The 72089-nt window shown below is 42.8% G+C and overlaps 2 protein-coding genes across 4 annotated transcripts; both read left to right on the top strand.

Annotated features, from left to right (window-relative positions):
- The first annotated feature begins 31852 nt into the window (after window positions 1–31852).
- On the top strand, window positions 31853–32540 carry LOC308616644 (large ribosomal subunit protein eL13-like). The gene has a single exon (XM_081232954.1). It carries the CDS (start codon window positions 31878–31880, stop codon window positions 32511–32513), a length of 636 nt encoding a protein of 211 aa, XP_081089080.1. The 5' UTR covers window positions 31853–31877; the 3' UTR covers window positions 32514–32540.
- An 8020-nt stretch (window positions 32541–40560) lies between these two features.
- On the top strand, window positions 40561–70266 carry C1QTNF3 (C1q and TNF related 3). Of its 3 annotated transcripts, none has more exons than XM_081233203.1 (6): window positions 40561–41024; window positions 51397–51508; window positions 53606–53760; window positions 58178–58307; window positions 65992–66091; window positions 67854–70266. In XM_081233203.1, exons 1-6 carry the CDS (start codon window positions 40761–40763, stop codon window positions 68011–68013), a joined length of 921 nt encoding a protein of 306 aa, XP_081089329.1. In that variant the 5' UTR covers window positions 40561–40760; the 3' UTR covers window positions 68014–70266. The 3 variants fall into 3 exon arrangements, with proteins under 3 accessions (XP_081089329.1, XP_081089328.1, XP_081089330.1); XM_081233202.1 differs by having other exon boundaries at window positions 40562–41063; XM_081233204.1 differs by having other exon boundaries at window positions 40567–40844.
- The last annotated feature ends 1823 nt before the right edge of the window (window positions 70267–72089 follow it).

Raw genomic sequence — 72089 nt, 5'->3', positions numbered from 1 at the left:
CACTTTTGAACCAAGAGGTGGAGGAATTTATAGAAGTTGGCAGAATATCAAGATAGAAGTCCTGAGTCCTTGAACTGCCATGGCAACCCCAGATTATCTCCAGACCTACTTTATATGGAAGAGAAATAAATTTACATTTTGTTTAATACATCATTGGGTACCTAGAAATGGCTTTTTGCATGTTACAGAAAGTAAATTATTAGTAATGGTCTATTGGAAGTGGTAAAGAAGAGGGCAGTGAGGACTCAGATGCTGTAGACTGAGAACATGGGGGTCTTTGTTTTGCAGGAGCAAGACATTTAGATAAATTTTTACCCACTGCACTCTGAAAGGCTGTAGTGCAAACTGAGATTCTAGCATCTTCCATTAAGAATTCTCTGCCAGGGCTTCCCTGGTGGCGCAGTGTTTGAGAGTCTGCCTGCCGATGCAGGGGACACGGGTTCGTGCCCCGGTCCAGGAGGATCCCACGTGCCGCGGAGCGGCTAGGCCCGTGAGCCATGGCCACTGAGCCTGCGTGTCCGGAGCCTGTGCTCCGCAATGGGAGAGGCCACAACAGTGAGAGGCCCGCGTACCACAAAAAAAAAAAAAAAAAAAAAGAATTCTCTGCCAGACCGTGGAAGCTAGCCCACAGCCAGAAATCAGCTTAAGGAAGCTGCCTCTCTACCCAAGCATCTGGTTTCAGAGGTTATAAGGTAGCCCTCTATTCAGTTAATCCATTTTGAACTGGTTTCAAAAATACAGAAACCAGTAAGTCAAAGACCAGAGCCCTGAGACTTGATGTCTGGAAGAGCTCTGATCGGCCCTAGGGAAATGGTGAATGCTTGAGTCTGAAACTTTTCACACATCCTTCCCTCCAGCCATAAAGTCAACATGGAACACAGACAAAATCTTACCTGCAGCATTTCTAGGAGACAGGCCTATCACAAACTTCAAATTGAAGAAAGAGAAATAAACACCTGATTTCAAAAGAGATGCAGCGGGAGCTCCTGCTGCCATGTGGGCCTTTGGGTGGGGAGGGAAATCCCATGATGTCCGGGTGTAGGGGGGAGAGGAGAAGGGGCAAGGGTGTGGTTGAAGCCTAGACAAAATCAGCCCCACAGAGAGAAAGCTGGGCTCTAAGTGCTGGAGTACTGAAGCCCCACTTAGTACTTGGGGGTCTTACAACATCGGCCTGAGGGAAGGGCCCTGAAACCGAGGGGACCAGAGACAGAAACCCTGGAGAAGATGGCTTCCAGGGAGAAAGACTTCAAGAAAGAAATGTCAGGGAAAGGAAGGGGAAAATTAGAGGCATGAGAATTGGAAAAGAAGAGGTAAAGCTATCCTTTTGGGGTGCTAACATGACAATATAACTGGAAACGAAATAATCAATGAGAGTACTAATGCAAACAGTGAAAGAATTCAGGGATGTAGCAGGATATAAAATTAACATGTGCAAAGTCAGTCACCTTGAAGGCCATGTCACTTCTGTGATATGCTTCCCCCAAACCTACACTCCAAAAATGTCAGACAAACCTGAAGTGAGGGGCATTCTGTAAACGCGTGACTAGTACTCCTCAAAACTATTATGGTCATGAAAACCAAGGAAAGATTGAAAAACTGTCACAGATGAGAGAAGACTAAAGAAACACAACCACTAAATGTAATGTAGTGTCCTGGGTGGGATCCTGGAGCCGAAAAAGGATATTAGTGGAAAAACTGGTGATGGCCGAATAAAGTCTGGATTTTGACAGTAATGTAGAAATGTTGGTTTCTAAGTTTAGACAAATGTAACATGTTCATCTTAGAGGAAACTGGGTGTGTATGCGAACTCTGTACTATTTTGCAACTTTTCTGTAATTCTAAAATATTCTGAAATTAAAATTTTATTAAAAAGAATAAATAGCTTCCAGTTACACGAATAGAGCCCCACCATGAACAATAGCTACAAAAGACATCAAGCACTTGGGAATAAACATAATCACAAATGTGCAGTCAAAGGGCTTCCCTGGTGGCATAGTGGTTAAGAATCCGCCTGCCAATGCAGGGGACATGGGTTCGATCCCTGGTCCGGGAAGATCCCGCATGTCGCGGAGCAACTAAGCCTGTGTGCCATAACTACTGAGTCTGCGCTCTAGAGCCCGTGAGCCACAACTACCGAGCCCACATGCCTAGAGCCCCTGCTCCGCAACAAGAGAAGCCACCGCAACGAGAAGCTCACACACCACTACGAAGAGTAGTCCCCAGCTCAACAGAACTAGAGAAAGCCGGCGCGCAGCAACGAAGTCCCAATGCAGCCAATAAATAAATAAATAAATTTATATTAAAAAAAAAGAAATGTGCGGTCAAAATGAAGAAAATAATAAAACCTCTCTGAAAGATACAAAATTAGCCTTAAACCCATGGAAAGATATCCCTTGTTTTTGAATAAAAGGATTCAACATTATCACGATGCCATTTCCCCATTAGTAAATTTATCTCAATCCCAATTAAAAAAAAAAAACACCAGCAGGCTTTTGTTATGCAATATAATGACAAGTTTTTACTGAAGTTCATGTGAAAAAATAAATGTGCAAGAATAGCCAGAAAACACAGAAAAAGAAAAGCTATAGGTGGGTGTCTACCAGACTTTAAAACAGCTAATATAGCTTCTATAATTAAAGCGGTGCAATACTAGTGCATGCAAACACAGACCAATGAAATAGGATAGAAAGTCCAGAAACAGACCCAACTGCATATGTATGGAAATTTAGTAAATCATAAAGGTGGCATCAAAAATCACTGAAGCAAAGATAGAATTCTGACAGCCTTCTTGAGTAAGTTATTTTGCCTTGATTGTCTTAATCCGTAAAGTGGACCTGATTGCATTGTTTAACGGGAAGAGAACCAAACGGGGGGCATTGCGACATTATTACCCACCACTTTCAAGCAGATCCCTTGATCCCTCTGATCCTCCCTCCCGTCGACTATGAACTGGGAATAATAATAATATCCAATCCACTTCCGGCTCCGGGGAATAGCTAGTATCCAGAGAGAAAACATTTGTGAGACTGAGGAGAGTTGCAGTAAAAATAAGGGATTCTTAAGCAGGTTCACCCTAGCACGAATCCAAATGGACCTTAATTGTGTCGTTGGCTTCTATTCTAAGGCTTCAGTGACGTCCCCCGAGCTACCCAGGTTGGAATTTCCTGGGCAAGTGGGAAGCGGAGGAGAAAATATCACGTGAATGTTACTGAGTCTGAAAAAAAATGACTGGAACATTTTCTTGCCCTTTCTTCCTTTTTTTTATTCATTAAAAAAAAATAGAGTTCAGGTCCCCTGAGTCACCAAAAAGCTGGAAACCACCTCCCATTCATGGACCTCACGTGAAGAAGCTAAAGGTCAGCAATGGAGTAACCCAACCAGGAAGATGAGCTGTGCCCTTGGGGGCTGAGGCACATTCTCGGCAATGTTTCCGTGGGGCTATGGCTTTGGTCTTCATGTGCCCCCAGCAAAATGTCTGCACAGCCTCCTCTGTGGAGGAAGGTCAGCTGTTGATCTCTAGTAGTGCAGGGCCTGGGGACTCGTGAGGTTACAACAAAATTTTTACAAGCAAGTCTTTACTCTTTTAAACCTTCAGCTCTAATTGAGGCAAGGCCCTCATTTCAACAGGAGTTAGGCTGAGCGATGAATTACAGAAAGGGTTTGCATCTACCAGACATTAAAACATCTGTGTAAGGGAGCTTGGTCAAGCCAGCTTTACACAGTTCAGGCAGACATGATATTACGATGATGTATTCAAGAGTGCTCTGAGCCCTGCGGGTGGGGTACCACGGAAGTTTTATGAAAGAGGAATCTCTGACTCTTGTTAAAGATAAACTGAGGAGTATTAAAACTTTTGAGTTTATTTGAGCAAAAACTGGTTCACACAGGGCAGTGCAAAACCAGAAGTCGTTAGGAGTGCTCCACCGATTGGACCTATACAGAGATTTTTATTTTTATTTATTTAGTTTTGGCCGCGCCTCATGGCATGTGGGATCTTAATTCCCCGACCAGGGATTGAACCTGTGACCCTGCATTGGAAGCACAGAGTGTTAACCACTTGACCACCAGGGAAGCCCCTATAGAGAGACGGTTATAAAGAAAAGGCAGAAGCAAAGCAAGGAGACTGTTGATTGGCTGTAGATTAAAGCCTAGTGGGCTCTTTGTGATTTGTCGTCCTTAGCGCTTTGATTTGTAACCTGGAGGCATTTACAGGCTTAGACTTTGGTTTGCTGAAGTAGTCCACCACCTCATTAGAGCCACCTTCTTGTTTAATTACCACTCTTAACAAACAAGATGTTTTTCTGAAATGTTCTTGCCCCATCACTATAAAGTCATTGCTGCCTACAGTTCTAATTTGAGGAAACCATACAGAAGTGTTTCCCCCTTGGGTCTATGATGTATGATATCTCTCTCCCTTCTTCCTGGCCTGAAATCTCTTTCCTATTCAGAGCCTCTGGCCAGACAGCAAAGTCTGGGTTGTTGTCTCAAGAAGTTGCCCATGTCCTGGAAAACACGGACTCCATTCTTTCTTTCTATCTATATGCATGCATTTACACACATTCTCTGCTGCCAGTAAAAAAGAAACAGGACACAGAAACAGAAATCTGTTACATTTAGGGGAAAGCAAACTTGGGAAATAACAGAATATGTTTACTTACAAGTGACTCTGGGTTTATCCTTGATACCACAAGAGGTATCTTTTGATCCACTCCTCCCTGTAAACATGTAGATTAAAAAAACACTTGAGTCGTTCACAGCAACAAAGACATGCAGATATCTCTGACACAAGGGAGGGCTCAAACTTCCCTTGAACTTATTCTAATCGCAGGCGTTGGCACCTTTCGGAATGACAAGGTTCCTGGGTCCCTGGGTCCCTGGGTCTAGTGGGCCAACCAGAAAGAAGGCTGCTCAGAAGCCTCCCACTGCCATCCCCACCTTCCACAGACCAAAGATGCACTTGGAGGAAGCAGCCTCCTTTCATAAAATGCAAACATTCCCTGGAGAAGGACTCCAGAAGCACAGCACCTAACTGTTGCTGGAAAGGGAGTTTTCAGTGGAGGAAGGAGCTGTAGAAAGGTCCCATGTTGTGAGGGCTTTTGACGTCTGAGAACAGGCTGTCAGCAGGGCTGCGTGTAAAAAAAAAAAAAAAAAAAGAAGTTGCCCATGAATGTCTTTGGACCAATAATGGGGCGGAGGGGGGTCTTTAGTCTTGTTTGTATCCATAAGTCCCATAGTACAATGATCTTTCAGAAGCCAAAGGCCTTGGACCACCATCCTGAGAGGATAAGGTACAGGCAGGTTCCAAAAGGGAGATAGGTAGCCAGTATGGATGTTAACAAGAGAGGGAAGCAGCCCTGGCTGGGAGTTCTGAGCAGCCTGAGAATAACACAGCTGGGTAGGCAGACTCTGAGTGATGTGGTGGTTCTCACAGCTGTTGGAGTGAATAAGAGAATATCCTGGAGACAAACACCCTGACAAGCCCGCAAACCAACCACTGGCAACCTCCCACCAGGACCTTTTAGTACAGCTCTCCTAACCACGCAGTCAAGGAAATTACTGCCTGTTTTCCTTAAAGGCACTAACAGAGGGCGCTGTCGCCCAACGGAAACTACATTCAAGTACTGCTGAACCATTTTCCAATCTAATAAATCATCCCCTCCCACTCTAGTCTATGAAAATTCATCTTTTTGAGCAATCCCAAACTGAATTTACTTTTTCAGCTTCCTGCTCAGCTGTGGTGGAGATGTTTGCTTTCAACAGGATCTCTGCTGAACATATGCTGTATGGGTAATTCAACATCCTGGTGGAGCCCAAAGAAACACATAAGATGACAGTTTGGGCAGCATTCTTTGGTTGCACACAGAATGCGTGTCATTCTTGTGTTTAGGAGACCAAGTCTGCAAACACTGCAAGAATGCAAAAGGAATTTGGACAGTGAAGGCAGTAGAACAGTGAGCGCTGTATATCCTAAAAAAAACCAAAGGGGGTACACACACACACACACACACACACACACACAGGATTTTTCAATTGGTCAAAATGGTCAGGGATTTTGGTCTACCATCGTCTCTCCAGGGCCTGTGGCATCCCCGCCTGCCACATAGTAGGTGCCTATAAATATCTTTGAATCATAACTGATATATATTCAATGTCAAAATTTGTTGAGAAGTTCAGTGCACTGGCTGTTTAGCTTGTGAGGCACTAAATAATGTTTAACTCTTTGAACTGATCCTTTTTGAACTCAGCTAACTGAATCGGCTCTTTGTTTGAAGATCACAGGGATGAAGTCAATCAACGTATTGAGCAAACACTGCCCTTTCCCCCTCAGCTCTCCAGAAACTATCCCATTTTCCTTACTTGACTTTCTTCCCCACGGGGACCCTTGAAGACGGGTCACTGTGAGCCTGGCCCTGGCTGGGACTGAAGCTGCCCAGTGTTTTCCCCGGTGCCTGGTGGGTCCTGCCCCCCGGAGGGGACCTCACTCTGCTCCTCTAGTCTCTTCCTCCTGCCTCTCACATCCAAGACCGGCCCCAAGGGGCCCCAAGAGTGATCCCTTCCATCCTCTGCCTGGAGCCCATCACTTCTTTTAGTTACACTGCTCAGAACCTCAGAAGGGACCATGGGGGCGTCACTTAGTCCACATGGACCTGGTTTCCGCATCCGGGACCTGAGACCCAACCCCAGGAACTGCGTGCTCCCTTTCATCTCCAGCTTCCTCTGCTTCTCAGACCCACACACCCTGGGGCGGATCAGGAGACGGCAGTCACGCCCTGAGTATGGAACCTAGAACCTGGCTCTGACCTGCAGCAGCTTCACCGGGGACTGGAGAGAAACGCAAGTTCCCTGCCTTCCCTAGACCTTTGGAGTCCGACTGGGGCTGGGGACCCTCAGGCCATGATTGAGCAGCCCCTGGGGATTCTGATCCCTGTAAAATTGAACCCCTGTCCTGCAACTGTGTAGTGGGAAGGTAGGGGTCAAGAGACAGAGGAGCACGTGCAGCTTGGGCTCGCCGGAGGCTGCGTCAGGGAGGACCTGGAGGATGGGAGGTGAAAAGCACAGGGAACTCCTGGGCTAAGGAAGAGAGGCAGCTGGTGGCTAAGAGCACAGGCTCTCATCGGACTACTTAAATTCGGGCTCTGCCACCTATTGTGTGTGTGACCTGGGCAAGAGGCTTAAACTCTCTATGCTTCCATTTTCTCACCTCTAAAATTCTCATGGGGCAAGTAGTTGTAGTATAGCTGGTGCTGCCCAAATGCCACTCAGTCCCTTCAGGGCTCTTGTCCCTGCCATCTTTGCTCTTTCTGGATGTCAAAGCCTGCTTCCTGAGTCCAAGTGCCCTGTCCTCACCCCCTAACACGACAGCTGTCCCCAAACAATGACTGCTCGGATGGGTGTGTCAAAACCCCAGCTCTCTTGCCCCTTTGTGACTAAGTCTGCTCTGTGTTCTACGTGGATTCTAGAGTTTTCTCAGAAGGAATAAGCTCCTGTAACCCCTTCGTCTAGTGGCACCTTTTATTAGCACCCCCTTCCCTGTCTGCCTTTCCAGTTCCCCGCGGCTTGCTTCCTAAGATCACCTAGCCAACAGCCTGCACCTGAGTCCTCATCTCAAGGTCTTCTTTTGGGGAACCCAAGCTGATCCAAGAACCTACCCTCTAGGGTTGATATGAGGATTAACGCAGTCAGTGCTGAGAGCTATGCTTGGCACACAGTAGGTGCTCCATAAGTGATCGCCATTACTATTAGTAACTGAGCACTGAGTTTGGAGTCGGGACACCTGATTCCAGTCTTGCTTTGCACCTGCCAGCGAGGGGAGCCTGAGGAAGCCAGTTATCCCCTCCGAGTGTCAGTTTCCGCCCTTTCAAGGCTATTGGGGGAATAAAATAGAACAGCTCTGCAGGCATTTTGCAAATGCTGAAAGGTTACACCCAAGTGAAAGGTAAGAAGAACCAAAGGCTGAGGAAACACACACAGCTCAGCTCCATATACCCCCGGAGCCGGGAACCAGGACCACCTCGGGCCCAGATAGGAGCCTCCTGAACCAGCGCCCACTCACCTGGGAGGGTGGGGATGCAGCTGGGGATTCCTCAGCCTCGCTCATTTGACACAGCAGTACTGAGCGCTGCTGAAAATCAGGCCCTTTGATCGCTCCAGTGCTGAGCATTTGGGGCCAAGTATCTCAGGAGTCATGAGGCTTTTATTTTGAGGTATTTAAAATGGGTATATTGCAGGCTTCCCTGGTGGCGCAGTGGTTGAGAGTCCGCCTGCCGATGCAGGGAACACAGGTTCGTGCCCTGGTCTGGGAAGATCTCACATGCCGCGGAGCGGCTGGGCCCGTGAGCCGTGGCCGCTGAGCCTGTGAGTCCGGAGCCTGTGCCCCGCAATGGGAGAGGCCACAACAGTGAGAGGCCCGCATACCGAAAAAAAAAAAAAGGGGTATATTGGAAACGAGAGCAATGCCAAATGGGATCTAATACAGTGCCTCGTTCCAATATTTAGCTTTTATGAATTAAATGCTTGTAACATGAAAAGTGCAATGCAGCATAATTGTGCCATTAGCATTGTAATTAAACTATTCACGAATCATTCTTAATTCACAGTGCAGAACAGGTGGGTGGTCCAAGGCAAGACTCAGAAGAAGTTTTCTTCCCTGAACTGCGTGTGTTTTGTCAAAGAATCCCCAATTGGCCATGATGTCAGAGGCCTAACTCCTTTGTCCTCCACCTGAGCAGGGAAAGCCGTTTTGAAAGTGGAGGTGTTGAAAGGGCGCCCTGGGAGCCCTGTGGAGTGTGGACTGCAGAGGAGAGACAGGCAGGGGATTTTTTTAAAAATTAATTATTTATTTATTTAATTCATTTATTTTTGGCTGTGTTGGGACTTCGTTGCTGTGAGTGGGCTTTTCTCTAGTTGCGGCGAGCGAGGGCTACTCTTCGTTGTGGTGCACGGGCTTCTCATTGCGGTGGCTTCTCTTGTTGTGGAGCACGGGCTCTAGGCACGAGGGCTTCAGTAGTTGTGGCACGTGGGCTCAGTAGTTGTGGCTCATGGGCTTAGTTGCTCCGCGGCATGTGGGATCTTCCCAGAGCAGGGCTTGAACCCGTGTCCCCTGCACTGGCAGGTGGATTCTCAACCACTGCACCACCAGGGAAGCCCTAGAGACAGGGGATTTATTTGGACATACCAGCAGCCATCTGGACTGAGGCCCTGAAGGGCTTAACTAAAGCTGTAGAAAATAGCGATGAAGAGGTGAAAGGGACTAACATATATTTTGAAGGGGAAGTCTCCTGGTTTTTGTTTTTTTGCCTATGTGAAATAACAGAAACACAAACAGGATTAATAGAGGGCCATTTTTAAAAAGAGCGTTCGAAGAATTCTTCTACGGCTTCCAGAAACTTCCAGTAACTGGTGACTTCTGTCCGGTGACTGCTTCCCTCTCCTCAGGGGAAGAAAGAGTTTTTTACTCAGGCAGGCAGCTTGCCAATGACTATTCCTACAGCAATGCACATTTGTCTTTTTACGCCTGAGACGTGTTTTTCCTCAAAATGTCCGGGCAAATGCCGGTAGGAGACAATGTGTCCCAGGGTAGCTGATGTTGCTGACAAATGTCATGCCCTTTCAGACTTCATTCTGGATGCTGGGAAGATTCTGAGGTGTCCAAGCTGCTGCAATGCCTGACATCATTCTTGTATTGTACACGATGTGGAGATTTGTCTGGAAAAGGAAGGGAGGGTGGACTCCAGCTCTTCCAGTTTGAATTTCCTGTGAGGGCAGAGGTGGGGTCCTGGGAGGGAGGAGGGGCTCCTGGAAGGCTGGCCAGGTCCCATCCTCTCCGCCATAGCACTGTGCTCACCACCAGAGCAGGGCCAGGCCACTTAAATTTCATCTCAACCTGGCTGCTTTACCTCGAAAACGTCAACGTCACCAGCTGAAAAATTAATAATAATGTGGTGAGGAAAAACTGCCAGCCAGCCTTCTGTTTGAGAAGAGGTGCGTGCTGGGAGTGGAGAAGCAAGTGGCCCAGTGGAGAGAGGACAGCCTCCCAGTGATGGCCGTGGTCACTTGGCTTTTGGGGAGTTTCTGAGAATGGTGGAGGCCTGTGCCTTGTTACCACACAGCTGGCTAAGACAAGTGTGGGATTTCTGAAGGGATCGAGTACAGAAGAAAGCTAAGAGCGATGATGGTCTTAGAGATTGAGGCAAAACATTCCTGCTTCTTTGCTTAGTTCGGAGGACATGAAGCCACCCAACTCTCCTGACTTCAAATGGGCCACCCCTCAGCATGACCAGGAAGGAACCACAGAGTTCCTGTTTCCAAATGTTAGCTCTTTGGATCCTTGTCTGACCCTAGAAAGGGGGAAGGATTCCCCCCAATATGCCTGGGGTTGCATTTCCCACCGCCTTTAAATAAATACAACAACACACAAGTCCAGGTTTTTGGAGTCTGAAGCTTGGAAAACTTGGAGAGCGCTCTTTAAGAAAAAGAATACCAGGCTATGAATACACAGGTAGGCATGGAAGTGATCATTTATTCAGAACAACAGAAATCACAACAAATTACAAAATGTCAACAATGGGCTGTATTAGATTCCTGTGGCTGCCATAGCAAATTACCACACACTTAGTGACTTAAAATAGGGGAAATTTATTCTCTCACAGCTCCGGAGGTCAGAAGTTGGAAATCAAGCTCTCAGTCAGGTCACACTTCCTCCCTTCAGGGGCTCTAGGAGAGAGTCCTTTCCTGACTATTCTAGCTTCTGGGAACTTCCCCAGCAGGCCCCGGCTTTCTTGGCCTATGGCCGCATCACTGCAGTCTCTGCCTCTGTGGTCACATTGCCTCCTTCTCTTCTGTTTGGCTCCTCTGTGTGTCTCTTATGAGGACACTTGTCATTGGATTTAGGGCTCATCTGGATGATCCAGCATGATCTCATCTCAAGACCCTATGTAATTATATCTGCGAAGACCCTTTTTCCATATACAGTAAATTTCATGGGTTCCAGGGATTAGGATGTGGACCTCTTTTTGGAGGCCACTATTCAACCCACTACACTGACAAATACCATAAACATCACAAATGTCAGGAAGATAACATTACATTTTTATTAAATAACTATCTGAATACTTTTCTGAATACTTCACACTTCTGAATACTTTTTCTGAAAATTTTTGGCTGTATATCATTTGACTGCCTCTCCATGTGACAATAATTTTATAATTTCATTTTCTGTAGAGACAATAGAAAGAAGATCCATGTTCACTCCATCATGATTTATTTAAATGTGCGTATTATGATTGATAGGATGCATAGAATATGTGATTCCATACATTTACTGCTTCCAGGACTGCTATAGGTTCATGTCCACAAACACAGGAATTCTGATAAGTTCTATTTCACATGATTCCTATCAAAAGAGGAAAAGAAAAAGTACGGTGCTGTATTTGTTTCCTAGGGCTGATGTAACAAAGTACTACAGACTGGGTGGCTTAAAACAACAGAAATGTATTCTTTCATATGTCTGGAGGCTGGAAGTCCAAAATCAAGGTGTGGGTGGGGCCTTGCTCCATCTGAGTCTCTGAACAGAACACTCTTCACCTTTCTCTGACTTCCAGTGTTGCTGTCAATACTTGGCATTCCTTGGCTTTGCCTGGTTTGCAGCTGCATCATTCCAATCTCATCCTCTGTCATCACCTGGCATTTTCCAGTGTGTCCAAATTTTCCTCTTTTTATAAGGCCATCAATCCCTGGGTTAGGGCCTTCCCTACTTCAATAGGAGGAAGTGTATGACTTCATTTTAACTGACACTTTAATTATATCTGTCATGAAATAAAATTTATATTTTAAGGCAAGAAAAGAACAATTTAAACATAAAATCTTTCTCTGCCAGTTTGGGCCTCCTCCCTTCCCTCTAGTATGCATTGTGCATCTACATTATGCATTAACTAGACCTCCCCAACCGTAGAACTATCTGCTCAACCATAAAGCTCAATTTTTCTTCTTTTGGCCATATAACTCCTTAGAAGATAGCATTCCTTTCTTGGCCTTGTAAGGAGTCATGACGACCCACTACTCTCCATGTAGGTGCAGAAATCTCTGGTGAACTTTATGTGCAATGTCCAATATGTAATTTCCCTTAAAAATAGTGATTGGTAAGGAACGGACGGACTGGGTCAGATGACCTGGGGAGATATTGGGCCACACCTAATGGAAGTTCTTAGCTTAAATATTTATGCCAGTAGTAGTCTGCCTATTTTACAAGAGTGTTGTTTCTTGAATTACCAGATGGGTGACTAAGCCTCCGATAAAAATAATGATGATGGGCTTCCCTGGTGGCGCAGTGGTTGGGAGTCCACCTGCCGATGCAGGGGATGCGGGTTCGTGCCCTGGTCAGGGAAGATCCCACATGCCGCGGAGCGGCTGGGCCCATGAGTCATGGCCACTGAGCCTGCGTGTCCGGAGCCTGTGCTCTGCAACGGGGGAGGCCGCAACAGTGAGAGGCCCGCGTACTGCAAAAAAAAAAAAAAAAGAAAAAGATGACTAGGGGACTTGAAACAATTGACCAAATATATAGTCCTATAAGATCAATGATTGTAATAGTGTAACTCTGAATATGGGAAGAAGCAGCAAGAGGGAGTCATTTCCTGGACCGTAACAGACTAGTAACACCGGTGGTACAGAGACTTTTGGCTACTGTTAACTGGGTCTGGTCCAGTAATAGCACATGGTGTGTCCTATCAAGGAAATCCTCACCTGACCTTGGAATGAGCATTCCTAGTGCAGTGGGACAAATTGGTCACAAACTGCCTCCCAAACCTTGGTCAAAATTATGACCGAAAGGGAGGGGATTGTAAAATAAAGGATGTTGCCCACCATCCAGTTCTAAAAGAATTAGCCACTGATGTCACTGACTTACAGTACACCCTGAAAGGAGTTTAAGGCGAAGATCAGGATGAGGCACTTCCTGCTCTGGGAAAACTGACAGCACTGGTCCTCAGATAGTTAGATTTTTTCAGGAGAGAAATTTATGAACCTAGTTTCCTGCATTTTCCCATACTTAGTAAAGCCCTGAAACCATTAACTAAGATATTTGTTCCTTGTGAATAGCAGTAGCCTTCTACCAAGCTGTGTGCTTGGCTGCATGTACCCCTTCACCAAAATCACATATATACTTGGCCTCCCCCGCCTTACCTCTTTGGAACGGTCCTCAGAGCTTTCTGAAAGACTGTCTCCTGGGTTATGATCCTCAGGTTGGCTGGAATAACATTCTCCATTTATTTTTTTTATTGATTAATTAAATTTTCCTCGACATCTGCAAAGACCCTATTTCCAAATTACATCACATTCACAGGTACAGGGAGGTAAGACTTCAACCTATCTTTTTGTGAGACACAATTCAGGTGTATTTATAATTGTACAGGACGCATTCTTCAGTATATACCAGGAGAGAGCCTTCATTTCAGACTCTGCATCAAGGAGAAGCAAATCCTCCATAGGCAGTTTTATCCGCCTGCTGCCTGCAACCACCTTCCACAGGCTAGCTTCCATCTCTAGACAGTTCAAATCTGTTTATTATGTTTGCCATAATTTTCTGGAGGAATGGGCACATATCATAAAATTCAGAAACCCCAAATGAAAGGCCCCCAGAGAAGAACCAAGAAGAAGGCTGTGATGTAGAGATGAATGTCTTAGGGGAGTGTGTTGCCTCTGGATGGAGAACAGAGTGGGTCCTTAATTCTTGAGGATATAAGGGGTCACGAGATCTTAATGCTCTTCCTAACTCGCTGTCTGTTTCAGGGTTTTACAGTGCTGACTGTCTGGGAGTCCTTTGGACCTTCACATGTCTCCTGCTTTACTTTAATCCCACTTTTTTTTTTTTTTTTAAATAAGGTAGCTGTGTTAAAATTTTTTTTTAATTAATTAATTATTTACTTTGGCCATGCTGTGCGGCACGTGGGATCTTAGTTCCCCGACCAGGGATCAAACCCATGCCCCCTGCAGTGGAAGCGGAGAATCTTAACCACTGGACTGCCAGGGAAGTCCCAATCCCACTTTTTTGAGTATAGGGGTCTCAGAACAGACACCAATGACTCGACATGCTTGCCCTTAAATCTTCCCATCTGCCAGCATAGGACCTGGCCGGACATCCTTGCCACTGAGCCTGGGCCCAGTGGCTTCAGATGTTCCAGCTGCAGAATGACTTCATTTACATTGCTATTCAGAAGCAAACGGCCCAGCTCCAAGGAAAATCTTTCCTTTCTAACCAACAAGCCAGTATGTGGCATTTTTCTTTTCCTTACTCTGCAGAGTAAAATGAACCTTGCAGATGTTCCTATAATCCCAGGAGAATAAGATTCACAGATGAGCTGACGAGAGCGGCTTGGCTCTGATACTGGGTTAGACAGTTGCCATGTGGCCTGGGGTCAAGTCAGAGGGAGCAGCTGGGAATTTCATTTGAAAGCTAACTTCATGGCTGTGGTCAGAGAGCCAGAAAGCCTGTTTGCACAGAGCCTTCCCTCACAAACTGCAATGAGTGTGCTTCCCCCCAATAACAAAGCCTGCAAGTGACAAAGGGGGTAGATAAGAGCACCTCCTTGGCCCAGTAAAGTGGTGGGGCTTGGCTTTCTCTAATCCTGGTGGTGGTGAGCAGGCAGTGGGAATCTGTGGAGGATGCAGGAGGCAGGACCCTTAACCCATAGGGACTCAACTGGGGGGATCCAGATCAATAAAACATTCTACAAAGTTGGTCCATGATGACTCTGGGAATAGCCATCACCTTAATAAGTAGAGACAAATGGATACTGGGGCTGTGTATTTTGTGGCAGACTCATCTTACTAAACGGTGGTCAAAGAAACTTTCAAACCAACCAATCAGCGGCCACCTGTTTCCAGGGTCTTATGGGCAGATCAACCCAAAGTTCAACCGACATCAATAGTATACATTTAAGGACAATTCTCACGTTCAAATGTCAGAGGCTATTTAAGAAAGAGTCCAGGGCTTCCCTGGTGGCGCAGGGTTGAGAGTCCGCCTGCCGATGCAGGGGACATGGGTTCGTGCCCCGGTCCGGGAAGATCCCACATGCCGCGGAGCAGCTGGGCCCGTGAGCCATGGCCGCTGAGCCTGTGCGTCCGGAGCCTGTGCTCCGCAACGGGAGAGGCCACAACAGTGAGAGGCCCGCGTACCGCAGGAAAAAAAAAAAAAAAAAAAAAAAAAGAGTCCAGTTTGCAAATAACCATTAGGTCGCAACACAGCAAAACTGTCTCTTCTCACAGATGATACTGATGCCAGGAATGACGCTCCCTTTCAGAGCCTTTTCTCTTCCTCATTCCATGCGATTTTCACCCTTGTGAAGCTGTGGCGGAGGAAAAAGAAAACTTTCCTGCCCTGTTAGGCTCTGCCTCTGGAGCCCTAGAAATTAAACTGACAAAAGGCAGATTAACAGGAGAAAAGGCATACACATTGTATTTGACGTTGTTTTATGTGTGCGTGGAAGCCTTCCTATAGAAGAAATAAAGACCCTCAGAGGAGGTTAGGGCTGAGAGCTTATAGACCATTTTTACCAAAAAGAGATAAAATTGTGGACATGTGACAGACAGGAAAAGGAGTTTGAACTTTTAGAGGCAGTAAATTGTGGAAAAGTAAATACATGGAGGAAAGTAATGGAAGATAAGGGTTGATTAGTAAGATTTGTTATGCGGATTCCTCTCCTGTGTCTCTGGACTAATAAGAGTCTAGAATCTTCTCTGGGGATTAATGGTGATTCAGAGTGGTTCTGCCCTTCCTGGTATGAGAGAGGGGATGGGGGGGGGAATCCCTCCACAAGGGGAAATTTATGCCCTGCTTTTAGGCAAATAGAGAGTGTTTCTGTGTCTCATTAAAGAAATATCAGAACTGGATGGTAAAGTGATAAAAACAGGTTTTTCTCAGGATTATTGCAATAGGGAAAAAGAGACCTCAATATAGAACTGGGCTCAGTTTCAAATGTAGCAGGGGCAAGAAGAGATTTAGAGCCAAGGAGCAGGGTGGGGGTCAGTGGAAGGAAAATTACTAAGAGGAAACATGGGGGGTGCAATTCTTGCTGAAGGCAAGCCAGAGTCATCAGACATCTGGACAATTTAAAGAATTTAAAGAATTTTTAAGAATTTAAAGAATTCAATAAAAGAATGTATAGAAAATGACTAAAACATGGCCCCAATTATCTAAAAAATGTGTATGCATATGCACTTGACTGTATAAATATATTTGCAATTGTACTTGTGCTGATGATTAATATCTGTCTCTCCACCTAAGTGTATACTCCTTGAGTGCAGGGATAATGTCAACTGGAGCCTGGAAAAGGAGAATGACTTTCTGACCAAAGGAACAAATGAAGAATTTCCAGTAATCAAATATATTTTCAGCTCCTTATGATTCTTTAGCTCTAAATGGCTTTTTCAAAAAATTCTGACCTTTCAGGAACTTCCCTTGTGGCGCAGTGGTTAAGAATTTGCCCCCCAATGCAGGGGACACAGGTTTGAGCCCTGGTCCGGGAAGATCCCACATGCCGCAGAGCAACTAAGCCCATGTGCCACAACTATGGAGTCTGCGCTCTAGAGCCAACAAGCCACAACTACTGAGCCCACGTGCCACAACTAATGAAGCCCGCATGCCTAGAGCCCATGCTCCACAAGAGAAGCTGCCACAATAAGAAGCCGGAGCACCTCAAGAAGAGTAACCCCTTCTCTTCGCAACTAGAGAAAGCCTGCGCCCAGCAAGAAGACCCAACACAGTCAAAAATAAATAAATAAATTAATTAATTAAAAAAAATTCTGACCTTTCAATCTGGATGATACAAGGCTTTGGAAATATTTTGGATCTCATTATTATTTTTTTTTTAACGTCTTTATTAGAGTATAACTGCTTTACAATGGTGTGTTACTTTCTGCTGTATAACAAAGTGAATCAGTTATACATATACACATGTTCCCATATCTCTTCCTTCTTGTGTCTCCCTCCCTCCCACCCTCCCTATCCCACCCCTCTAGGTGGTCACAAAGCACCGAGCTGATCTCCCTGTGCTATGCGGCTGCTTCCCACTAGCTATCTATTTTACGTTTGGTAGTGTATATATGTCCATGCCACTCTCTCACTTTGTCCCAGCTTACCCTTCCCCCTCCCCATATCCTCAAGTCCATTCTCTAGTAGGTCTGTGTCTTTATTCCTCTTTTACCCCTAGGTTCTTCATGACATTTTTTTCCCCCTTAGGTTCAATATATATGTGTTAGCATACGATATTTGTCTTTCTCTTTCTGACTTACTTCACTCTGTATGACAGACTCTAGGTCCACCCACCTCACTACAAATAACTCAATTTCATTTCTTTTTATGGCTGAGTAATATTCCATTGTATATATGTGCCACATCTTCTTTATCCATTCATCCGATGATGGACACTTAGGTTGCTTCCATCTCCTGGCTATTGTAAATAGAGCTGCAATGAACATTTGGATCTCATTATTTATCTCATAAAGGACCAACATCAAGCTGCCATGCTTGAAATACATTATCGGATTCCCATGGAGACCAGCCTTTTCATGGGTTGCTCCCAGCGATGACCCGGTGTGGCAGGGACAGCAGGAAGGCCCGTTTCTGGGAGGGGTGACAGTGGTTCGAGGACTCTGCATTGGCCTTGCCAAACTTCCCTGGAAATACTGCAGCCCCAAACTCTTCCACTCAACCTTCCTTCCTTCCTTCACTCCTTCTGAAAATAGAGAAACACTCTGTCCGACGTTCAGGGTAAACCACATGGAAGCACACACCAAAAGAGAAGAATCTGTGATGAAAATAGAAATGGCTGCTGAGTACGTACTGGCATCTGAGCCGAAGAGAATCCACTGAGTGGCTGCCCTGGCCCCAGAGGGGCACAGAAAACCCAAGTGTTTCCTGTGTCCCTAAGGGTGTACTTTAGCTATAGCTTTCAGGTATAACCTTTCTCCCAAGAACTTAGTTGTCACCCTGGGGGAAAAATGGGGAAATTTCAGGAAGCTTCCTAATACTGAAATTTTTCATACATGAAGTGATTGAATTATTACTTAAATCAAATGTCAAATGTCTTAATCAAATGTCTTGTACTGGAAATATTACTTCCAAAGGAAATGGCAGCTCAAGGTACAAATTGAGCTTAGGTTTGGAACAAATATAAAAATAGGTTTTGCAGATGAGTTTTGAGACTTTGAAAAATTTTGCATTGTAGACACACATATGCTTATTGTATAAGCAGTTTTTTCACTGGACTTTTCTTGACGCTTAATATATTGTGAGAATCTTCCATGTCAATAAAAAGCTCTTCATTTTTAGTAGTCATGGCCACATCATCATTTACTCACTCACTCCCTTTCCTTGCTGGTGGTCAGCCAGGAACCTCTCTCAGCTCCTTAAGGCCACCTACATTCCTTGGTAGGTTGACCCCTCCATCTTCAAAAACAGAAGCCCAGGACCAGATGGCTTCACAGGCGAATTCTTTCAAACATTTAGAGAAGAGCTAACACCTATCCTTCTCAAACTCTTCCAAAATATAGCAGAGGGAGGAACACTCCCAAACTCATTCTACGAGGCCACCATCACCCTGATACCAAAACCAGACAAAGATGTCACACACACAAAAAAAACTACAGACCAATATCACTGATGAACATAGATGCAAAAATCCTCAACAAAATACTAGCAAACAGAATCCAACAGCACATTAAAAGGAACATACACTGTTATCAAATGGGGTTTATCCCAGTAATGCAAGGATTCTTTAATATATGCAAATCAATCAATGTGATACACCATATTAAAAAACTGAAAGGTAAAAACCATACGATAATCTCAATAGATGCAGAAAGAGCTTTTGACAAAATTCAACACCGATTTATGATAAAAACTCTCCAGAAAGTAGGCATAGAGGGAACTTACCTCAACATAATAAAGGCCATATATGACAAACCCACAGCTAACATTGTTCTCAGTGGGGAAAAACTGAAACCATTTCCTCTAAAATCAGGAAAAAGACAAGGATGTCCACTCTCACCACTATTATTCAACATAGTTTTGGAAGTTTTAGCCATAGCAATCAGAGAAGAGAAAGAAATAAAAGGAATCCAAATCGGAAAAGAAGAAGCAAAGCTGTCACCGTTTGCAGATGACATGATACTATACATAGAGAATCCCAAAAATGCTACCAGAAAACTACTAGAGCTAATCAATGAATTTGGTAAAGTAACAGGTTGCAAAATTAATGCACAGAAACCTCTTGCATTCCTATACATTAATGATGAAAAATGTGAAAGAGAAATTAAGGAAACACTCCCATTTACCAGTGCAACAAAAAGAATAAAATACCTAGGAATAAACCTTCCTAAGGAAACAAAAGACCTGTATGCAAAAAACTATAAGACACTGAAGAAAGAAATTTAAGACAATACAAACAGATGGAGAGATATAACATGTTCTTGAATTGGAAGAATCAACATTGTGAAAATGACTCTACTACCCAAAGCAATCTACAGAGTCAGTGCAATCCCTCTCAAACTACCAATGGCATTTTCCACAGAACTAGAACAAAAAAGTTCACAATTTGTATGGAAACACAAAAGACCCTGAATAGCTAAAGCAATCTTGAGAAAGAAAAATTTAGCTGGAGGAATCAGGCCCTTGACTTCAGACTATACTACAAAGCTACAGTAATCAAGACAATATGGTACTGGCACAAAAACAGAAATATAGATCAATGGAACAGGATAGAAAGCCCAGAGGTAAACCCATGCACAGATGTTCACCTTATCTTTGATAAAGGAGGCAAGAATATACATAGGAGAAAAGACAGCCTCTTCAATAAGTGGTGCTGGGAAAACTGGACAGGTACATGTAAAAGAATGAAATTAGAACACTCCCTAACACCATACACAAAAATAAACTCAAAATGGATTAAAGACCTAAATGTAAGGCCAGACACTATCAAACTCTTAGAGGAAAACATAGGCAGAACACTCTTCGACATAAATCACAGCAAGATCATTTTTGACCCACCTCCTATAGAAATGGAAATAAAAACAAAAATAAACAAATGGGACCTAATGAAACTTAAAAAGCTTTTGCACAGCAATGGAAACCATAAACAAGACAAAAAGACAACCCTCAGAATGGGAGAAAATATTTGCAAACGAAGCAACTGACAAAGGACTAATCTCCAAAATATACAAGCAGCTCATGCAGCTCAATATCAAAAAAACAAACAACCTAATCAAAACATTGGTGGAAGACCTAAATAGATATTTCTCCAAAGAAGATATACAGATTGCCAACAAACACATGAAAGGATGCTCAACATCATTAATCATTAGAGAAATGCAATTTAAAACTACAATGAGGTATCACCTCACACTGGTCAGAATGGCCATCATCAAAAAATCTACAAACAATGAATGCTGAAGAGGGTGTGGTGAAAAGGGAACCCTCTTGCACTGTTGGTGGGAATGTAAATTGATACAGCCACTATGGAGAACAGTATGGAGGTTCCTTAAAAAACTACAAATAGAACTACCATACGACCCAGCATTCCCACTACTAGGCATATACCCTGAGAAAACCATAATTCAAAAAGAGTCCTGTACCACAATGTCCATTGCAGCACTATTTACAATAGCCAGGACATGGAAGCAACCTAGGTGTCCATCGACAGATGAATGGCTAAAAAAGATGTGGCACATATATACAATGGAATATTACTCAGCCATAAAAATAATGAAATTGAGTTATTTGTAGTGAGGTGGATGGACCTAGAGTCTGTCATATAGAGTGAAGTAAGTCAGAAAGAGAAAAACAAATACTGTATGCTAACACATATATATGGAATCAAAAAAACAAAAACAAAAACAAAGGAAAAATGGTTCTGAAGAACCTAGGGGGCAGGACAGGAATAAAGATGCAGACATAGAGAATGGACTTGAGGACAAGGGGAGTGGAAAGGATAAGCTGGGACAAAGTGAGAGAGTAGTATGGACATATATACACTACCAAATGTAAAACAGATAGCTAGTGGGTAGGGAAATCAGCTCGGTGCTTTTTGTCCACCTAGAGGGGTGGATAAGGAGGGTGGGAGGGAGACGCAGGAGGGAGGCGATATGGGGATATATGTATACATATAGCTGATTCACTATGTTATACAGCCGAAACTAACACAACATTGTAAAACAATTATACTCCAATAAAGGTGTTAAAAATAAATAAATAAATAAATGAGGAAATATTTGCATGAAAGGCCTCTGTGGCCAAGCTGGTATAAATAGTCACATTTTATAGGCTGATTGCATCTCTAGAAGGGTATCACTTAAGGACATGACTAACCCTTCCATCAGGCACTGAAGAAGGTGGCTACTCCCCATCATGTAATAATACCCTCAGAGGCCCTGGGGGAGACAGAGGACAGAGCCCAGGGCCTGTGGTGGTTGTGGTGGACTTGTCACATTTTGGAGGCAGGAATGATGGTGCCTGAGGTGTGGTCCAGGCTCCTTGTGGGTCATCATTCTTATTATGAGCTGAACTGTGTTCCCCCAAAGTTCACATGTTGAAGCTCTAGCCCCCAGTAACTCAGAATGTGACTATATATGGAGAAAGGGCCTTTGAAGAGGTAACGGAATTAAAACGAGGCCTTTACTGTGGGTCCTAATCCAGTCTGACTGGTGTCCTTATAAGAAGAGGACATTTGGATGCACACAGACGGCCATGTAAAGACACATCAAGAAGGCGGCCATTGCAAGCCAAGGAGAGAGGCCTCAGGGATAACCAAACCTGCTGGCTCCTGGATCTCAGACTTCCAGCCTCCAGAATTGTGAGAAAATAAATTTCTGTTGTTTAAGCCGCCCAGCCTGTGGTACCTTGTTGTGATGGCTCAAGCAGACCAATAGGGCTGTTAAGAGGCGGGGAACTACCTGGCATCTCCAGCGTCCCCTCTGATTTCCTGCACCCGGTTCAAACCTTCACCGTAACTTTTTATGTGGCTGTAATTCTTTGGTCTCCTGATGGCCTTCTCCTCTGACTGTGAGTCCCTGGAGAGGAGGGACTATGTTTTGGTCAACACCGAGCACTTTGATTCCATTGTGAAGATTTGGGGGAAGTATCACTGGGGAGCTTTGTGGCTGTCAGTGCTGAAGATGTGATCATTTACTAATTTTTCAGTTATTCAAAGTATATTTATGGAAAGCCTACTTTGTGCCAATAATTATTTGTTCATTTAAAGAGTAATGCACAGTCACTATTGTAACCTAAATTAGAGTGATAGGGTAGATTCTAGGGAAACAAAATAGGTAGTGTGGATTTCCCTACCTAAATGAACTTAGGAGTTCAGAATAGTAAATATATATTTTGCAAGGCAATGTGACAATGCTGTTATGAACAGAAAAAACTGCTGGGAGCAGTAAGGAAGGAGAGTAAATTGTGCCCATCTTCCACCCCTAAGAGAGCAAGAGGAGGCTCCTATGTGTGCCTTAAGCGTCTTCTTTTAGATTTACTGGTTGAAATAGACAAGGCAGTTGACTGTGTCTCATGGCAGACAGCACGTTAGGACATTTGTGATTCCAACAGTGGGCTTTGAAAGTCTACTTTCTGCAACTTAACACATTGTCTAAGGCTTTGAACTAGACCAACTGCTAGAGAAAGGGGGAAATGCAAAGCTAGCTTGCTGGTGACATTTCCATCTTCTCTGTGATCTGGTATGCACGGAGAGCCGGTCAAACCTCCCTTGCTAGCCCATCATTTGTCTGACTTAGGCTTTTGCCTGGGTTGAAGGTATCATATTTTTGATGAGAACGACATTTTTCTGAGGCCCCTGGGGTGTCTGGATGTGTACAGAGTAGCTGCTCAATGAGCCATGGAAACAAAGTATGGGTAAGTATATAGACTTTGGCAGGAACTCTAGTAGGAAAGTAGTTAAGCTGGTCTCCACCTTACTCCTTGCTTCTCTCTCTCTCCAGCCTCGTCACCATTTTGCTCTAACTCCCACCCTCCACCCCGCATCAGCAACTTTCAATTGATGACAACAGAATCAGAGTTCAAGAAGAGCTCACGGTGTTTACGGCAACTTCAGAGAAGATGGGCAAGGGTAAAGGGGTGGGGGAATTAGGTCTGAAGTGAAGAGAAGCCTCATAGGACATCCACAGAGGGGAAGTAAATATGATGGGAAAATAAACCAGGTTGAAACTTTCCAGAGGAAGTCCCCTGTCACTGACACTGTTCTTTGTTCTGTAAGAGTGTCTGGAAGCTCGCAGACATGCTCTGTCTGCTCAGTAGACTGAGCCGTCTTAGCAGATAAGCCAGAGGCAATCTGCTTCCTTCTCATCAAGGATGGTCCAGGTTGGAGCTCAGGCATCTGAGGAGCGAGGGGAGGCCTGCCTCCTGCCCAGAAAAACAGCTTAGGGCTTCATCCAAAGGCCATTTACTGAAAATATCCACTGGCATGTTTACAATGGGAAGAAAAGTGTTTACCTGGCTCTGTTGGAGGAACCGTGGATTCTAGGAACTCAAGATATCTCCCAGCTTACTTCACAGACAGGGATGCCTCATTATCCTTGAATAAAACTGGTCAGCAAGGGCTTCCCTGGTGGTGCAGTGGTTGAGAGTCTGCCTGCTAATTCAGGGGACACGGGTTCGAGCCCTGGTCTGGGAAGATCCCACATGCCGCGGCGCGACTAGGCCCGTGAGCCACAACTACTGAGTCTGAGCGTCTGGAGCCTGTGCTCCGCAACAAGAGAGGCCGCGATAGTGAGAGGCCCCGCACACCAAGATGAAGAGTGGCCCCCGCTTGCCACAACTAGAGAAAGCCCTCGCACAGAAACGAAGACCCAACACAGCAAAATAAATAAATAAATAAATAAAAAGCCAAAAAAAAAATGTTACTTTGTTAAAAAAACAAACAAACAAAAAAAACTGGTCAGCATGAAGCTTATGGCTCAGGCTCCTAGCCTTCCGCATTGCTATAAAGACAAGTTTCCTGGATCCAGAGAAACTTTCCCTAGTCATCAAAAAAAAAGGCATTTAGCAAAGGATTGCTGCTAAAACATTTAGAAAGCACATTTGTAAGTATTCTAGCATTGTTGAAGGGCTCGTCTTCCCGAAGAATGGATTATGAGAAAGAGGATTATAGGGAAGATCTGTCAACTGGCAAAAGTAAGCTGGGAATAAATGGCTTAGGAGATGGCTGCACATTTTTGTCTTCATGACATGGAGCATGAAGATAAATGTTCTGTACATCATCTGTCCCCCTGCAAACTATTTCCTGAAGAAGTCCAGCCACACCTAAAACTCTTATTATTACAAGTTCATTGTCACCTTTCTCCTCTGCTTGATTCAGTTTCACACATTCATCCTTAGTGGTTGTGTTAGGGTTGTCCAGAGAAACAGGACCAATATATGGAGAGTGAAACAGAGATTTATTTTAAGGAATTGGCTGTGCAATTATGAAAATTGACATGTCCAAAATCTGTACAGTAGGTTGTAAGGCTAGAGACCTAGGGAAGAGTCAATGGGGTTCAAGTCCAGGGGCCATCTGTTGCCAGAATTCCTTCTTGCTTGGGGGGATTGAGGGGTCATTCTTTGTTCTTTCAAGACCTTCAACTGATTGCACGAGGCCCACTCACATTATAGAGAACCACATGCTTTACTCAAGTCCACTGATTTAAATGTTAATCTGATTTAAAAGCATACTCCAGAATAATGTTTGGCCAAGTATCTGGGAACCGTGGTGCAGGCAATTTGATACATAAAATTAGCCATTCATATGGCCCATGACCTTCAACAGTGTTGTGGATGATTCCTATATTTCCTTTCAACCCAAAAGTCAGTGATTTTAAGCTCTAAATATTTCTGTGCCACCTGTTCTACTTACCACATGACATTGTTGATGAAAGTTCAATTAACTATCAAATTAAGAAGAAAGAGAGGGAATTTTATTCAAGCCAAATTGAGGATTATGACCTGGGAAACACTCTCAGAAAGCTCTGAGAACTGTTCCACCTGTTAGAAGTCAAAGGCCCAGGCCTATACATTTTTGAGATAAATGATCGCAATTAAAATGACATACTGATGTTTTACATAAAGTTCACCAAGGATGCATAGTCCAGGTAAGCACGGAACAAGCTAGCAGCAAAGCACAATGACCCCCATACAGAGCTGGGAAAGAACTATTCTTTTAAGAAGTCACATTGCTAACATCAGAAGAAAATAAAAATTGATCTTTATGGTCAAGCAGGCACTACCATCTATGAGGAGCTCTGGTTAATATAATGCAGATGCACACTGCACATTAGGGATGAAGGGAAGAGGCCCAAACAAACTCAGAGAGAATTTTATGTTTAATTTTTTCTTCTCCTGCCTTCAAATATAAATTTTATTTCATCAGCAAGAAGGCCAAGTACTTTCCAAAGTGCGGTCTTTGGACCACTGCTTGTCACCTCTCCATCACATGGTTACCAGGTGGTGTGACATTCTCAGAAAACAAGTTGGTGTACAAAAATTTCACAAAGTGTGAAATGTAAGATGGAGTATTAGCCCAGAAATACCACAGCATTGTTAATAAGTGTTATACTTTGTAAGGGAACCCAAGGTTGATCTTGGTCTGTTCAGTTTCAGTTAAAGACGAGGCTGGAGTCTGCTAATGGCATTAGTAGGTTGTGGCTAGTGCTTGTTAAACTTGAATTTTAAAAAGATTTATTATTTATTTATTTTATTAACTTTTGGCTGTGTTGGGTCTTAGCTGTGACATGTGAGTTCTTCGTTGCGGCGCGCAGGCTTCTCTCTAGTTGTGGGGCACGAGGTCCAGAGCATGTGGTCTCTGTAGTTTGCAGCATATGGGCTCTCTAGTTGAGGCTCATGAGCTTAGTAGTTGTGGCACTAGGGCTTAGTTGCCCCCGGGGCATGTGGGATCTTAATTCCATGACCAGGTATCAAACCCGCATCCCCTGCATTGTAAGACAGATTCTTTACCACTGGACCACCAGGGAAGTCCCAAATTTGCATTTTTTTCATTGTTTCTTTTTTATCTATATTATATCCCAATTCATAAAAATGCATCAATTACCTGGACTGGTTCGCTAGAATATAAAAGTCATGATAAAAATTAATAAGTAAAATTCTACAACCCAGAATACAGTCAAAAGTTGTAAAAAGGTGAACTAGGACTTCTGTGTAAATATTGGATATACATGTGTGTGTTCCAGGACAGGTAAAACCATGAGTGTGATAAATATGCACAAGCAGCTCTAAGAGAAGGACAAAGAGGCTGTAACATGATGAATACCTACAAATTGTACTTTGTTGATTCTGTATTCATTCAGTCCCCATTTTCTCTCCCTTTCCAGTGTGTTGTCTATTGTGAAACCAGAGTAATGGATTGGAACTCATCAAAGCCTTGTGTAATTTTCAATCAAAGCAGAGAATCTTTTCTGGTAAACTAATGAAAGATTTTTGGAACAAATGTTAAATGATGCATTTCAGGGTAAAATTGATGAATGCTGCCTCTATATTGGAGAAGAGCAGTCCTGGAAATTCTAGTGACAATGACCAGGTTAGGTGATACATCCCCAGAGTAGCTTATTACCTAGAACCAGGACCATTTGACATAATGGTGGAGCGGCTGTCAGGGAGTAATGAACTCTATGACCCCAAGGCTGAGCAGCTGTCTCCCAGCTGCTCTGTGTTTCAGCGTTAAAGACAGATGCAAGTATGCAGATTTCCCACTGCACATTGGAAAATATGAGATTTTCATGGGCATAACTGCTGGAGCATTGTGTCTGTCTCTGGAGCTTCGATTTATTGGTAAAGGCCCTGTGGACTTAGAAAACAGATGCAGACCACCCAGCAACAACAGGGGTATAAATCCATGTCAGTGATTAATCTTCAGCCTTAAGCTTCCTGCCATGAACTGAAAATCCTTCTACAGCAGGGGAATGTGAGTCTGATTATGTTGACAATCCATACCTCCCCGTCGTGCCTGAGCCCACAGGGAGAACACATGGAACAATGCTCTGGTCAGTTTAGAATCCACCCCTCGTATGTCAGTCCACAGATGTGAATTGGGTATTTCACCCAGGGGTCAACTTTGGCTTTGAATTCCTCATTTGTGCCAATTGACTTTTGTCATTGTATTGGCTATCCCATGTCTGTACCCTGTCCATATGAGAAGAAGTCCTCACTGTGTGTAGTGCTGGTGGGACTGAATGCCCTACTGTCCACTGTACCCCTTGAAGTATAGAGATTTCCTCTCCTACCTACCCTCTGCTAGCCACGGAGTGGGTATGTGTGTTGTTTAGAATCAGACAGGACTTAGATTTGGAGTAAGTGACAAAGAACAAAGGGTCAGTTAATATTTAATCATAGTGGCTTCATGGGCATTTAAGAGTACACAGTATCGGACCCCAGGACAGTGACACTACAGCTTTATGTTTCTTCCTGCAAGATAATCAATTAACTTCCTGTATAAGACCCTCTATACTGCCTTTCTAACATGTTTTCCAGGTCTGGTCCTCTAGCTGTCAGTCAGTTGTATGAGCATCTCACAACTTTCCAATGTGAGCCTTTTCTGCCTAAGACATCCTGTGATGGTTTCCATCGCTTCCATCCACATCCCTGATTGATACACATGCTTTTTGGTCTCTGAATGGTGGGGAACAGTGACAGTGGTGATCAAAAAGGAGGAGGAAGAGAGAGAGGAGGAAGAGGAGATGATAAAAAATATCATGAAGATATAGATGAAGACAAAAAGAAGACAAATAGGAAGGTTATGAAGCAGGTGAAAAAATTCAGATTCCCACAGCTCTTTTATAGAAGCATCATTTGTTGTCTTTTTTTTTTTTTTTTTACTGTATCTTTCCATGTACTCATAATATTCCTTGTAAGTTACGGAGCAATCTGTTCCTTAATTCAGTCAAGAAGACCCTGGAGCGATCAGGCTTAGAATAGACCAGGGATCTGTGACCTGAGGGCCTCCATCTGTTTTTGGAAATAGCTTTACCAGAACACAGTCATGCTGATTCATGCCTGTATTGTCTCTGGCTGCTTTCAAGCTGCAATGGCAGAGCTGAGTCGTTGAGAAAGAGATTGTAACAGCCAGCAAACCCTAAAATATTTACTACACGGCCCTTCACAGAAAAGATTGCTGATCCCTAGAACGGAACATCTGAATCTCTGGGAAATGGAGTACAGAAATATGTTTTCCTCTTACTTTTCACTCCTTCCCTAGATGTCCAACCTTCCCAGCTACACTTGTGCCATGTTGAAGGTTAACCCAATGGGCCTGCACTATTTCAGTGGCCTGGGATCTGTGTTGTTAGAGGACAGGAACAAAACAGGGAGAGAAGATGGAAGCAGCTCTAGTCCTCCCTCCCCAGGGGCCCTGCTCTGGGGACTCCAAGGCCGCTTCTGGAGGCAACATGGGGAGGCCAAGTGCTGAAGACCACAGGCTGGTTAGTAATGGAGAACAGGCCCAAAGCCAAGTCTTCCTCTACCTGGCCGAGCGCTCTCTCTGCTGCCATTCTATCTCATCAGGGAGGCCTGAAAGGCGGTGGCAGGTGTTGAGTCTCCCTCAGAAGCCTGAGTGAGATCCAGTCAAGCAAAGACCTTATTTAATCTTCCTTCAGTACCTAAATGCTGAAGAGCAGCATTTCACTGTGCTAGAAACATACCACACCATTCATGATGAAGCCCGAAAGTCACCAGTCTAGAAGTCAGCAGACCCATGTTTTTGTTCTAACAGTGCCACTAACTAGCTCCGTTACCTTGGGCACATTGCTTCTCCTTTCCCAGGCCATTATCTGCTCGGACATAACAGGGTGGGGGAATTAGATGAAATGAGCTGTAGCTGGCTCTGCTCTTCTTAAGATTCTTGGCTAGGATGCTCTTGTTGCTCATAAAACACGTGACCTCTCCATGGATGCACATCCCAGCTAGGTGCATAAAAACTGGATGATTTTGCACCCAAATTCATTCTCAGTGGGGCCAGTCAAGGATGCAGTCATAGGGCGTGAGCATTCAACTGGCTTCATTGGAAGTCCGGCAGCCTAGAGGGACAAATGGCTCTGCAAGATGAGAGCACCACGTCACACCAGCAGACAGGGACCAATGGGATGAGGAAACTCATTAGCGGACATGGCTGGGTAGACTCTTGGTTTAGAATCCAAGAATGCCTTTCCTGTGTGGCCTACTTTAAGGCTTGGAATTAAGAAATGTATTTGGGATGCCAACCCCAGATCTATTCCCCTCTGTGGTTGGGGTGGAGTGTCTGGAATCAGCATGACTCATGTGGAAACACTTTATTCTTTAGTACCTCCAGAAGATCCTGGAACAAACTGTGGCAAACCACGAAAGCAGGCAAGACAGGGCAGCCCTATTACTTGCTGAACCAAATGATTAATTTTCAAGGTGGTTTAAAAGTTTTCTGTGAGTTATTCATATATCTGTAGAGCTTTATTCCTTCTGGAGGTTTGTCTCTGTTTCTTCATAGAAAAGAAATCTATCCTTATTTTCTCAAATGCATCTTTGAGAAATAAAAGAAGTTAATGAAATCTCTTTTAAAATTACACGGGGCTCCCAAACTATTTATTGGACACCTACAAGCTGAATTCAATGGAGGAAAAATTTCTCCCAGCACTTAAAAAAAGACACAAAAGAAACAAATTGTTTTTATTGATCTGAAACCTCTTAATAGGTTTAATGACTCAAATGCTCTTTTTAATTGCTTACTCACTAGCAGGAAGTATAATAAAAGTTTATATTGACCAAATGTTTTCTTTCTAATCATTTCCTCCAGCTCCACCCTTTTTTTTCTATTTTTGAGCTACAATGATAGTTAGTGGGTGCCAGACACTGTGCTGGGAAGACAGTGCCTCACTACAGAACCATCTCTTTTCATCTTCACCACCACCATGGGAGACAAATATCATTAGTCTCATTTTACTAATTGGGAACCTGAGACTTAGAATGGCTAAGGAAACATAGCTAGAAAGTTGGGAGCTGGGAATCAAACTCAAGTTGACTCTGAAGCCAAAACAAATATACATCTGTCCATCCTTTCTTTCATACCACCACCCACCCATCTATCCATCTGTCATCCATCCGTCATCCACCCATTCACTTGCCCACCCATCCACTCGCCCACCCATCCATCCATCCATCGATCATCCATCCATTCACTCATCCATCTGTACATCATTAGCAAATATTTATTGGCACTTATATTCCTGGCACAATGTTAGATACTAAAAATATAATAGAAAACAAATGATCTCACATGGAATACACAGTCTAGTGAAGAGAACAACATTAATAAAAGAATACAACATCATCAAAAAGTCTACAAATAATAAATGCTGGAGAGGGTGTAGAGAAAATGGAATGCTCTTACACTGTTGGTGGGAATGTAAATTGGTGCAGCCACTATGGAGAACAGTATGGAGGTTCCTTAAAAAACTAAAAATAGAGTCATCATATGATCCAGCAATCCCACTTCTGGGCATATATCTGGAAGACAAAAACTCTAATTCGAAAATATACATGCATACCAGTATTCATTTCATGGCAGCACTATTTACAATAGCCATGAAAGCAACCTAAATGTCTAATGACAGATGAATGGATAAAGAAGATATAGTATATATGTACATATCACTTTGCTGTATACCTGAAACTAACACAACATTGTAAATCAACTATACATCAATTAAAAAAAAAGAATACAACAAACAAACACAAATATTAACTGGGAAAGTACTACAAAGTAGAGATTTTAGTGCTCCAAGAACATAAGAGAGAAGGAACTGATCTAGTTAAGGATGCCTATTAGGTGAGGTAGGATATAGACTGCCTGTAAAACAAATTCATCTTCAAAGCACAGAGGTTTAACACAATGAAGTGCATCACTTACTTGGAGTATATGATTTATAAGGGTCAGCAGGGCTCTCCTCCACCCAGTCATTCAGGGACCCAGGCTGACAGAGGCTCTGCCATCACAGCCCCCATCTGGAACACATGGCCTCCAAGGTCAGTGTGGGAGAAGAAAAGTAGGATAATCTCACTGAAGGTTTTCAAGGCCAAGTTCAGAAGTGGTTCACCTCACCGACCAGAATCCAGTCACCCGGTCCCAGTTGAACTGCAAAGGAAGCTGGGAAATGTCTAGGAAGAGAACGATGAAATGGCAATACAGGGCACCGTTTCTGCTGTGAAAAGTCATAAAAGGCTTTGGTGAGGAAAGAAGGGACTGACATGAGGAGGGGGTACACTGTCTCTTCAGGAAGTACTGAGGGACACACAAATAGGGGCAGAATTCTCCAGCCTCTAAATCCCTTAGTTTCTTTTTTGAGCTCAGGGGAGCTTTAACTAATCAACCCATATGTAATCTATTAATTTGGGTTATATTTTCCATTTATTTATTCTATCAATGAAAGGCATTTATGGAGTGTTTACTATGTGAAAGCTGCAGAATAAGATTCTGTACAATAATAAACATGGTATTATTATTTCCCTCAAGGATCTTCAATCTAGTTGAAAAAAGGCAAATGTGCAGAGATTATTAAGTAACAACACAATAATGACAGTATCGTTTATCAAAGGCATAAACAATACATAGGGTATTCTCTCACAGAGCAAGACAGTTCAGTGGCTTGGAGATTAGAATCAATGGCTCCTGGATGCCCTCAAGGATCAGATTCTTTATATCTTTCCCTTCTGCCGTCCTTGGGGTTGTCTGTAGTGTTCCACTTCATCTGTAAACATGATAAGAGACAGATAATGTACATTTCCATCTTGCACGTCCCTTTTTAAGAGTGAGGAGTCTTGCCTTTCCGCGTCCGTGAACCGTGGAGGAGGCCAGTCGGCCTCAGCCATGGCACCCAGCCGGAATGGCATGATCCTGAAGCCCCACTTCCACACGGACTGGCAGCGGCACGTGGCCACGTGGTTCAACCAGCCGGCTCGCAAGATCCGCAGACGCAAGGCCCGGCAGGCCAAGGCGCGCCGCATCGCCCCGTGCCCCGCGTCCGGCCCGCTCCGGCCGGTGTTGAGATGCCCCACGGTCAGGAACCACACCAAGGTGTGCGCCGGCAGGGCCTTCAGCATGGAGGAGCTGAGGGTGGCCGGCATCCACAAAAAAGTGGCCCGGACCATTGGGATCTCGGTGGACCCAAGGCAGTGGAACAAGTGCACGGAGCCCCTGCAGGCCAACGTGCAGCGGCTCAAGGAGTACCGCTCCAAGCTCATCCTCTTCCCCAGGAAGCCCTCGGCCCCCAAGAAGGGAGACAGCTCTGCTGAAGAGCTCAAATTCGCCACCCAGCTGACCGGACCAGTCATGCCCATATGGAACGTTTACAAGAAGGAGAAAGCCAGAGTCATCACAGAGGAAGAGAAGAACTTCAAGGCGTTCGCCAGTCTCTGCATGGCCCGTGCCAATGCCTGGGTCTTTGGCATCTGGGCAAAAAGGGCCAAGGAAGCTGCAAAACAGGATGTTGAAAAGAACAAATAAAGTGCTGTTGGCAACTTGTGATTTAAAAAAAAAAAATAGTGAGGAGTCTTGAATCCTTCCCCTAAGTACCCTAGCAGATTCCTTTCCCACTGGATTATGTCAAAGTCAGTGCCCCAGATAATCACTGGCAAAAAGATGACACCAATCCTGATTTACTCCCTGTGGCTGAGACTTGCTTCCTCAGAAAGAAGAACAAAATCAAGATTTTGTTACAAGAAAGAAAGAGAATAGTTGTCAGTCCCTAAACAAAACAGTGTCTGCCATGGAGATGATGTTAAGTGTGAAATGAGTGTTCAGACACTTATTATCACAGCAAGAGAACCCATTGCGGTGTCAAGCCTGGCAAAACATTGTGAAGACGGACTCTGGCGTCAGAGAGGCTTTTCAGGCAAGGAGATAGTGATCAGGAGAGAGGGTCATATAAGGACTGATGGGCAATGGAAGGAAGGATTGGGTGGGGGTGGGGACATCTATGGAAGCCTAAGGAAGGCTGAGCTCAGAGACACTGAAGGCAGGGAGAGTGAGGGATCTCCACAGGCCCGTCCCCTAGTGCTAATCCTCCCTGGAATATTTCAGGATGAGAAAATTCTCTTCCAGACTCTCGAGTAATATTGGATGATTCTTTGTGGTTACCAAATGTACTCAGCTCTCCTGAGATATCTATTCACTTTCTACAATGACACCTATGATGCTTAACTTTACACGTCAACTTGGCTAGGTTCTGGTGCCCAGCTGTTTGGTCAAATACCAGTCTAGATGTTGCTGTGAGGGTGTTTTTAAAGATGTGATTAACATTGAAATCCGTAGACTTTGAGTAAAGCAGATTGCCCTCCATAATGCAGGTGGGCCTCATCTAATCAGCCAAAGGCCTTAAGAGGAAAGACTGAGGTCTGCAAGAAGGAAAGAATCCTGCCTCCACACTGCCTTTGGACTCACGACTACAGCATGGACTCTTGCTAGAATTTCCAGACAGCTGGTTTGTCTTGTAGGTCTCAGACTTGTCAGCCTCCACAGTTGCATGAGGCAATTCCTTAAAGTAAATCTTTCTTTATGTGTATATGCATCCAAATCTCTCTCTCTCTCTCCATATGTATGTATGTATGTATACACACACACACACACACACACACACATATATATATATTCCACTTGTTAGGATCTTGCTTTAGCCAGCAAAATCTCTGAGAAAACAACACTTGTCTCACCTTGATTATATGACTGTACTCTGCCTTAAATTACCAGGAGGATGGCATGGCTTGGCCCTTGCTGGGCAATGGAGTTCCTGAGTATCAGCTGCTTCTGCCTCAGGCTTCTTCAGCATCTGGATCAAGCTCACTTGGCCTCCATTGGCAGAAGTGAAACCCCAGTTTCTGAATGAGGAAAACGACTTTGGGCTTACCAGTCCTGGGGGAGGTCATTATATCAGTGTCCACTATTCCCTGAAAGAGAAAGACTCCAAAGGTCATTTATGAATACCCTAATCCAATCCAGGTGTTCTGGGTGCAGCCTCCAGGGGAAATAAGAAAGCTTTTGATTGTCTCTGCCTGCAGAAAAAAATTATTAGAAAAATGAGATGGTCTGAATAAAATTCACAAAAGGAGAATCAGATCCGCCTGAGTGATGGGTCTCAAGTGCTGCATCAGTAACTTGACTTCTGCTCCTGTAGCAGGACCATTCTTAGAGACGGGGCTGGTTCAGCTCCTCTGTTCAAGTCATGCAGCTGTCTCTTGGCTCCAACCCAGCTTCAAATAATCTGTCCTGTGATGCTGGGACTGTGACTCTGCAGATTACTCGTCTCCTTTGTCAACCAGTGGGAGGTGCTGGAAGGAGGAGTGTCCCAGAAGACATTTACTCTTTCCTTTTGATCGCTGTTTTTGTGTCATCTGAGCAATGGCCCTTCACCCTGGTAGCTATAGTTGGCTCCAGTCCAGCATCTTTCTGTATTCCCAGAATGAACCTCATTGCACCCTGGAAAAGGTACCAGTTTTAGCTGGGCGGTGACCCCTCCTCAGACATCTGAGTTCCAGCTCTGCAGGGCCCTTTCCTCTAGCTTCTGAATTCTGGTACCGTCACCCTCTTCCCTTTGTTCTCCCAACCTTAAGAGATGGTTGCTTCCTGTCATTACTATCTCTGTGTTTAACCCATTCCTTGTATTAAATTCTCTCTGTTTAAATATCCGGCATGGTTTCTGATTTTCTGTTTGGACCCTAACTACTGACACAAATGCATGATGATACCAGCCATTAATATTAAATAACAAATTTCATTTCACACACACACACAATTTCATGCTTATCACACACCTCTCAGATTAGAGTTTGGCTTCTTTTGTAGATTTCCTATAGTGAACATTTGTTGTCCAGCAAACATGTACAACATGTATAGTCCATTTGAGAGTTATATTCTTCACTATAAGTGAGAATGTTTGAATGCTGGTTTTTAAACATTAGTCTCTGGGGAATTCCCTGGTGGTCCAGTGGTTAGGACTCAGTGCTTTCACTGCTGAAGACCAGGGTTCAATCCTGGTTGGGGAGCTAAGATCCTGCAAGCCATGCAGTGTGGCCAAAAAACAAAACAAAACAAAACAAAAAAACCCATCAGTCTCTGACAGCCTTCCTTTGGCCATCAAGACACATCCATTCCTGGGACACTGGCAATGGGTCTCCTGCACTTGCCTAATGAGGGTCAAACCTTAAAATGTGTAATTTCACCAAGGTGATGACACCCTGATTAGCCAACCAATTCCTCCCCTGACTTTGCCTCATGTTGGTGCCAAGCACAAACCTATTTTTCTTTTTTTTTTTTTTTTTTGCGGTAGGCGGGCCTCTCACTGTTGTGGCCTCTCCCCTTGCAGAGCACAGGCTCCGGATGCGCAGGCTCAGCAGCCATGGCTCACGGGCCTAGCCGCTCTGCGGCATGTGGGATCTTCCCAGACCGGGGCACGAACCCGTGTCCCCTGCATCGGCAGGCGGACTCTCAACCACTGCGCCACCAGGGAAGCCCAAACCTATTTTTCTTAATGGCACCAGCAAATATCTATCTATCTATCTATCTATCTATCTATGTATCTATATACATATTTAGGCTGCATCTGGTCTTAGTTGCAGCATGCAGGATCTTTCATTGTGGTGCACAGGCTCCTCTTTGTGGCCTGTGGGCCTCTTTCTAGCTGTGGTGCGCAGGCTTCAGAGAGCATGGGCTCAGTAGTTGCAGCTCGAGGGCTCTCTAGTTGTGGTGTGTGGACTCTAGAGCACACAGGCTTAGTTGCCCTGTGGCATGTGGGATCCTAGTTCCCCAACCAGGGATCAAACCTGTGTCCCCTGCATTGGAGGTGGATTCTCAACCACTGGACCACCAGGGAAGTCCCAGCACCAGCTAATATTGAGAGACAATGGGCCCTTTCTGAACACACTATATTCCTTTTTGTAAATTTTCTCAAACGAAACTTCTCTGAAAATAATCTGAAAAGGTCTTCAACATCAAGATATAAATGACCAGTATAGCTAAACTATCTCATCTCAGGAAGTATTTTAATGTTATTTGCATTTTAAGTCACCTCTAATTGGTTTCAATCAAAGGGATCAAGCCTTGAGTTTAGAATCTCAGAATTCACTGAGCTGAGTGTCGGGAGAATTTTTCCGTGGGAAGGGGTAGGAGAGAGGTGGGTCACACTCCAGCTGCTCCTTTCTGGAAATGATGCAGACACATGCCTCAGCTACCCTTTCAGTTGGCACTGATATAAAGACACGTTCTGTCGCATACAGTTCTTGACTGTCCCTTGCCACACCAGAGCTGATCTCCTTTTGACCAAGGGCACAGTGGAGCGCCCTGGGGGAGGCCACAGGGCACCTACACATCACATAACAGCCTCCTCTGTGAAGCTAAACAAATATTTGCCTCTGGCTTGCAGAGCAGATCTATGGAGCTGACTTTTCACACGTATTCGCAGTGTCTGCACCTCTGTGGTTCATGGTGATATCTGTGCCAACGTCCTGGCTGTAGCCTAGGAGTCAAGCAAGCAAGCAAGATTCAGTGGCAGTCCCGGTACGTCATAGCAGCCAGATGTCCCCAGGCATTTGCTGTGGGCTTTCATAGCCAGAGACAGCTGTGCAGAACTGGAGCTCTGGCACCTTCCATGAGTTTGCTGGGTGTAGATGTTCTCAACCCTCAGCCCACAATTAAGAAATTATGCCCACCTTCCCCCCCACCAAAAAAAAGAAAAGAAATTATGCCCAACTCTGATTCATATATTCTTTTTTTTTTCAAAAGTTCAAGAGAGAATCTTCTTTTTTTTAATTAATTTTTATTGGAGTATAGTTGCTTTACAATGTTGTGTTAATTTCTGCCATACAGCAAAATGAATCAGCTATACATATTCATATATCCCCTCCTTTCTGGATTTCCTTCCCATTTAGGTCTCCACAGAGCTTATTCACATCTTTGAGCAAGGGACATTGCCAGAGCATTATGAAATGATAACCCCAAGTAAGATTTAATAATAAGCCAAGGTTTAAAATGCATTTCATGGGAAGGTGCCAGAGAACACAAACTAAGGGGCTGGGGACTCTTCTCTGGGCTAGGTTTGCTATTCTCTGTCCATGAACTTGAGCAATTGGCTAAATCTTTTTAGACTGCCATCTTCCTGTCTGTAAGATGATGAGGTCTGGAGTTTTTTAAGGCTTCCTTACATGCTTTCTGTATTAGTTTGCTGGGGCGGTCACAACAAACTACCACAAATTGGGTGGCTTAAACAAAGGAATTTATTGTCTCATAGTTCTCGAGGTTAGAAGTCTGAGATGGAGGTGTCAGCTGGGTTGGTTCCTTCTGAGGGTTGTGTGGGAGAATCTCTTCCATGCCCTTCTTCTAGCTTCTGGTGGTTGGCTGGCAATCTTTGGCGTTCCTTGATTTTTAAATGCATCACCCCATTTCTGCTTTCATCTGTACATGGTGTTCTCCCTGTGTCCGTGTCTGTTTCTATGTCCAGTTTTTTCCCCTTTATAAGGACAGTCATATCTGGGTAGGGTCTACCCTAATGACCTCATCATTTTTTTTTTTTTTTTTTTTTGTGGTACATGGGCCTCTCACTGTTGTGGCTTCTCCTGTTGCAGAGCACAGGCTCCGGACGCGCAGGCTCAGTGGCCATGGCTCACGGGCCCAGCCACTCTGCGGCATGTGGGATCTTCCCAGACCGGGGCACGAACCCGTGTCCCCTGCATCGGCAGGTGGACTCTCAACCACTGCGCCACCAGGGAAGCCCCCTAATGACCTCATCTTAACTTGATTGTCTGAAAAGACTATTTCCAAATAAAGTCACACTCATAGGTACTGGGGGTTAGGACCTCAATGCCTTTGGGGTGCTACAATTCAACACAACACTCGGACTCCAGATTCTTGTCCTGGCCACTATGGAGCTGGTCCTCTCTCTGCAGTCAACCTGACGTTGGTCTTCTGCTTTGCTGTAGAAGGGAGGAAGACAGATGGAGTCATATCCTAATAACCCCTTTCCAACCGTGCAATACCAGGCAAGTTACTTACTTCTCTGAGCCTCCGTTTCCTCATCTATAAGACGAGAACAATAGGTTTACTGAGAGAAGTCAGTGAGCTAAAGCAAAGAAGTACTTGGCTGACGTATGGTAAGTGCTCAACCAATGAGAGATATTATTGTTATTTATTCCTACTGAGTCAAGGAAAGGATGCGTCAGTGATTCCTAACCCTGACTGCACATTAGAATCATCTCAGGGACTTTTCAAAAACTCTTAGTGCCCAGGCCCCACTAGCGATTCTGAATCAACTGGTCTCGGATGGGGTCCAGGCACTGATATATTTAGAAGCTCCCTGGTTTATTTTATTATGCAGACAGGATTGAGAACCACTAGAATAAATGAAAGGGTGGAAAACACCAATGGAAATTCTCAATACAGTTGAAAGTCAGAAGAGGTTGACTTGGAGTTACTTATCCATATGGTCCAGGTGGTGGGAGCAGCCAGAAACAGCTCTTAGAAAACTCGTGAATGAGGTGACCTAGATTTCAGAGACGTTTCTTGTTTTGTGGTCTCCCTGTAAAATTTTTTCCAGGCTTCCCTGATGATGGAGCCCTGGGCCTTTTCTCCCACAGCAATATCCCATCCACTTGCTCGTCCAAGGATACCTAAGAGCTGTCCTTCCCCAGTCTCCTGCCCCAGGTCTGTTAAAAAATCCCCAGTAAGAATTGATGCCAGATAACCGCTTGATGTGCTACCTTCCTCAGGGATATCTGCCCAAGTGTGCTCATCACAGAACTCAAAAAATCCTCCAGTGGGGAAATCCTGGACACCTAAGGGTAGACTTATGAAATGGGGATGGCAGAGTTCCTTACACCCTGCTAGGTGGGAGCTGCCTGCTTAGAAGAAGCATGACTCCCAAGGCCCCTGCATTTGTGAACGGAAGAGCTTTTATTTCACTGAATCACTCTCACTCCATCCTCCACACCAAATCCTTTTACGTATAAATGTGACGTCTAGAAGCAGCTGTTCTGGCAGTGGCTGGAGTGATGAATCTTGCATCGAGAGTTGGCTTTTGGTTCCCAGGCCCCTTTGCTGAGTGAGGAGGGCAGCTGTGAGCAGCCCTCTCGCCACTTTCCTCTCTCCAGCTGCTCTGTCGCCCCATCGTCAGGCCTGGCTTCCCCGGCTTCGGCTTCTTACAGTGTCACCCTTGTCCTCTGAGCATCACATACTGGCCACTCACTGCCTTTTAAGTCCCAGGATGTCTTCAGTCCTCATGGAGGAGGGCAGTGACTTTTTGTTGTGTGAGTGAATGAGTTATATTAAATATAATGATATGGAAATAGAAGCGATTTTTAATGACAAAGCTATATAAGTTCTCTTTATTATCACTAAGAGGTTAGGAATGTCCATTTTCTCTTTGGCTGAATTCTTAAAAATGTAGCAAGTATCCTAAAGGAAATGATAGTTCTCTCTACCCTGATCTACTTGAGGGAGATTGTTTGGTTTGATGTTTTCCAATTCTTCAATTTTATTTATTTTTCATTTATTTTTTTTAAAAACCTGATTCATCTTTTTTTATATATAAATTTATTTATTTATTTTTGGCTGTGTTGGGTCTTCGTTGCTGTGCAACAGGCTTTCTCTAGCTGCGGGGAGCGGGGGCTACTCTGTTGCAGTGCACCGTCTTCTCACTTCGGTGGCTTCTCTTGTTGCAGAGCAGGGACTCTAGGCGCAGGGGCTTCAGTAGTTGTGGCATGTGGGCTTCAGTGGTTGTGGCTCGTGAGCTCTAGAGCGCAGGCTCAGTAGTCATGGCGCACGGGCTTAGTTGCTCTGCAGCATGTGGGATCTTCCCGGGTCAGGGCTCGAAACCGTGTCCCCTGCATTGACAGGCGGATTCTTAACCACTGCGCCACCAGGGAAGTCCCTCGATTTCTTCAATTTAATCAAGAATATGTCAGAAGGAAGAGGAGCCAGAGACAGACAACCTTCTTTTAATATGAAGCAGGATGTCATACCTTCATCTGGCAATAAAGCGACTTGGTCCACTTTGATCTAACTTTGGCTTTTGGGAACTCCAGGGAAAAGGAAATGAAACCTAGGATGGGGAAATGCTTTTGCTAAACCCAGAGACTCTGCACCTGAATCCAGCTCAGTGCTCTGGAGTCACCCAACTACCTTCTGTTGCCAGTGCCAGAGGCAGAAATGAGTTCTTTTAAGTGGCAGCTACAGTGGGGAAATACTAACTGTACAATAAGAGTGCAGAGCTCTCTTGATGGCCCTGAACACATTCCCACTGCCATTTCAGACGGAACTGATGCAGTTAAGCCCGAATTTCCTGGCAAGCCCGGGAGGAGGTTTTTCCAAAAGGCATCTTAGACTGCAAAGGCACACAGCCTTTCCATGTCTAATAGCAAAAGCAAACCACTGGACACATGCTGCCTGTTTCCAGCTGGTTGTGCATGTTTTCTTCACACTTTAACAAAAAACGTGCCAAGGTGTGACGTTTATGAACCCCACCAGCTGGGAGCTGTCACCCAAATCGTTTTGCCTGTGATGTGGGAAAGTAATGAATGGGGGCCATTCTGTCCGCGGAGGAGCACCGCTCTCCCTCTGGCCTGCAGCCTTATTTATTACATACCGAAGTATAAAACCGCCTGGCCGGCTGCAAGTCTCATCTGCAGCCTTGGCACTTGCCCGAAGAGACCACGGCAGCCGGAGCCCTAGCCGTCTTCTCCGGGAGGCTCTGTGGCTCTGTTGAGAATCATGCTCGGAAGGCAGCTCGTCTGTTGGCACCTGCTGGCTTTGCTTTTCCTCCCTTTTTGCCTGTGTCAAGATGAATACATGGAGGTGAGCGGAAGAGCTAATAAAGTGGTGGCGAGAATAGTGCAAAGCCATCATCAGACTGGCCGTAGCGGCTCCAAGAGGGAGAAAGTGAGAGAGCGGAGCCATCCTAAAACTGGGACTGTGGATAATAACACTTCTACAGACCTAAAACCCCTGAGACCAGATGAGCTACCACACCCCGAGGTAGATGACCTAGCCCAGATCACCCCATTCTGGGGCCAGGTACTCGGAATTCTCTTTTAAGGGTTATTGTCAAAGCTTAATGAGTTTTGTTGTTTTTGCTCTTTTTTCAGCTATGATTCTTAGGATCGATGCTTTCTAGAAGTTGGCTGAGCTGCTTGTGGGTCTCTGTCTGGGTTGCTGTGGGATACTAGGGACGAGGCTGGTCTGTGTTAGAAAATCAGCAGAGGTAGCACTGATGGACTGAGATAAAGAGAGACCACAGCTGCCCCATCAGAAAGGGGAACAGGGACAGCCAGCCCTGCTCTGCTGTGATTTGGTTTCTTTCTTGCTCTGTTGATGCGGAAAGGAAGACAGCTGACCTTTGCAGATCTGACCTTTGCAGATAGATCATTAGAGATAATCATCTGCAGATCGTAAGCTGGACTTCGTTAATTCTTCCCAGCAGAGAGAAGCTGCCCTTTGAGTTTTTCATTTGATTTGCGAGTTTACTGTGACATTTCATGCCAGGCTTGGTTATTTGATTTATAGCCCTCTAGGTTGCTAAGTCTCTACGTTCACTCTGTTTAAAAAAGGACCAAAGAGTTAAAACAAAAACACACTGTGTTTAAAACGCAGACTTGATTCTGTTGTATGATTTAATGCCTGATAATCACAGAGGACTTGTGAACGATGCTGAGTATAAGCACAGCATCTAAGGAAACACCTTTAACTCTTTCAGGGTAGTGCGGGAGTGGGTTAAGGTTTCAGTGTAGTGAATGGCAAATTGATGAGACTCATTTTAATTGAAAACATTAAGAAGAGGAAGAAACAGGTTTTCAAATATGTCTTTATTATTTTTTTAATTAAAAAATTTTTCATTGAGGTATAATTGACTTATAACATTATGTTAGCTTCAAGTGTACAACATAAGGAAGAAGCAGATTTTGATTTGCCTTCTAGGTATCACGCATGTTGAAATCAGATGAGGGGCAAGGAGAGTTATTCTGAATTATATGATCTTTGTTTTTTATTTATTAAACATTTTTAAACATTTATTTTATTTGTTTATTTTTGTCTGCATTGGGTCTTCATTGCTGCGCGCGGGCTTTCTCTAGTTACGGCGAGCGGGGGCTACTCTTTGTTGCAGTGCGCAGGTTTCTCATTGCAGTGGCTTCTCTTCTTGCGGAGCACCAGCTCTAGGCGTGTGGACTCAGTAGTTGTCGCTCTTGGGCTCTAGAGTGCAGGCTCAGTAGTTGTGGCACACAAGCTTAGTTGCTCTGCGACATGTGGGATCTTCCCGGACCAGGGCTCAAACCCATGTCCCCTGCATTGGCAGGAGGATTCTTAACCACTGCACCACCAGGGAAGCCCCCTGAATTATATGATCTTTGAACAAATAAGTTTTAGTGCAAGAATTGACTGCTTCTATGCGTTGAATAGGCCCTGACAAAGTCCATGCCGCTGAAATCTAAACCCCTCTGACCACAGGTTGAAAGTTTGCGTTGAGACTGGTAGTGTGATCAGACCAAGATCACAGGCAGAAGCAGCTGTAGATCTGGGACAAACCTGGGACTTCTAACTTGACCACAAATGCAGTTGCCCAAACTGTTCTGTGGGGCCTGGTCAAGAAAAAATTGCTCCTTTGCAGAGCCGTGGAAGAAATGATAACCTCTAAATCCAATCCTGCTTTTTGAAAGCCGCTTTTAGAGATTGGTCTTTCATCTGACAATCTTTTGGCTGAAGAGTGAATAATACTCATTTGTGTTTTTCTCAGTGATAAAGATATTTGTGCTTTTGTCCAAGCCTTGATCTGGACTTTCCACTCCAAAAAATGGGCTCTTTGCTGGATCCTTCCTGGTCATGGCATGTGAGCCCCCAGAGGCAGCAGAAGGCAGATGTAGGCTGTCATGGGTCACCAATTCTTGACAGGCCACTGAAATCCAAGTTACATTTCTATTCCACCCCACCTTCTAGTGCCTCTAGGCAACTAGCATGTTGAATGAAATCAGATGAGGGGGAAAAGAAGCCACTTTCTGGGTTTTCTTTTTTTTAAGCCGGGGAGGCTTTCCAACTCCCTTGGGTTCCTGAAGTATTTGCAACCCAGCCCCCAACAGGAGATAGTGAGGAGATTTAGCCACCGATATTCTAGAGGTTTCAGTACAACTCTTTGCCAGTGGTATGGAGACCCACATTGAATTTAGGATTGTTCTGTGTTCTTCCCTCTTGCCTCACTTCCCCCACTGCTTCTTTTCTTTTAATCCCCCTTTTCCCTCATTCATCCCTCTCCCAATTATTTTGTGTGCTTCTACTATGAGTCATGTTTTAGGATGGGGATAAATGCACTCAAGCTTCTCTCTCTGAACAATGCTGAAGGGCTCTAGTGGGGATAAATCAACAGGTAATTAAGTACCATGTGATAAACAAAGTAAAGGCACAAAAGACTGTTGGGGGAAAAGGGTCAGAATGGTGGTGGCCGCTGAGTCAGATCTCCAAAGATGAGACGAAAGGGTGGGCATCCCCGGAAAAAATAAAATAAACAAATATGCGCCACAGCAAGAGCCTTGAGAGAGGCTTGAGGAGTGGGCGTGGCTGGAGAGCTGGGCTATAGGAGGAAGACACCAGTGATTTTAGTGCCACCTGATGGATTCCGTTGGCTGGTGAAGAAGCTTAGACCTTATTTTGCCAGCAAAATTTTGTTTGTTTGTTTGTTTGTGCATAGCAGGGCAGTGAGGTGATCAAGTGTGTGTTCTAGAAAGATGGCTCTGGCCATAGTGTTTGTGCGGAGATGTGTAGAGGTGGGCTGAGCAGACCTGCATTCTCTTTTCCTGGCATTTTCTTCTCTGTAGCTCTTTATTGTTCACCTTTATCCAGCTGCCCTCTCTTCCTGGACACCTATCTCTCCCGCTTCCACTTCCCTTCACCTTCTTTCTCTTCCCTCTTCCTTAAGTTAAAGAAGGAGCTGTGGACTGTCTTTCCTGGAGTCATTTCCCAATAGTAGAGCTTCATTCTCAGTAGCTGCCCCTAGGCCTCCATCTACAAAATGGATGGAACTTGTCTTAGGGACTCTCTTCCTCCCATGCTGTCCATTTGTATGAACTTGGTGTTCAAATTTGACCTAATTTGGGGAAAGGAGTTGATAAACTTAAGAGAGTGATATAGAGAACTATCTAGAAAGTCATTTTCCCTTACCTGGGAGAAAACTTCTCAATGAACACATCCTGTCCAACTTGTTCTAAGGCTCATGAACATGGTTCCATTTGACTGAACCCTGAAAGACCAAGCCAGAGGGAGGACCATGTTGTGAAATGTCACAGGACAGTTCTCAGGAAGGGGCTCACTTAATGACCAGAAGTCTCTCCCTGTTTTGGCGGCAGCGCTATGCTCTCAAAGTGGTTGGGTATGCACCCCATCTCTATGAGGCGCTAACGCCTCATACCCAGACACTAGATTTCAAAACAACATCTTTCTAAGTCACCATTTGAGGCTTTGGAAAAGACTTTAATATCCTTGTTTGCATTTAGAGTTGGAAAGAAATTCATGGCCATCTTTACCCTAACCTCTAATTTAGTGGACAAGAAAAATGATGTCGGGGGAAAGTGACTTCATAAAAGTCACACAGACCTATGATGGGAGTTCTGGTTCCAGTTCACTTCTTTTTCTGACATTCTTAGCATCTCAGTTTTTCAATTCTATTTTTAAACAAATGGTTCCACTTCAGTACTTTCCCTCCCTCCCCACCCTTCTCCTTCCCCAAAATTTGTTATTGGCAGAGCTTAGGATTCCTTGGAGCTTAAACAGCTGTATTTCATATTAGCAAAATCGTACCAGGAAATTACAGAATACCTACTTCTCAGATTACATCTTTGGATTAGAAGGTGGGGTGGTGCTGTGGTGTCTGACTTTCCAAGTGTCTGAAATCCCCTTTCTCAGACCAATTGCTTTCACTGATTTTCTTTTCCTCTGCCAGTTTTATAAAAAGTTTTCATAGACTCCCATACCTGTCCAAGGTTGGGTCTGGGGTACAGAAGACTAGACTAGGAGATTGCTCCAAATCCTACCTACTGAAAACTTGAGATTGAGCCCTGAGCCACTGCAGGCAATTGCTTGGACTACAGATGCTGTTCTGCATTTTTTTCTTAATAGCTAGGTAGGCACCTGTAGGAAAAAGGAATGAGAGTAAGGAAAAAAGCCCAAGCTTATTTTTTGTTTGTTTGTTTTAATTTAATTTAATTGTTTAAATAAATTTTATTGGAGTATAGTTGATTTACAATGTTGTGTTAGTTTCTGCTGTACAGCAAAGTGAATCAGTTGTACATATACATATAACCACTCTTTTCTAGATTCCTTTCCATGGTCATGACAGAGTACTGAGTAGAGTTTCCTGTGCTATAAAAGTCTAGAGGTGCAGCAGTGTGAAGCCTTGATCCATTGTTCTGCTTGGATTTCTAATGATAGAGAAAACTTCAATTTTGAATGACTTCTTCCTCCCTCCCTTTCTCCCTTTCTCCCTCTTTTCATCCTTCCTCTCTCACCCCATCCTTTCCTTTTAAAAAATGAATTCATTAGCAACACTATGCTATTTTCAAAAAACTTTTGAATTTTAATTGGTGTCGAGGAAAGTTTCTACGAGTCTTTTGTAAGCTATCATTAAAAGTTGCCAGTTTAATATTAAAAGCAGCAAGGGAAAAACAACAAATAACACACAAGGGAATCCCCATAAGGTTAACAGCTGATCTTTCAGCAGAAACTCTGCAAGCCAGAAGGGACTAGCAGGACATATTTAAAGTGATGAAGGAGAAAAACCTGCAACCAAGATTACTCTACCCAGCAAGGATCTCATTCAGATTTGATGGAGAAATTAAAACCTTTACAGACAAGCAAAAGCTGAGAGAGTTCAGCACCACCAAACCAGCTTTACAACAAATGCTAAAGGAACTTCTCTAGGCAAGAAACACAACAGAAGGAAAAGACCTACACTAACGAACCCAAAGCAATTAAGGAAATGGGAAGAGGAACATACATATCAATAATTACCTTAAATGTAAATGGACTAAATGCTCCCACCAAGACACAGATTGGCTGAATGGATACAAAAACAAGACCCATATATATGCTGTCTACAAAAGACCCACTTCAGACCTAGAGACACATACAGATTGAAAGTAAGGGGATGGAAAAAGATATTCCATGCAAATGGAAATCAAAAGAAAGCTGGAGTAGCAATTCTCAAATCAGACAAAATAGACTTTAAAATAAAGACTATTAGAAGAGGCAAAGAAGGACACTACATAATGATCAAGGGATCGATCCAAGAAGAAGATATAACAATTGTAAATATTTATGCACCCAACATAGGAGCACCTCAATACATAAGGCAAATACTAACAGCCATAAAAGGGGAAATCAACAGTAACACATTCATAACAGGGGACTTTAACACCCCACTTTCACCAATGGACAGATCATCCAAAATGAAAATAAATAAGGAAACACAAGCTTTAAATGATACATTAAACAAGATGGACTTAATTGATATTTATAGGACATTCCATCCAAAAACAACAGAATACACATTTTTCTCAAGTGCTCATGGAACATTCTCCAGGATAGATCATATCTTGGGTCACAAATCAAGCCTTGGTAAATTTAAGAAAATTGAAATTGTATCAAGTATCTTTTCCAACCACAACACTATGAGACTAGATATCAATTACAGGAAAAGATCTGTAAAAAATACAAACACATGGAGGCTAAACAATACACTACTTAATAACGAAGTGATCACTGAAGAAATCAAAGAGGAAATCAAAAACTACCTAGAAACAAATGACAATGGAGACACGACGACCCAAAACCTATGGGATGCAGCAAAAGCAGTTCTAAGAGGGAAGTTTATAGCAATACAATCCCACCTTAAGAAACAGGAAACATCTCGAATAAACAACCTAACCTTGCACCTAAAGCAATTAGAGAAAGAAGAACAAAAACACCCCGAAGTTAGCAGAAGGAAAGAAATCATAAAAATCAGATCAGAAATAAATGAAAAAGAAATGAAGGAAACGATAGCAAAGATCAATAAAACTAAAAGCTGGTTCGTTGAGAAGATAAACAAAATTGATAAACCATTAGCCAGACTCATCAAGAAAAGAAGGGAGAAGACTCAAATCAATAGAATTAGAAATGAAAAAGGAGAAGTAACAACTGACAGTGCAGAAATACAAAGGATCATGAGAGATTACTACAAGCAACTCTATGCCAATAAAATGGACAACCTGGAAGAAATGGACAAATTCTTAGAAATGCACAACCTGCCAAGATTGAATCAGGAAGAAATAGAAAATATGAACAGACAAATCACAAGCACTGAAATTGAAACTGTGATAAAAAAGCTTCCAACAAACAAAAGCCCAGGACCAGATGGCTTCACAGGCAAATTCTATCAAATATTTAGAGAAGAGCTAACACTTATCCTTCTCAAACTCTTCCAAAATATAGCAGAGGGTGGAACACTCCCAAACTCATTCTACGAGGCCACCATCACCTTGATACCAAAACCAGACAAGGATGTCACAAAGAAAGAAAACTACAGGCCAATATCACTGATGAACATAGATGCAAAAATCCTCAATAAAATACTAGCAAACAGAATCCAACAGCACATTAAAAGGACCATACACCATGATCAAGTGGGGTTTATTCCAGGAATGCAAGGATTCTTCAATATACGCAAATCAATCAACGTGATACACCATATTAACAAATTGAAGGAGAAAAACCATATGATCATCTCAATACATGCAGAGAAAGCTTTTGACAAAATTCAACACCCAGTTATGATAAAAACCCTGCAGAAAGTAGGCATAGAGGGAACTTTCCTCAACATAATAAAGGCCATATATAACAAACCCACAGCCAATATTGTCCTCAATGGTGAAAAACTGAAACCATTTCCACTAAGATCAGGAACAAGACAAGGTTGCCCACTCTCACCACTCTTATTCAACATAGTTTTGGAAGTTTTAGCCACAGCAGTCAGAGAAGAAAAGGAAATAAAAGGAACCCAAATCGGAAAAGAAGAAGTAAAGCTGTCACTGTTTGCAGATGACATGATACTATACATAGAGAATCCTAAAGATGCTACCAGAAAACTACTAGAGCTAATCAATGAATTTGGTAAAGTAGCAGGATACAAAATTAATGCACAGAAATCTCTGGCATTCCTATATACTAATGATGAAAAAACTGAAAGTGAAATCAAGAAAACACTCCCATTTACCAGTGCAACAAAAAGAATAAAATATCTAGGAATAAACCTACCTAAGGAGAAAAAAGACCTGTATGCAGAAAATTATAAGACACTGATGAAAGAGATTAAGGATGATACAAGTAGATGGAGAGATATACCATGTTCTTGGATTGGAAGAATCAACATTGTGAAAATGGCTCTACTACCCAAAGCAATCTACAGGTTCAATGCAATCCCTATCAAACTACCGCTGGCATTTTGCACAGAACTAGAAGAAAAAATTTCACAATTTGTATGGAAACACAAAAGACCCTGAATAGCCAAAGCAATCTTGAGAACGAAAAATGGAGCTGGAGGAATCAGGCTCCCTTACTTCAGACTATACTACAAAGCTACAGTAATCAAGACAGTGTGGTACTTGCACAAAAACAGAAATATAGATCAATGGAACAGGATAGAAAGCCCAGAGATAAACCCACGCATATATGGTCACCTTATCTTTGATAAAGGAGGCAGGAATGTATAGTGGAGAAAGGACAGCCTCTTCAATAAGTGGTGCTGGGAAAACTGGACAGGGACATGTAAAAGTATGAGATTAGATCACTCCCTAACACCATACACAAAAATAAGTTCAAAGTGGATTAAAGACCTAAATGTAAGGCCAGAAACTATCAAACTCTTAGAGGAAAACATAGGCAGAACACTCTATGACATAAATCACAGCAAGATCCTTTTTGATCCACCTTCTAGAGAAATGGAAATAAAGACAAAAATAAACACATGGGACCTAATGAAACTTCAAAGCTTTTGCACAGCAAAGGAAACCATAAACAAGACCAAAAGACAACCCTCAGAATGGGAGAAAATATTTGCAAATGAAGCAACTGACAAAAGATTAAACTCCAAAATTTACAAGCTGCTCATGCAGCTCAATAACAAAAAAACAAACAACCCAATCCAAAAATGGGCAGAAGACCTAGACATTTCTCCACAGAAGATATGCAGACTGCCAACAAACACATGACAGAATGCTCAAAACCCTTAATCATTAGAGAAATGCAAATCAAAACTACAATGAGATATCATCTCACACCAGTCAGAATGGCCATCATCAAAAAATCTAGAAACAATAAATGCTGGAGAGGGTGTGGAGAAAAGGGAACACTTGCACTGCTGGTGGGAATGTGAATTGGTACAGCCACTATGGAGAACAGTATGGAGGTTCCTTAAAAAACTACAAATAGAACTACCATATGACCCAGCAATCCCACTACTGGGCATATACCCTGAGAAAAATATAATTCAAAAAGAGTCATGTACCAAAATGTTCATTGCAGCCCTATTTACAATAGCCCGGAGATGGAAACAACCTAAGTGTCCATCATTGGATGAATGGATAAAGAAGTTGTGGCACATATATACAATGGAATATTACTCAGCCATAAAAAGAAATGAAATTGAGCTATTTGTAATGAGGTGGATAGACCTAGAGTTTGTCATACAGAGTGAAGTAAGTCAGAAAGAGAAAGACAAATACCGTATGCTAACACATATATATGGAATTTAAGAAGAAAAAAAAATGTCATGAAGAACCTAGGGGTAAGACAGGAATAAAGACACAGACCTACTAGAGAATGGACTTGAGGATATGGGGAGGGGGAAGGGTAAACTGTGACAAAGCAAAAGAGAGGCATGGACATACATACACTGCCAAATGTAAGGTTGATAGCCACTGGGATGCAGCCGCATAGCACAGGGAGATCAGCTCGGGTGCTTTGTGACCGCCTGGAGGGGTGGGATAGGGAGGGTGGGAGGGAGACACAAGAGGGAGGGGATATGGGAACATATGTATATGTATAACTGATTCATTTTGTTATAAAGCAGAAACTAACACACCATTGTTAAGCAATTATACTCCAATAAAGATGTAAAAAAAAAAAGTTGCCATTTTAAGGGACTTCCCTGGTGGCACAGTGGTTAAGAATCCACCTGCCAATGCAGGGGACACGGGTTCGATCCCTGGTCCGGGAAGATCCCACATACCACGGAGCAACTAAGCCGGTGAGCCACAATTACTGAAGACCACATGCCTAGAGTCCGTGCTCCACAAGAGAAGCCACCGCAACGAGAAACCCGTGCACCGCAATGAAGAGCAGACCCCGCTCGCTGCAACTAGAGAGAGTCCGTGCGCAGCAACGAAGACCCCAATGCAGCCAAAAGTAAATAAATAAATAAATTAATTTTTTAAAAAATTTGCCAATTTAGAGAGGACCCCAAATTTTATGGGCAACTCTAACTCTTCTGCCATTCAACTTCTGCCAAATCTCTAGCTCCTTGACAGTAAGCACAAGTTATTTAGAAAGTTATCATTGAATAAAGAAGCATTTAAAAAAAAAAGAAAGAAGCGTTAAAATCAGTGTCATATTTGAATACATTTAATATCCATTAAGTACTCATGAAATCTCAGTTCAAATAATGCGTTAATCACTTTAAATTTTCAAGTGGAATATGAAATGGAACAGCATGTTAAAGGTGGAAGTTTAAAAAAAGGGAGTTAAAGTTGTTTCAGGATGTAGATAATTAATAAGAATTTACTGGACTAATGACTACTTTCTTTCCTTAATTTTCTAAGGTAATTTATGTGTGTTGTGATACAATTCAGAATTTCTAAGAACTCTTTACCCAGTATCATGAATATAGATAGACTTAATAACTATATTTGAGGTTGGTAATTTTTATCATTTGAGGGTCATCTACTCAATATAGCTACATCTGAGACTACTGACAGTTGGAAAAGAAAGAGAGCTTTCTCTTTCTGAAGGAGCTTTCTCTTTTCCTGTAGCCGCAGGAACATACTTCCCAGAAACACAGCCCCAATCCTCCACTTCCACTCACACTTTCCAAAGAGCCTGTTCTTCTAGTGACTCTCCCGTTTCCTTTGCCTTCTGATCATCACCTCACCTTAGCTACTCCCTGACTCCTTTGCCATTGACATAAGATGACATAAGTCACCCCACACTTTCTTTTCTGATGTTGTCATAGGCTGCTTGGAATTAAGCTTACCTAGGGGCTGTGGCCAGAGGAAGCTCAAAAGTTCTAATTACTCATATGTACCTTTCTCTGAAGCTTCTCTGTATTTTTTCAAAGTCTCCACAAACTGGAGGACTGCCCCCAGACTGCAGCAAGTGTTGTCATGGAGACTACAGCTTTCGAGGCTACCAAGGCCCCCCTGGACCTCCTGGTCTCCCTGGCATTCCAGGTAAGGATGAGAGGGATGCGTTGTTTCCAGTCTAATTGCAGACTGTGCCGAAACAGGAGCCAGGGGTGAAGCTCAGTAAGCTGGGATCACTTGTGTGTGATCCAAAGCTTATGCATGGAAAACCCAAAAGAGAGTTGGGTGGGGAACTGGGCTTATTGAGTTAATGAGGTGGAACTGTATAAACTATAGTATTTATTATCCATACTGCTTGCAGAATCCCACAGGCATTAGGCATGCTGGGGCCCCAGCTTATAGGCCAGGAGGCCCTTCCCCAGTGTGGAGTCTGGAACCACTGGAGCCGAACAAGTTTATACTCTTGTTTCAGTGTTTCTGCCACCGTGTGCTCCATACAGCGCACTAGATCTAGGCTTCAGGGGATTTGGGAAGTGAGAGTGGGGAGGAGAGCTTGCTGGTCTGGGTTATAGTCAACTTCACAGTCTCTTTGACTGAGCTACACATCTTTCTGTCTGATTCTAGGTCTAGCTGAGTTTTTCTTCCCTTAACCCCCAGGTCCTTCCATGCTCAGCTGTCTCTCAGTTGACCTTCATGCCTCTCTTGGACTCATGGGGACATTTTTGGGCTCCAGCACCATATGGTGGCACGGGGCATGCTGTAGAGCTCCACTGGGTCCCTCTAGACCCACTGTTCAGCCATCTCTACTATTGAGTGGCACCCCAGACATGGATCATTTGGGGAACTTGCTAGTCTCCTGGGTCAGCCAAGGAAAGGGCAGCCCAGGTGCCCTCTGTCCCAGGACCTCCAAATCTATCTGGGGGTTTAACTGACTTTCTTGTCTCCAGGTCAATTCCTGGGGATAGAACATTTTCTCAGGGCTTGGCAAATGTCTGCTTGCTCTTCTCTGACTTACTCCCATTGATGTTAATATTTAATAAATAAGGTTTAATTTTTCTTAATACTTTTGAGTGGCTTGTCAAATGAAACCAAATTTAGAATGAGAAAGTGCGCTGTTAGACTTTATGATCAGTAGCTTGGAATCTATGCCACTGAACATCAAGGACAGCAGGCAGCCGGTACAGTGATTACGGGTAGGGGACTTTCAGAGCCCTCTAAAATCTTCTTAGGTCTAAACTCTTCTGAGGTCACAGAACAGGCTGGCCTTGGCTACGTGCTTCCCATCAGGATCAATTTTGTCATTAGCACGTTAACTTGTAAACCCAGTCAAAGTTCATTAATCTGGAAGAATTGCAAGTTCGGTATGAAACCTGACCAAAGGTAGCACACAGAATAAACAACAAAAGGGCCTGGAATTCAACAAATATAAAAATGAAGGGAGAGGTGTAGAAATTATCTTTTAGCAAAGTGAAGTGAAGAGTTGAAATCATTATCCAAGTCTTGCTTTCAAGATTACTGTTATAATTTTTTATCAATGATTTTACTTTTCCTCCAGTTATGAAAGTGGTTCATGTTCTTTGTAGAAAATTTCAAAAATGCAGAAAAGTGTATAGAATGACACAAAAATCATTTGTGCTTCATCCACTTAGAAAAAGATAAACCACTGCAAAATATTTTTATGTAATTTGTTCTAGTCTTTTTCCCCTTAGGGTAAAACATGTACATATTTTATATTATATTATATATATATATATACACATATACATAGTATCATGCTATCACTATTGATTGATTCATAACCTTTTTTATCTAAAAATATCATGCTATTAAATATTTTTCTTCAGCATTCTTTTTTTGTGACTATATAACATCATTTACTGGGATGTACCATTTTTTAATTTAGCCCTTTCAGTATTGATGGACATTTAGGTGGTTTCAAATCTTTGCTACTATAAAGGATGCTTTATAATGTCTCTATGCAATTTTTCATCCAAGTCTTGCTTTATAGGAAAAGCAGGCTTTGGAGCCTGGAGCCTTAAGAGTATCTAAGGCTGTTTTCAGTGTCCCATTTAAAAGCGAGCCTATCCAATGATGTCACCATGGCTGTGTTAGAGCTTGTTTCAAATGGTCCCCTTTTACAATTAAGTTTGTGCATTTTTGAAGAAAGGAGCTGCATTTGCATAAAAATAGATGGTGAGTATGAGTGACTGGGCTTTCTCATGTGATGATGTCTGGTTGTTTAAGGAAACCATGGAAACAATGGCAATAACGGAGCCACTGGCCACGAAGGGGCCAAAGGAGAGAAAGGAGACAAAGGTGATCTGGGGCCACGGGGGGAGCGTGGGCAGCATGGCCCCAAAGGAGAGAAGGGCTTCCCGGGGATCCCACCAGAACTGCAGGTAAATCGTCTTGGCATGTCTCCAGATGACCCTCACTCAGGGTCCAGGAATCAGAAGGCTTGAGTGCTTCCTCATCCTCAGTGTTGTGTAAACCTGTCTCAATTTGTTCATCTCCACCACAGGGTGTTTGCAGAAGACCTATGCTGTCAAAGTGCTTTGAAATCATTCTTAGGGAGAAATGTATGAAGGGTGAAATTCAACACCCTCATTAGACCAAATTACAAAGCAACCCTGAACATCAGCTAATCTCCATTTTCCAAATGAGGATCTGTGTTCAATAAAAAGGTTTTTGGAGACTCGAATATGTAAACTTTTAGCTGCATAAAATATTATTAAGTAGATAGTTGACCATTCCATTTATTTATCAATTTTGTTACATTTGCATATTTAAATTACATATATGGATATTAATATACAAGTAATTCTATCAAATCAGATTTCGTGGCATGAATTTTTATTAAAGCTTTTCTCATCAGTATCTTCTTTATTACTGGAGGCATTTTATTTTGTGTCATGAGACCATATTCATTTCAGCTTAAAGTTTTTTTAATTCATTTATGAGGCTATCATTGGACGTTTTATCTCAAGCCCACTACCCATTTATCTGTTCTTTTTTTATATATAAATTCATTTATTTATTTTTGGCTGCGTTGGGTCTTCATTGCTGTGCGTGGGCTTTCTCTAGTTACAGAGAGTGGGGGCTACTCTTTGCTGTGCTGCGGGGGCTTCTCTTGTTGTGGAGCACAGGCTCTAGGCGCACAAGCTTCAGTAGTCATGGCTCCCAAGCTCTAGAGCACAGGCACAGTAGTTGTGGCGCACGGGCTTAGTTGCTCTGTGGCATGTGGGATCTTCCCAGACCAGGGACCGAACCCATGTCCCCTGCACTGGCATGCAGATTCTTAACCACTGAGCCACCAGGGAAGTCCACCATTTATCTGTTCTTTATTTCTCTTTTAAGTGATCTTCAAAATTCTTGTTGTCGGTAACACCTAAAACTTGCAAATGTGAGATGTGAGGTTAGGTCACACCAAGAAAATTACTAAGTCTGGGTTACTTATTTATTTATTTGGCTAATATTTTTAAGATGGATTCTTCCAAGGGACTCCTATCAACATTGAAAACTAGCATTTTTTTATTGCTTGTTTCTGGCTGGTATGTGTTCCTGAAACAGTAACTAGTGATTAAAATTAAGTAACTGAGAGAACATACTGATGGAATAAAATTCATATTTTAAGGCAAGACAAGAAAAATTTAAACATAATTTTTTCTCTGCCCATTTTGGCCTCCTCCCTCCCCTCTAGTGTGCATTGTGCATCTGCATTATGCATTAACCAGACCTCACCAATGGCAGAAATAACTGCTCAACCATAAAGATCAATTTCTCTTCTTTTGACGTCAGACATGTAACTCCTTAGAAGATAACGTTACTTACTTACAACCTTATTAATGTTACTAGCTATATTACTTGTGTTCTGCCTATTTTATAAGATTATTTTTTCTTTCATTACCAGTGTGTGACTGAGCTTCCAATAAAAATAATGATGACTAGGGGACTTGAAACAATTGATCAAATATATAGTTCTGTAAGATCAATGATTGTAATAGTGTAACTCTGGATATGGGAAGAAGCAACAAGAGGGAGCCATTTCCTGGACTGTAACAGACTAGTAACACAGGTGGTCCAGAGGCTTTTGGCTAATGTTAACTGGGTCTGGTCTAGTAATAGCACATGGAGTGTCCTGTCAAGGAAATCCTCACCTGACCTGGGAATGAGCATTCCTAGTGCAGTGGGACAATTGGTCACAACATGCCTCCCAAACCTTGGTTGAAATTAAGAACAAAAGGGATTGTAAAATAAAGAATGTTGCCCACCATCCAGTTCTATAAGAACCAAGTCATTACCACTGCAGTCGCTGACCTACAATACACTGTGAAAGGAATTCAGGGAGAAGATCAGGATGAGGCATTTTGTGCTCTGGGAAAACTGACAGCACTGGCCCGCAGACAGTTAAATCTTTTCAGGAGAGAAATTTATGAACCTAGTTTCTGGCATCTTGCCATTACTTAGAAAAGCACTGAAACCATTGACTAAGATATCTGTCCCTTGTGAGTAGCAGTAACCTTCTACCAAGATGTGTGCTTGACTGCATGTACCCCTTCACCAAAATCACATATATACTGGTTTCTCCCCCTATCCCCACACCTCTTCAGAACGGTCCTCAGAGCTTTCTGAAAGATTTTCCCCTGGGTTATAATCCTCAGGTTCGCTCTAATAAAATTTTCCAATTTCTTTCTTTGATTATTGATTAATATTTTCACGGACAATACTATAACACGAGAAACTTTAAAGAACTATAAGGTACAGCAACTCTATCTGAAATATCAGTGGGGGAAACCTTTACCCTTTGTTTGGGCACATGTGGTAGTTGTTTGACCTTGGATAAATTCCATCATTTTGGGGGGAATCAAGTTATTTTAAGGGTAAACTAAGAGATCCTGTGTGTTACTCAACCTGCTTTTGTGGTTTCGTAACGTCTTTTTTTTTTCGTAACTTTTTAATGACCTCTGTTTAATAATTTTAGCAACCTGCGGTCTGTGTGCCAGTATAAATTTACAAAGAAAAGGAGACAGATGCCATCACCCAGGTTATAGGTACCTAATAAGATGGATGGTTCTCAAAGCTAGAAACGAACCCAAATCTGTGAATGGTTATATCCTAGTCAAGGGGCCTTGTAGTAGCCAGTTTAATGGAGAACACCTGGGCAATTATTACATTTGCTCCATCAGCTTTTTAACCCTAAAACCACATTACTGTCTTTAGGGAGAATTACTTTCCCATGTCTTGAAGGAGGCATTAAAGTGGAGACAAGATTGGTCCTGGGCAGTTTGTAACGGAGGGTGACTTCCGGCCCCTTCGTCCCCATTTCTAAATCTCTTCCTTCAGTGTCACCGTTTCTTCATCCTTCTGTGTCCAGTGCCCTCACACAGTCCTTCTGACTGCCCCAATCCTTTCTGTGTTGATTCTCCCAGGCCTGCCTCCCTGTCCACACCCCAAGTCTTCCAGAACTTCAAATTATTTGCTCTCTCCTCTCTCACCCCTCTCCCTTAAATCTTCCGTTCATTCAAGATGGATAATCCCAGCAAGTTAAAGAATTTATTGATCTAATTCGCACTCAGTTTCAATGACTCATTTGGACAGGGGACTGGCATTGACTTTCAAATGTGACTCTCCAATGGTGGTACCATTTCCGAGTGTGGGCTATTCCCACACCACCAAGCAATTCTCGGATACCAGCTGGGTGTCCTACAATTCAGCTCACTTCTGACACTTATGAGCTCAGTCCTTCGAGACTGCCCCACCCTTCCCCCACTTTAGGCGCCAATCCAAGTTCAGGTTATCACCTGTGCTTCTGTCTTCCAATGACCCCCTCCTTGGGTTTGATTAATTTACTAAAGCGGCTCACAGAAGCACTCAGAGAAACATTTTACTTAGTTGCTCACCAAGTTATTATAAAAGGATGTAACTGAAGGACAACCAGATGGAAGAGATGCATACGGCAAGGTATGGGGAAAGGGAACTGAGCTTCCACTCCCTATCTGAGAGCGCCACTCTCCCCAAATCTCCATGCGTTCACCAACTGGGAAACTCTCCAAAACTTGTCCTTTGGGGTTTTATGGAGGCTTCATTACTTAGGCAAGAGTAATTAAATCACTAGCCATTGGTGACTGATTCTCTGTCCAGTCCCTATCTCTCCTCTTCGGAGGTTTGGGGGCAGGGACTGGGAGGGGGGGATGGGGGAGGACTGAGAGTTCAAAGCTCTCTAATCACGTGGTTGGCTCCACAAACAACCAGACCCTCCCGAGGGGCTTTTCCAAAGTTACCTCATTAACATAATAAAAGACACCTTGATTGCCCTCAACACTTAGGAAATTCTGAGGATTTTAGGAGTTCTCTGCCAGAACTGGGGGCGAATACTAAATATATATTTATTATAAATCATAATATCACAGATGTCTTTTATGGAGAAAATAACACAGGGCAAACAAAGTTAAAAAGTTGGCTGCAGGACTTTTCGGATCCTTTAGTATATGCTAATGGGTATTTAATAGCTATATGTAGATTTCATCCAAATTTTCCAGTATTATTTGATAATAGAATTTTAATATCTCAGAAAGCACTTTAAAGTCTCATGTTCATTGAAACACATGCTCAGAACTGTTGATATATACTTTTAATGATGCATAACATAAAAATGTTAGAAATCACCATGATTTATTTAATTGTTCTCTATAGATTAATGTTTAAATTATTTCCAATCTTGCTGTCACAAATATTGGTGAAATAAACTTACTTGTATCGAAACCTTATTTCTCTAAGATAAATTGCCTTTTAATTAACCACTAACTCTTTGCTTAGATTGCATTCATGGCTTCTCTGGCAACTCACTTCAGCAATCAGAACAGTGGGATTATCTTCAGCAGTGTCGAAACCAACATCGGAAATTTCTTCGATGTCATGACCGGTAGATTTGGGGCCCCAGTATCAGGTGAGAGATAAAAATAAATGACTGGATTAATCAATTAAGCAACCAAGAGAAAGGAGGAAGGAGGTGGGGGAGGGAGGGGGGAGGGAAGGAAGGGGGAGGGAAGGAAGGGGGAGGGAACAAAGAAAGACCCTAAGGGAATTAAGAGTTCTTTGTGATTCTGGTTAAAACATATATATATATATATATATATATATATATATATGAAAAGACAGAGACATTTTTAAAAATGATGACGACCATGGGCTACTTAGATTATTAACTCATTCAAACTAACCAAATAAACCTTAAGGGCATAGTTACCTCTGCCTTGAAAAGCCCTTATTCTCACAGTTTAAATGTGTCATAACTGAGTTCATCCCCTCTCCTTTGCCACCACCCCAAGGAAGGCCGTATCGTATTTTAAAAACATTAAAAAAAATTTTTTTTTGAGTACTTCTGTATTCATTTCCTATTGCTGCTGTAACAAATTACTACAAGCTAGGCTTAAAACAACACATAATTATTCTGTAACGGTTCTGGAGGTCAGTACTTCAAAATCAGTCCAACTGGGCTAAAGTCCAGTTATGGGCAGTGCTGGTTCCTCTGGAGAGCTCTAGGGCCTTGCCTCTTCCAGCGTTTAGAGGCTGTCGCCATTCCCTGCCTATTGGCCACATCACCTCCGTCTCTGCGTCCACTGTCCCATCACTTTGTCTTCTCAGATTCTGACCTCCTTGGCTCTTTTATACAGACAGAGTGATTACCCTGGGCCCACCTGGATAATCCAGGATAACCTCCCCATCTCAAAACCTTGAATTGAATCACACCTGAAAAATCTCTTTTGCCATATAAGGTAACAGTCACGGATCTTGGGGATTTTAGCTCATGAGCACACATGGGGGCCATTGTTCAGTCCCCAACAACTTTCTTACTTTCTAGTGCCACAAGCTGCTTCAAGCTCATATTGCATTTTCCCCTGTCCTAGCTCTGGAAATACCCATTTTCCCAAGTATCCTGGTTCCTTTCATTGGCGAGTAGTATTTAGAAACCAAAACTTGGGTGCTAAATGTACTCATCCCTATTAGGAGGTCACTGCTTCTGGGTCCTGTCAATGGACAGAGTTAGGAAATACACATGTATGCTAATCATGCATACATACATATCTGTATTTATTTTCCTACTATCATCTATCTATCGATCGATCTATGTTGTGTGTTAAAAAACAAACAAAAAAACGGGTTCACTCTGTTACAATCTATCTATCTATATTGTGTGTTAAAAGACAAACGAAAAAACATGAGTTCATTCTGATACATCTGACTCAAATCCAGCACCACTGAGTTCACCCTAGCATCCTCTTTATTTATTTGTAACTTGTTTCTTTGACAATGTGAACCCTGGCTCTCTTAATCTATAATATATTTACTTATTTGTTGAACCTTAGTATACAAATAAAGTAGTTAAAAAATTGCAAACCCGTGTGCCATGAGAAACAAAGTTCCCAACTAGGGTGTAATGTTTGTGTCCAATTTTTTTATTTTTACCATCCAGTCAAAACACTGTCTTTAAAAGCCCTTAGATCATCTTTATCCCCCATGCCCTTCAGTTCTGTTACTTCATTCATTTGTAATACAGTTAGATTCATTTGTCATAATCTCATCTTGAGTTTCTCATATTCTAGTTGAGTTTTTAAAACTCTGCAAGGAGCAAAATTTATTCTTTGTGGTGTACAGCTCTATGGGTTTTGACGAGTGCATAGAGATGTATCTCCACCACCATAGTATCAAATGGAACAGTTCTTTCAACCCCCAAATTCCCTTGTGCTATCCCTTGGTAGTCAACCCCTGTGTACTCCAACCCCTGACAATGATTGATCGGTTTTCCAACCTTAGAATTCCAAAATGTCTTATAAATGGAATTGTACAATATATACAATGTCTCTTAACGTTTACACATGTCTATGTATGAATCAATAGTGTTTTCCTTTTTCTTGCTATGTAGTATTCCGTTGAATGGATGTATCAGTTTGTTTATCCACTCATGAGTTAAAAGACATTTAGACTATTGGTGAATTGACCCTTTATCATTATATAATGTTTCTCTTTATCCTTGATAATATTTCTGAAGTCTCCTATGTTTAATATATTATAGCTTCCCCAGCTTTCTTTTGGATAGTGTTTTATATATATACATGTTTTATATATATATATATATATATATATATATATATATATATATATATATATATATCAAATATTACAAATAAGCCAATCAATGAGCTTATCCTGTCTCCCACCTTCTCTCTTTCTTAATTTTTAACTTTTGGTGGTTGAATCATTTATACACTGTCAAGGTATAAAACAATTACATTTTAGTTTGTCAGCATTATCCCCTCCTATGATTTGGACTTATCTTGCAGTTAAATATATTCAATGTTCACCACTAGTCATTTTGCCAGTCTCCCAGACATCTCTTTATTAGTTAAACTTTATCCTTTAATTTTCTCAAGAAAACTTATGCCATCAGTATTCCCTGAGACTTTACATGCTCTAAACTGTTATAAACTTGGCTGCAAATAAAAACCTTGGCTTACTTTTTTTTTTTTTTTTTTTTTTTTTGGTCCTGTTTTCTGGCATTTGGTCTGGACAACTCTGACATAAGTCTGAGTTTTTTCGTCTTATAAGTGACAGTCTTTCTGCTTGACTTCCCAAAGAATTCTTTCTCTATCTTCAAAGTCCAGTGAGTTTTCTAGAAGGAGTGTTAATCATTCTGGGTCAAATTTTCCTCCTGTGTCCTTTCAATATGTGTGTGTAAGCCTTCTTTTTGTCTGGGAAAGCTTCTTTGAATTATATTTTAAAACATAAATTAAGTTTTTTCTTCTCGTTGTACTAAGGTGAGGTGGCATTGGGAGCCGTCTGACTTGTGTTAGGAAATTAGGCAAACGGGATATATTGTCTATAGAATATTTAAAAACTGTAATAAAGCCAATTAAAGTTAGCTAGATTTTTTTATTAGCATCATAGACCAGCAGTTCTAAACATGTCAGAGATAAAATACTCCTCCCCTGGGGGGTGGACCGCTCACAAGCATCCCCCTGACCGCCCCCCCCCCGCACCTTAGTACACCACTGGTTAATTTTTTTAACAACTCCAAGTACACTTTATTTGTTTTGTTTTTAACTTTTCTTAGTCTGTCTTCTGTATGTATTATTTTCTCTAATCTTTTGGTGCTCTTTACTTCCATTTCATGTTGTTTGCTTTTTCCATTTCTATCCTGCATATGCTTAAAATTGCATCTTCTAGGGCTTAATTATCCTTTTTGCTTCTTCCAATTTCTTCTGTCTTGTTTCTGTGATACTTTTTTTTTTTTAATGTTTTCTGTGTTTTACATTAGTGGTTTTCAGTTCCTCCTCTTGTCTGGTCATTTCTACCATGGGTTTCTGCATTCTGTTTTACAATGTTCTTTCATAGAGGAATTTGCTTCATTAATATATTTCAAACCCATGATGGAATCTTTGCTTACATTTTTCATCTACCACATGAGAACATTTCTTCTTGGTGAGTAATTTTTGTTCTTTTCTACTTTCTAAAATTAACTGGTGGTTGAAGAATTTTCCTAGATCAGCTCTATGCAGTAGTTTCTTGGGGAAGGGGAGGGACCCCAGCACACCTCCAGACTTGGTGGCTTGGTGGTTCCTACTTTGCTGCTGGGGGACTCCCCATTTCTTTGTTTTCTTTCTTCCTTTTCTTTTTTTTTAAATATGGAATCTTCACAAATTTGCATGTCATCCTTGCACACGGGCCATGCTAATCTCTGTATCGTTACAATTTTAGTATATGTGTTGCCGAAGCAAGTACTCTACACTTCTTTTTCGATTGCCCCACAGGGCTTGCCAGATCTTACTTCCCCTACCAGGGATGGAACCTGCGCTCCTGCAGTGGAAGCACAAGAGTCTTAACCACTGGACCGCCAGGGAAGCCCTGTCACTTCTTTTAACTACAGCCGCTCTGTGTGTTTTCTCTGTGTGGCCACACTTCTCTGTCTCCCCAGACTGCGCTGGGTCTAGGAAAACTTCTGAAACCAGCCTTGCACTCGCCAGTTCCTTTGCCTTTAGGAGCCTTATATTTGCTGGCAGATTCTGAGATCCGCCACTGCAGGATGGCTTTCCACACTTTCTCCCCAAACATAACTTTTGCTTTATCTCAGCCCTGCTCACAGGAGCGTCTTTTCAGCATCTGTATTTCACAGTGGCCCTTCTGCATCAGGGAGTGCATTTTTCTGGGCACTGTTTGAGATCTGCTGCCACTTGGCTTCCTCAAAACTCCCTGCCCTGAATGTTGACTCCCCGTGACTCTGCCTGCTGTCAGTGACATGTGACAGCATTTAACTGATATTTTAAGTTTATTGATTTTTTTTTCAGTCTCCTAGTTTTGCAGAGAATGGATACTTTTTTGGTGTTTGCTGTCAATTTTCCTTGTCTCTGTATATGGTATTGAGAAGGAAAAAAAAGAAAATTCTGATGGGTGCAGTGGCCATGTTAGATTTGTCACAAATGCTTTTTTTTTTTTCAAATTTATTAGTTGTGTTGCTGCGTGAGGGCTTTCTCTAGTTGCAGCGAGCGGGGGCTACTCTTCATTGCAGTGCACAGGCTTCTCATTGAGGTGGCTTCTCTTTGCTGCAGATCACGGGCTCTAGGTGTGCAGGTTTCGGTGACTGTGGCACGTGGGCTCAGTAGTTGTGGCTCATAGGCCCTAGAGCGCAGGCTCAGTAGTTGTGGCACATGGGCTTAGTTGCTCCGCGTCATGTGGGATCTTCCCAGACCAGGGCTCAAATCCGTGTCCCCTGCATTGGCAGGCAGATTCTTAACCACTGCGCCACCAGGGAAGTCCTGTCACAAATGCTTTTAATGTGTGCCTTGATTTATTTTTCTACCCAGCTGAAGTCAGAAATGAACTGGCATATGAACTGATAGAAGCAATCTCTCATCATGCTTCAATCAGCTTTAAATCTTCTTATGTGATTTTCCGCTCTGAAGGCTTATGTTATAAGTTTCCTATAACTATTCTGTTGCACACTGTCTGTGCCACAAATTACATAGGTGCGTAGATATGCCCAATGAATGCTTCCATTGCTTTCAATGGCTTTATAATTGAAGCTCAAGGATTTAGTTGTTTTTTAGAATTCTCTTGGGCTGGACATAATTCAGACAATAACAACCATCATTTGACTCCCACTTTACTGTTTAAACCTCATCCAATAGATTATAAAATGAACTTTTCATACTTCTTCTTCTTTTTTTTTTTTTTTTTTTGCGGTATGCGGGCCTCTCACTGCCGTGGCCTCTCCCGTGATGGAGCACAGGCTCTGGATGCTCAACCTTCGCAGCCATGGCTCACGGGCCCAGCCGCTCCGCGGCATGTAGGATCTTCCCGGGCCAGGGCACGAACCCGTGTCCCCTGCATCGGCAGGCGGACTCTCAACCACTGCGCCACCTGGGAAGCCCCCTTTTCATACTTCTTAACTCTGGGAGTGATGGGACAGAGAAGGCTGAATTTTACAGTTATGTAGCACAAAGACCTGAAAAACAGAGTTCAAATGTATTATCTCTGGTTTTAGTACCTTCCCTCGCAGAGCAAACCCACCTGTGGATATAATATAGATTCACTTTTATATTATATTTCCAACTCTATAGTCATTTCATTTATTCACCATTTGGTTTCTTAGTCTTTCTAAAATGCTTCTGCATCTATTTTTTATAATAGACATCATTTTTTCCAGGAAAAGTAGTATCTTTTTCTGTCATTTTATTATTATTATTATTATATTTTATTTTTGGCTGCATTGGGTCTTCGTTGCTGTACACAGGCTTTCTCTAGTTGCAGCAGGTGGGCTTCTCATTGCAGTGGCTACTCTTGTTGCGGACCACGGGCTCTAGGCGGGTGGGCTTCAGTAGTTGTGGTTTAGTTGCTCTGTGGCATGTGGGATCTTCCTGGACCAGGGCTCAAACCTGTGTCCCCTGCATTAGCAGGCTGATTCTTCACCACTGCACCACCAGGGAAGTCCCTTTTTCTGTCATTTTGATTCCCACTTTATCTTCTTGAGGCATTGAAAATTGTTGTGTGTGCATGTAGTAAGAAGTTTCGTAAAATGTGAAAAACTGCACACATATAAATTACTTTTTTGAGTCTCTAATTTCTATCTGCCTTTACTTTTCATCTGTGGACCAATCTTTAGGTATATGAATGAACATGACTTATTTTTATATCATATCTTTTATTCTCAGCACATTGAACATGCCAGCTTGGCACTAAATTAAGCATAATCATACATCTTTATTTGGTTCAACTTGACTCAGAGGCAGATGGATCAACATGGTAGCCTTAGAGCTTCTATTTTACTTGATTGCACCTTTGGAAAACAGCATAGAACTATGCGGTGTTTTGTTGGGTTTTTTTTTTGCGTTTTTTTTAGATGTTTCTGGGTTTTTCTTTTACAAAGTCTACTATGGTCTGACTGTGTCCCCCTAAAACTCACATGTTGAAAGCCTGATGCCCAAGGTGATGGAATTAGGTGATTAGATCACATGAACTCCCATGAATGGGATTAATGCCCTCACAGAAGAGGTCTCACAGAGCTCCCTAGCCCATTCTACCATATGAGGACACAACCAGAAGTCTGTGACCTGAAAGAGGGCCCTCACCTGGTCTTGGAATTTCAGTCTCCAGAGCTGAGAGAAATAATTTTTTGTTATTTATGAGCTACTTAGTCTGTTGTATTTTGTTATAGCAGCTCAAATGGATTAAGACAAGGCCATTAGTTTTAAAATGTAGCATGGAAATCAATAAGAGTTTGATGATTTATATTCATTCATCTTTCCAAAATGCACTCTTAAAACCAAGATCGTTTAGAGTTAGGAAGATTTTCCTTTTCACTCATCTCTCTACTGTTGGATTCTTCTTAATCTTTCAGTGAAGGTATTTTCCACACTGGTATTTAAAGTGTATCAGGTATATTAAGTTACTTTCAATTAGGAGCCCTAGACTCTTACAAAAAAACTAACATGTTTTAAAATATGTTGCTGTTATTTTAATGAAAAAGATTCATATTTTTAGTAGCAAGGTCATGCTGCTGAGTCAAAGTTGAATCTTTCTATTTATTGTACATAATTTCACCTACTTACAATGAATAACATGAGAAATTGCTGGAGCTATTAGAACTGATGAACATTTCACTGTGCTACAGTACTTTCTTATCTTTGGCTAAGGACAATGTTGCACTTGGGTCATTTTGTTAGGCCACAGAAGACCATGGGTGCCTCCATGCAGGGCTCTCTACTTTGTCCATATGTGTGCTGAGGAAGGTGTGAATGATGGTTAATCTAAACCTAGGGATGGGTTTATATACTTTGCACTTTGTTAGGGGCAAGGAGAGGCCATGAGATACAACCAAATCCTGCCTTTAAAGACTTTGTATTCTTGTTAGGGCAACATGGTCTACACACTGAGAAAGTCTCAATAATATGTAAAGCAGTTTGAAGGTGAGAGCAGATAAAGGGACACTCATAGAAATAAAGGCCAAGAAGAACCTACATACCATGTAGAATAGCAACAAAAGAAGTGTGAAGTCATGTGACCTATCTCCCTGCTATCTCCCCGTCCACAATGTACAATAGTTAATATAAATGTGGATAAATATCGGCCTCTTTCAGGTGTGTATTTCTTCACCTTCAGCATGATGAAGCACGAGGACGTTGAGGAAGTGTATGTGTACCTCATGCACAATGGCAACACGGTCTTCAGCATGTACAGGTGAGTGGCCTTTTCTATCATAGGTATCCATGCTGCCATTGTTAGCTCAAAGGATGGCCAATGCCAGGAGGGATATAGGAATCAACAGAGACTGGCATAAACCTTGTTGTTGTTGAGACCTCCCATGTACAATATACGGCCAGATTATCATTACTGTTTGGGAAGCAGTGACTCTGATAAACTTGAGCATAAGCAGGTTGAGAAGAGGCCTTGAACTAATTACTAGCAACACTCCCCATAACTACTCATTTGTATTCTCTTCTCAACTCATTCTTTCTTTCCTTCCCTCTCAGTCTTTTCTTCTCCTTTCCTACTGTCCGCCCCCTTTGCCTAGAGTTTAGCCCTTTTCGGGCCTCTCACTGTTGTGGCCTCTCCCGTTGTGGAGCACAGGCTCCAGACGTGCAGGCTCAGCGGCCATGGCTCACGGGCCCAGCCGCTCCGCGGCATGTGGGATCCTCCCGGACCAGGGCACGAACCTGCGTCCCCTGCATCGGCAGGCGGACTCTCAACCACTGTGCCACCAGGGAAGCCCCCGAGTTTAGCCCTTTTGATGGCCTTCTCTACCATTCCTGGAGCTGGCAGTTCAAGGGTTGGGAGTTGGTTTCCTACTTTAGGCAGTGTTGTGGCTCTGATGTTTACCTTAGCAACCTGGCCCTTAGGCACCTTGGAAAAAAGTTCATTTAAAAAAGAAATATTGCAATTTGCTCTGATATAAGCTTAAGATGTAGGGAAGAGAGGCCAACACCTTTCCCATAATTAAATAAATGGGTATCGTGAAACTCTGTGAAAAACTTCGTGGTTGTTATCTTTTCTCGGTTATTTTTGATGACTTGTGGGGATTACCATATTTTTTTCTTTTGGACCCTGGCCTCTAATAAGAGGCTTTGAAAAGCCAAAAGAGAAAAAGAGGAGTTAGGTAGGTGAAATGCTGCAACAAAGAGATCCAGAATATTGTGGCTCGAACACACTAGAACTCAATTTTTCTTGGCCGGTTTCAGGTTGGGGAAGGATGGGGTGGAAAGGGTGGAGAAGGGAATTGTCTGGAGTTTGGAAGGAGGGTTGCTCCACCAGATTTTTGAGGGATGTGGGCCGGTGAAAGCATTTCTGCCATCTATAAAACTGACTCCCCAATTCTCACATCATTGTCATTGCCACAGTCAGAAGGAGGAAAGAACAACAAGCTTGTGGACATTTGTATGCATCAGGCATTCTATTCCAAGTCATCACATTTTCCTAAATGTTTTGCTCTAGCATGACAGGGATCTCCAACTTTCAAGCCCACAATATCTGTTTCCTCACTGCTCTCTGCCTGACCATGAGCCAATGCAACATGTTTTAGTTTGCGTTATGGCAGCACCTTTCTTTAGAACCAAATTCTCAATTAGTTAAGGTGGACTGAACTGCTATAACATTGGTCCAAGGGCTTGAACATGATAGAAATTCCTTTACTTCTCATGGCACAGTCTTCAAACACTCGGGCTTCAACAGATGGCTTCCAAGGTCATGCTGGTCATTGTCATTAGCATTCCACACAGTCATAATGAGGAAGGAGCAGGGGGGCTGTTTGTGAGAGCTGTATTGGTGAATCCTATATATAAGTGGCACATGTCATTTCTGTTCACATGTCATTTAGAGAATTTAATCCCAGGACTATACGTAATTGTGTGAGACTCCAGAAGAGAAGAGAGGACAGATTTTGGTAAAGAGCTGGCTGTTCACTGCAAAGACTAAGTAGTTGGTGCCTTTTTTTTTTTCTTTCTAGTTATGAAACAAAGGGGAAATCAGATACATCCAGCAACCATGCAGTGCTGAAGTTGGCCAAAGGGGATGAGGTTTGGCTGAGAATGGGCAATGGCGCTCTTCACGGGGACCACCAGCGCTTCTCCACCTTTGCAGGCTTCCTGCTCTTTGAAACTAAGTAAAATATGAATAGACCAGCTCCACTTTTGCGAAGACTTATAGCTGAGCTGGTATTGTCATGATGAGGGACTTTAGATTTGATGGTTCTACATGTTGTATTAAAAAATATTTTATTGGTTACATTGCTAATCATACTACAGGTACATCAGTAATGAGGGATGACTCAGGAGCTCAGAAGAATAAACCACAAAACAGTCTTCCCATGTGACCTTGACTAATATACCCAGGAACATTTATCACTCTTTCCTAGGCACCTAAAAGAGAGTTCCCTTCTTGATACAGGTTGGAAATAATGGTTCCCATCAGAGAAGTCATTTGCAAAGAGTATTGGAGGCTCTAATAGCAACATTCAGGAACCCCTGAAGGTCTGGGTTCCTCGTTCTTTTTTTTTTTTTTTTTTTTGGGGTACACGGGCCTCTCACTGCTGTGGCCTCTCCTGTTGCAGAGCACAGGCTCCGGACGTGCAGGCTCAGTGGCCATGGCTCACGGGCCCAGCCACTCCACGGCATGTGGGATCTTCCCAGACCGGGACACGAACCTGTGTCCCCTGCATCGGCAGGTGGACTCTCAACCACTGCACCACCAGGGATGCCCTGGGTTCCTCATTCTTTACAACGTTTCAGAAAACAGGATGCAGTGATTATGATGGGGCCAAGGAAAGAATAGGGGGCACTTGCCTGGATCAAGGTACCAGAAATATTTGTAAAGTCTAGACTGGGAAGTAACACTTTGATCCAGTGGGTCAATATTCATGGATAAAGTATAGGTATTTTTTAGTAATTCCAGATAGCTTTAAGATAGCAGAAGTATTCACAATGCTCAAAAATAATTGACTCCTCCTTTTTTTATAAGGATAGTGCTATAATTAAATCTTGACTTCTAATGGCTTATATTTTTGGAAATAGAATTTTCCTGTGATCCAGAATTGGGCTTACCAGATCTGGATTATCAGATTGACTCTTTTCCTTTGCATCTCTTACATTACAGCAGAGCTTTGTTGACTTTGGCCTGCAGTGAGTGTAGGTCCATACAGTACGGATATAATCACCCACTTTTCTATCAGCTTAGAAATTACCCTAGTATACTATATACACACTGACATGGCATGTTTAAGGAGCTGTAAACCCAAACATATACAGCCAAACTAATGTATACAAAATATAAGGGTATTTCACTTAGGAGACATATAATAAAATTGTTTAATCTTTTTTAAAAATAAAAAATTATATGGGAATTGCCTGGTGGTCCAGTGGTTAGGACTCGGTGCTTTCACTGCCATGGCCCGGATTCAATCCCTGGTCACGGAACTAAGATCCTGCAAGCTGCATAGCGCAGCCAAAAAATAAAAAAAAATCTGTATATTTAAAAAAAAATTATGTGACTTCTTTGATTACCATATTTAATCAATATTCGCAGAGCAGCTGTGCCACTTGACTTTTGCCTATACCTCCCCAAAAATCAATTCTCAAAGGATTAAATTTGCCACCAAAAAGATACTCATGAGAATGTGCCATAAGTTCTGATGACAGTACCCCAAATTGGTTTACTTTAAGCAAAGAATCATTGGAATATGCGTTTACCTTGATGTTGAGTCATATTTAAAATACACTACAGAGATGTCCATCTAACAAATATTACATAATGAATTCCCTTAGAAGTAATGAGCCCTTAATTTATTTTCTGTTACAATTTGAATTTCCACAAAGGCTTTTTAACTATGAGTTTACTTGTATCTTGTATTGATTACCCCCTATAGCTAGAAGCAGAGATAATGAATTAGAGCTGCCCTTTTAGCTAATCATGTGTTCCACATGCATGCCAGTCTTTGACCCTTTCCTTTTGATCTACAAGTATTTTGAAACTCTTCCTGAATCCATATACAATGCTATTTTAAAGTGAATGGATGCTAGCTATAATGTGCTTGACTGGTAATGTTTTTGTGGTTTTGTGTATATTCTCCCTCCCCCACCCCACCTCGGTATAAGGTCATGGGGTTGAAGTTTACTCTTACCAAATGTCATAACTTTCCTAGAAGTGCATTGTCAATAGATAATTGAATATTGCATGTTGCCCAAAAGGACTTCATATCTAAAGAGCATGCATTACTAATAAAGTGACTTAGAGTAAGATATTGGCCTGGCTTTAGATAAAACTGAAGCAAGAAAACTGTAATAAGCATTATATGGAAATAAACCCACTTTTGTTAAACGTTTTTAGAATGTTTTTAATAAAGTTGAATAGTCATACAATTATAAGTCACTACGGTTTGTTAACACAAAGTTAAAATATTTTCATGCAGATGATGTAAACAGCCATACAATCGATGGTGTGGGCACAGAACAGGGTCACTGTCTACAAAAAACACGACTTTTCAGTTATTCTACTGTTCTAACTTCAACCCTCTGGGTCTTTAAGACTCTGATGTTTAGAGGGTCCTGTGATGAAATCAGTATCCCTGAGGGGAAGGGACCTTCATCACACATTTGAAGTCTTTCTATGTTGATGCCTAAATTCCAGTGTTCACCTTGGTAGAGACACCCAAGATCTGGTTGCAGGCAGGTAGAAAGCACTTTGGGCTGGCAAATAAGTCCCAAGTGTGAAGAAGAGTGGGTAGTATGGATGGTGGGAGAAGGCCAAGGTAATTATCATAGTTTCATAATTTCACCAATGACCAGAGTTATACCTGGAAGACTGCTTTTATGAGTCTTCCTAAAACTGAGGCTCTGAAAAGGAGGTAGTATGTAGGTGTCATGGGAAATTTAAATATCTCATCTAAGCAACCAACTTTAAAATTCCAAACCCCAAATGAAGGCAAACTCTACAAATGAAACACATGGGTGTATGCTTGCTGCAGAAATGCAGTACAGGGTAGAGTACCTTCATATAATGATTAGGTTGGGTGATTTTCCAGGGTAGAAAAGGCTACATTTGAACCTTGGACAACGAATAAATTATACTGAAGGAATTTTGTTGAACACATTGTGAGTAAAAGCTGAAGTCAATAATAGTTAAACAGAGGATAGAATGATCAAATGTAAACTACAAAGGGCCTGGCTGGAATTGATAAACATCTACTCTGTGCAAAGGTACTGTGGTATTCCAGGAGTGACTCAGCATTTAAAGTACAAGTCTTACCTTCCATGAGTTTTCAACTCAGTGAAGGAAGATAAGTAAAAACGGGAAAGTGCATGGATGTGTGGATGAAGAATATCAGAATATCATTTGCCACATCAGTAAACAAAGGATATTGCAGCCATCAGGCCATCAGCTACTGCAGCTGTGAGGGGACTCAGGATGGAGAAAACCAGGATCCTGGCCCTAGATAGCTAAGGTGCACATCAAAGGCACCTGTCACCTGCAGATGCCCAGGTGTTACGGGACTTTTCCCCAGTCTTCTAGGAAGGGAAGATGGGAACTCAGCTCTATCAGAAACTAGAAACCAGATACCAGACCAGAATTCGAGTTCTCTGCCCACCAGAGGTGATCAGGCTCCATCCCTCAGGTCAGGCTGAGGTCCTTCAACCAGACTCCTGCGTCCAGGACCAGGACAGAAGAAAAAAGGGTAGGATAGGAGGGGTTGAAAAGAGGAAAGGGAGAGGGAAGGGGAAAGAGGTCAATAAAGTTCCTTACCCAGAGTTCCTTGTCAGGGCTCTCTGGCCAGTCGTCTGAGTCAGGAGGAGACCAAGGATAAAACGGTCCTGGTTGCGGCCTCTGAGTCTGGTCCGTCAGCAGGCAAACTGGTCCCTGAGTACTCCGAGTGGTCAGGATGTCAGTCATAGAGAAGAAGAGATCCTGCCAGAGTGGTCATTTTTTGCAGGAAGGGGGACCCCTTCCAGGGCCCAGGAGTGGGATCTTGTCTAACACTCAGAAATGAATTGTCCGAGGAGACACGTGCTGACAAAGCAAGAGACTTTATTGGGAAGGGGCGCCTGGGCAGAGAGCAGCAGGGTAAGGGAACCCAGGAGAACTGCTCTGCCATGAGGCTCTCAGTCTCGGGTTTTATGGTGATGGGATTAGTTTCCAGGTTGTCTCTGACCAATCATTCTGACTCAGGGTCCTTTCTGGTGGCGCATACATC

The sequence above is a fragment of the Mesoplodon bidens genome, assembly GCF_964165515.1.
Source record: "Mesoplodon bidens genome assembly, chromosome: 4".
NCBI classification, from domain to species: Eukaryota; Metazoa; Chordata; class Mammalia; order Artiodactyla; family Ziphiidae; genus Mesoplodon; species Mesoplodon bidens.
Note: the sequence above shows the minus strand (reverse complement) of the source record. Positions and strands in the feature narration are given on the sequence as shown.

Bases quoted from the DNA above. Each gene is read 5' to 3' on its own strand.
- LOC308616644 (XM_081232954.1), top strand. From the start codon at position 31,878: ATGGCACCCAGCCGGAATGGCATGATCCTGAAGCCCCACTTCCACACG.
- C1QTNF3 (XM_081233202.1), top strand. From the start codon at position 40,761: ATGCTCGGAAGGCAGCTCGTCTGTTGGCACCTGCTGGCTTTGCTTTTC. The intron at 53,761-58,177 runs GTAAATCGTCTT...CTCTTTGCTTAG, and splicing joins GGATCCCACCAGAACTGCAG to ATTGCATTCATGGCTTCTCT. The intron at 58,308-65,991 runs GTGAGAGATAAA...GGCCTCTTTCAG, and splicing joins ATTTGGGGCCCCAGTATCAG to GTGTGTATTTCTTCACCTTC.